The sequence below is a fragment of the Elaeis guineensis genome, chromosome 5 (assembly GCF_000442705.2).
Source record: "Elaeis guineensis isolate ETL-2024a chromosome 5, EG11, whole genome shotgun sequence".
NCBI lineage: Eukaryota > Viridiplantae > Streptophyta > Magnoliopsida > Arecales > Arecaceae > Elaeis > Elaeis guineensis.
The window spans coordinates 126,093,087-126,164,887 of NC_025997.2; the positions used below are offsets into that span (position 1 = coordinate 126,093,087).

Sequence of the window (71,801 nt, forward strand, 5' to 3'; positions counted from 1 at the left end):
TAATTTTTGATGAATATATGTTTGTGTAACCCTTAGTTGATCTAAAGAAGATCTGCACTAATTTTATTATTCTAAATAGTGAAAGATTCACATTAAAATTATGATATCCTTTTAGTGGATTGCTTAATTTTTTTTGTTTATTAATTACCTGAATAGACTGTAAAGATTATTGTTACTTTATAATATCCTATTTAATTATATAAAAAAGCAAAAGAAATTATGACTTTATTGTTCATAATTACAGTTTTTTCCAATACTTTAAGATAAGTTTCTATTGAGCCAAGTATAATCATGATAAACATATAATGCCATCATTTTTTTTCTTATTACTGTCCCCCACCATCCATCATGTTGTATCTCTTGTGCAAAAGAATGTTGCAACTTTTTTTCGCACACACGAGTATCAGATTGCACAATGCTTACCTTAAGATCCAGGCTGGCAAATGACTAAAGAGTTTCATGCGTAATAAAAGCTAGAGGTACCGGTTGGATCGAATCAAATCAAATACTGATCGAATCAATGCAGGTTGGATCAAAAAATTATTAAGTCAAATTTGATCTTTTTTTAAATAGATAATTTGATTCAACCAACTTAATTTATTTATTAAACCAATCAGATTAAGTTAAATAGGTTAAAGAGATTAAATAAATTTTTAATAGGTTAAACAGATTAAATAGATTAAATAAATCGAGTTAAATAGATCAGAAACAAGTTTAACAGATCTTAAACAGATTAAATGGATCAAACGGATCATCCGACTAAATTTGATTAGAATATTGAACAGATTAAATGGATCATATATCTGACATTTAAATTCGATCTGAATATTAAATAAATTAAATAAATCGATTTGTTTATAATGAGTCGAATACGGATCGGATTGATGTGTCGAATTATATTTTGCTAACCTTAGTAAGAGCTATATGGAGTGCAATCCAATGATCCAAGCCGTGATTCTTTTCAAAAAGTACAATTCAAATACCCCAATGTGCATGTATGTAGGCAAATACTTTTCATATTGCATGTAATTATCTATAAACCTTTTTTTTGGTAACAATGATTTATAAACTTTGATTTACAAAGTATAATGAAGGACAAAAACTTGGAGCTCGTTCGAATATTCGCATAGCCTATCCAGTGGGAAAACATGATATGTGCAGCGGGAGTTTCGTTATACCCATGCCACGAGCAGAATTAAATTTTGTTAAGTATGTGATTATCTGCTTGAAGCTTGTACACCATGCATATTAATCTTGATGCACTTTTTAAATTTGCAATGTTGAATGTGATTGAGACCAAAATTCAAGATTCGTGCCACCGAACGTATTGCCATTTTTTTTTTTTTTTCAAATTTTGAGCAAAAAGAGGGTAGTGGGGGACCCAGGTACCTATCAAGAACTTATTCAGAGGATACTGTAACAAGATTTACAAAGGTGTGGCTACAGGATACCACAAACAAGTACCAAAAGATAGAAAAAAAAAGCGGTGAGAATATACAAAATAAGAAGCAGCCCGAAAGAGAGTCCACAATGAGACTCAGAAGTTCACTCTTATGGTGAAGAGAAGACTAGTAAACTGATCTTGCAAGGAGCTATTTAACACCTCGACAGATCAAAAACTTGTAAAGCGAAGTAGAAGAAAGGTTATCTGAGGGGTCTAATTTCCATGATATTCTATCAGGAGCAGACCTAAGCCTGATATCAGCAAGAAGAGGCAACAGTTGATTCCTTTCCTCGAGGCAATAGAAAATAATTGTCTACATTTTAAATTCCATTCAGATCTACTGGAGAGAAAGAAAGAAGCCACCAATCTGAATTTACAATGGCAAGCTGAATAGAGATTAGGAAATAAAATCTTGAGAGGAGCATGACATAATCAGCTGTCTGACCAGAAGTAGACCGAGCAGCCATTTTTGATTTCAATTCTACAATTGTTTCAAACTGGTGGCAAAGTAACAATAACATCTTTCCACAATCTCAAACAGGACCTTTGTGGTTTCCAACGAAGTGATAATTTGACTTTCCTTATGTAGGTCCCCCCCACCCCAACTTAGCTTGCAGGCGAGAGTTGAATGTTTCAAGATCTTTAACTTTAAGCCCACCTTCCTTCTTTGAAAGGCAAACCTTACCCCAGTTAATTTTACAAGGAAGCCAGGTAACTGATTCTGCTCCCCTCCAAAGAAAGACCCTCCTAATCTTATCTAGTTTCTTGACCAGCCAAGAAGGCAACTTGAATAAGGATATAAATAAATCAATAAGTGGAGCTGTGCGTTGACACACTCTCTTGAGTTGAAGATTCGAGATCACGAATCTTCAGCTTATCCCGTAAAAACCTAAAACATAAGATACCCAAAGGTTTGGTGAAAATATCGACAAGCAGATCTTGAATGGAGATTAACTGAATAGATAGTTGATATCGTGCAACATGTTTCCGATAAAAATGAAAATTAATCTCAATATATTTCATTCGAGCATGTATGGTCATTGCGACAGATCCATGGCCAAAAGTACATGCCCTTAATGCTCCTATATTCACCGTCTAAATTTTTGATGAACATCTAAAACGCTAAAGCACCAGCATGGGAGCAAGTGACTACTTAATTATCCAAATTCCAAAGTGAAGACCGGTGACGAGCCCCACTAAATAGGTCGGCTCATTTTAAAACTCATGTGCCGGTTAGAGAGCAGAGATTTTATTTTTTTATTATTCTTATCTTATTTTTCTTTGGAATGAAGTTAGAGATCAGATAATGATGAAGTCTTTTTGTAACATTATCAAGGATTCATCATCCAAAAAAAAAAAAAAAAGTCAAGGTTCCGTTCATGGAGTAGACGAATCAGAACAAAAGATTTTGCAGCATGCAATCAAGCACCATCGACCAACTTGGATTGCTTAGGACGTCATACAATATGAAAGTTGGCCTTGAAAAAAAGAGGAAAATCTATGCTCTATCTATTACTAGTTTCGAAAAGATAAAATTAAGATCTGCCCCTCGAATTGACTGCTGCTTTACATTGGATCTTCTTCCACTGAATATATTAAAAGCTATTTTTGGGTGTCGTCCTCCCTCATTTTTTTTCATTCTTCCCTAATCATTTCATTTCCTACATGAAATAGTGTAACATTAATATCGTTCTATCGAAACAGCGAACTACATAAAATAAAATAAAATTTGTTTATTTGTCAGATTGGATCAACTAAAATCACGTTGGATTGATGTGGTTGGCTATGGATTGGATTGAAGGCCAACTCAAATGCCATCCAATTGAAGTTCAAGTTGGAACATTTAAGCCCAAGCCTCCTAATTTATAAAATCCTGAGCCTATCCTACCTCATGATCGAGCAAGTCAGATAGGTTCGTTCAGATTGAGCCTAATCCAAATTGTTATAAAGAAATTAAAAGTACATGAGATGAATTTTACAAATAATATATGTGGCATTGTGGCCCCGTAAAAAATTAAGAATGAAAATTTGCAGCTAAGTTTTCTTGTTGAAATAAAAATATTTAAGAAAACAAAAATATAATAGCCTTAAATATTCATTGAGCATTGAATTTTTCAAATTCACAGAGTTTTCTTGCTTATCCTCAAAAAATATTTCCTCATCAAGAAAACAAAACACCAAAAACCAAAACCAAATACAAACATTTTTATGAATTCAAGAGAAGACTCAACATGAACAAAAAAGAAAGAACAAAACCACTCTTAAGGAGTACATTTTATGATTTCGGCAAAGCCTTGAAAGAACACCCGGGCACCTATATATGCACATATGCAAAAAAAAGAGAAAGACAAACAAAAAAAAAAAAAAAAAAAAGAATTTCAACTTGCTTGACCTATGATAAATCCTGTTAAGCCCATTTAGCAAGAAGTGACATTAAACCAGCTCCAACAAGCAAGGAGGCACTTAACACAAGTTGTAACCTCCAATTACTCTGCACCCTCGGGTTCTTAAAATCTTCAGCAAGGAGATCAACAAGAGACATATAGACTAGAATTCCTGCTGCAGCAGAATCGAGTACCCCTTCAACAGTGAGAGCAGTTGGACTATTCTCATTGTAAGTGGACGATATTCCAATGCCCACTGCTATCCCGAGAGGAGTTGTGAGGGCAAAGAAAAGCATCATTGTCACCATTGACCTAACTCTAAAATTTGCCTGTAACAGAGAGAGGACGTACCAATCGATGATAGGTAAGAGACTCTAGAAGTAACTCCTAGTTAGTTTTGATTGAATTAATTATTATAGGTGACCAAAAGCATTGATAAAATATCGTATTAACTATATTGCAGATGTTTTATCTTTTTCCAATCAGATTGTCAAGATTCTGATCCATGAGAAAGGGATTTTTTAAGGTGGAAATGGGTATTATATTCTTATTCGATCTATTCCTATGTTTGGTAACTAAATTAGGAATAAGAATATAAATTCTCACAAAAAATCATAAAACCATATCTAAGAGGCAGCTTGGGTATCATTTTTCTTACCTGGTTATGTGTTTGAGTAACAATGGAGATAAATTTTTAGTATATTACATTATTATCAGTTTATGACAAAAAATATATTTTAACAATTTTGTTTTTTTGCAGCAATGTTAATTATTTTCTAAAATATACTCCATTAATTTACCATCTAATATTTATTACTCATAAGATAAAATACTATACATTATATATTATATGCTACTATATTGAATTGTATATTGCTTAATATTTTAAATTATTTAATGTTCATAAAAAGAATTATAAGTTCATATTAAATATACGCTATAATTTCATATTAGTTAATATTACAATATTCATAATATTCATATTTTCAAATATTTGATATTAAACATTATTGTTAGAAGATTATATTTCAAAATGCATTACTAATATTGCATCATTATATTATTCAAGCATGTTATTAGATTAATAGTGGTACTGTAATCTTTATTATAACATTATATTCATTACCATAGTACGTATTAAGTTATTTATTTCTAGGTACTACTATTATAAGAAAACTAATATTGGTATTTACTAATATTGTGATATAATATTATGTACTAGTAGATATAAAATTATGACAGCATATTTAACATTATTTTTAATTATATTAATATATATTAGATAATATTGTTCTTATTGTTAATGTTTTATTACTATTATTACTAATATTTTGATATTAACAACAACTATTAAATAATATTACTATATTAATTAATATCAATATTTATATATTAATTATGACATGTTATATCACGTGCCATCAGTTTTATTTCATTCTTTAGAGATTATCCAGAGGCTTAGGCAGATACAGGAATTGAATTGATCATTCCTAACGATTTTCCAGAATGGATTTTCCAGGAATAGGAAAGTATTCCATTCCTGACGACCAAACGTGGCCAAGTTTTGAAGAAGGTGCAGACACAGAAAAAGAGGAAGATCGAGTAAAGCTAGAGGGTATCTAATGGGAGATCATTGTAAACAAGCTGCTGAATTCGTACCATTGTGCCCTTCAACTTCTGATTTACAAAAGAAAAGGAAGCAAGAAGATGGGGGAGTCAGCAGCAGTCTGGGGAAGAGGAAATTAATTTCTTTTTTTCATTTACTTCAAATCAGGGGACCAGAATCTTTTCAGCTTTTATTTGATGATGCAAACGTCTTCGTGAACAAACTCATATAAATCCTTGCACGGATGATACCAAAGTTGCATCCATCGTTGCTTTTCCCTTCAAAACTGAAGTTGGTGGAATCGAGGACATGGGTTGTATTTTTCCGCGCAAAAGAAGGATTTACCTTTCTTCTTCTCATAAACCTACCATTGGAGAGTAATGCAGATCGTTAAAAAATATATCTTTCTGAGCCCACAGCGAGATCTAGAATAAAAAATAAAATCCGATGAGTCTAAAAATAATTCAATCAAAATTATAATAGAAGAGATACATTCGATTGAAGACAGTATAGTGCATGAGATGATGATAGTCAGGACGGGCCGACGGAAACCGGTAGAGCACCGCCTAGCCTAGCACGGGTGTGCGCACGGCCCAGTGCTTGGGCGGACCCAGCACACGCGGGCAGGCCGGCCCAGCGCACGCAGGCTCCTAGGCCAGCGCTTGCATAGTCCATCATGAACTGCAGGGTGCTAGCGATCTATGGAAGCCGCGTGGATCGAAGTCACGATCGACGCATGGTTCAGGAGCTGTTTTGCGTAATCGGATGGCTCTGGTGCTAGCCGGTCATAATCAGACTGCTCCAGATGATTCTAGATTGGATTGGAATTCTGTTTCCTACTGAAACAATATTTTTATAATTCTGGAGTCTACATAACTCCGATTGACAAACCGTTTGTTGCGTTGAAGAGCTAGTGACGTCCCGGAGATGCAGAAAGACTTCAACAGAGGTTTCAGAGAGTTTTTGTGAGGGTTTTGGGGCTTTTTTGTGAGAGACTCTTATATAAGGATTGAATGGTGAATTTTTCTTGTATTGATCTTATTTTATTCTCTCATAGTAAAACTTGCATGCCCCATGGAGTAAACTTGAAGCCAATCCACATATTTGTATGGTGTTTTTTATTTTGTTTCTTCTTTCTTCCTGCTGCACCATGTGGTACCGGATCCTGGTGTCACGATAATTAGTATCAGAGCAAGGCGGTGCGAGAGCGTAGGTTGCAGCGGTGGTGAACGAGATAAAAAATGGAAAAGACAAGCACAATCAAGATGGAGATCAACAAGTTTGATAGAAAGAATAATTTCTCCTTGTGGCAGGCGAGAGTGAAAGGCATGCCCATCCAGCAGGGGTTGATTGATGCTCTCTTGTGCGAGGAGAAGCCGACCACCATGAAGGTACAGGATTGAAGGCAGCTCTAGATATAGATGGTGAGTACGATCCACTTGTACCTAACAGATGAGGTGGTGATTCATATACTTGGCGAGACTTCTCCGATGAGTCTATGATAGAAACTTAAGGAGTTGTACATGGCAAAGTCTCTCACCAATACTCTCTTCCTCTAGAAGTAGTTCTACTAGCTGCGGATGACTGAGAGATAGAGCGTGTAGGAGCATCTTAGCCACTTCTAGAAGATCCTCATCGATCTCCTCAGCATTGGTGAAAAAGTTAAGGAGAAGACCAGGACACTGGTCTTGCTAGTATCGCTTCCCCTTTCGTACGAGTTCTTAGTAACTGCTCTTCTGGTGGGGAAGAGCACCATCAAGATAAATGAGGTCACAGTGGTGATTCTCTAGAACGAGATTCTCAGGAAAGAGAATCCTGCTTTGAGCTTAGGTGGCGGCAGCTTAGTTTTGATGGTTTCTAAAGAAGTAGGATGCGATAGATAGAGCGACAGGAGATTGCGGTGAGAGCAGTCTAAGTCCAGGACGAGGGACTTGAGCAAGACCAGATGTTATCGGTGTGACGAGTTGGAGCATCTAGCCAGAGATTGCTCTCAACTTAGAGATCAGATGAGAGCTACTGCAACGACGATCAATAATGACTCAGAGGATGATGCCCTGGAGATATCTGACGAGATATCTACTTCTTTCCAGCGATGGATTTTAGATTCTGTATGTACCTATTATGTATGTTGCAGAGAGTAGTTTGACTCTCTAGAGAACAGTGAGGGTGCTGTTTATCTGTCGAATGGATCGAGCTGTGTGATCAGAGGTATTGGGATGGTCAGCTGGAGGATACATGATGGTGCAGTGAAAAAATTGAGGGAGGTCCGATACATATCCGATTTCAAATAGAATCTTATCTCACTGAGCGGACTGGATTCGAGAGGCTACAGGACGGTAGCTGGTGGAGGAATCCTGAAGATGTTGCGCGGCGATAGAATTATTCTGGATGGGAAGAAGAGGACGAGAGGATATTACTACCTGACGGGGATACCAGTGCGAGGTGAAACTTCAAGACTCAGGAGGAGCCCAGAGCGAGGTGGAGCTCTAGGTGGAGGTGGATCAAGCACGAGACAGGAGACTCGGGAGGATAAGAGGCTATGACTGACGTCATAGGGTGAAATTTCTATTACTGCAGGATGATACTCTTAGCAGATCTTTAATCAGAGTGGACACATCCCATGATAGAGATGGGATCTGGTCCGACTCCCACATTTATCCATCCATGACACAGCAGGCATGCCCCAGGATGTGGGGGTGAGACAGATCGCAGGCTCTCAAAGACAGATGGAAGCCGAATATCAAGTCGAGATGAAGATTGTTAGAAAATATGTCTCAAAATTTGATCCATATTGAGCCCACAGCGAGGTTCAGGATGAAAAATGGAGTCCAACGAGCTCAAGAACAACCCAATTGGAGTTATAACGGAGGAGATGCGCTCGATTGAAGATGGCACGATGCACTAGGCGACAACGGCTGCTGGCGGGCCGGTGGGGACCGGCGGAGATGCACCCAGCGTGCGGCTCAGCACTTGGGTGGGCCCAGTGTGGGCGTGCGCGCTGGTCGGCCTAGCACATGCGGGCGCCCAGGCCAACGCTCGCGTGGTCCACTGTAGATCGTAGGACACTGACGGTCCATGAGAGCCGCGTGGATCGAAGTCACCATCCACGCATGGTTCAGGAGCTGTTTTGTGCAATTGGATGGCTCTAATGCGAGCCGGTCATGATCGGATGGTCACGAATGATTCCAGATTAGATTGAGACTCTATTTCCTATTAAAATAATTTATAATTTTGGAGTCTATATAACTCCGATTGATGAACCGTTTATTGCGTTGGAAAGTTGGTGACATCCTAGAGGTGCAGAAAGGCTTCAACAGAGGTTTCAGAGAGCTTTGGTGATGGTTTTGAAATTGTTTTGTGAGAAACTCTTATACAAGGGTTGAGTAGTGAGTTTTTCTTATATTGATCTTATTTTATTCTTTTATAGTAAAGCTTGCACGCCTCGTGAAGGTAGACTTGAAGCCAATCCACATATTTGTATTATGTTTCTCATTTTGTTTCTTTTTTCTTCCTACTGCACCATGTAGTATTAGATCCTGATATCGCGATACAGATGAATAAATAAAGTGCTTGAACTGCATTGAGATTTATACAAGATGCAATCCAACGGTCAATATCATAAAGAAGATCAATCTTTCCTTCGTGAGAAAGACACAATCCAAACCCAGAGTTAGACGGCATACTAGCTCCTTCCCCACGGTTTAACAAAATAATAATACAACAAAGGGTCATATCCCAGAGCCTAATATAAATCTATCTATTAAAGGTTCAAGATCAACAAATAAACCATATATGTTGACTCTGTTGAGGTTGTTGTCTTGCAAATTGATCCGAAACCCAATGTCAGAAATAAAATAGAACATACAATACTTTAATCCTTATAAAAGGTTTTATATAGTACAGTCACAGTTTATATAAATCAGCAATTATTTCTAGATCAATCCTAAATCTGTAATCAATTAGAACTGTCTCAACTATATGAAATTGAGTCCCTACATTCTTATGCATTCATTAGTGTACTACCTGCATCATATTTGGATGATGAAAATATGCATATATATAATTCTTGCCACCAACTGTTAGCTCGGTTGGCACAATCTTTCCCAAGGTCAAGCCATTGGAGGCATGAATTCTTTTTATTAATTTCATTTTGCTCCTGCCTATTTGTAACTCAGAGGTGGTGCAATTTAATGAATAAAGATGCATGGGAACTGAGGTTGGATCTTTAGCAGGCTCTCTAGCACCATCTCAGCAAATTAGTTATATAATGCGTTTCTAATTTAGAGATTGAACTAAACACTCTACATATATTGAATCAAAATTCTCACTATTTTTTTTTTTTTTTTAGATATAAGCTAATTCAGCTGAATCCGAAATAAACATACCTGAACAACGCATCCACCAAGGCCAATGCCCTCGAAGAACTGATGAAAACATAAAGCAACCAGAAGTGACCTTATGCTAGATGGACTCTCTGATGTACCCAAAGTTACTCCTATTATCACCGAATGGACAACAATGCCCAACTCCAACACCTGCATCACATCCATCCAATCCTCAACCACAGTTCCACCTTTTTCAAATCAAACACTTAAATCTCAACCAAGTTGCAACAAAAAAATAAAATAAAATAAAATAAAATAAAACAGAGAGCGAACTGAATTTTTTTTCACGAATTACGTTGGAAAATAAACCCACCTGCGAGATGACGCGGTGTCGCGAGATTTCATCCCGGCCACCGTCCACCACCAAGGCGACCGGCCCATGGCCATGACCGTGCATGGCGTGGACGTGGACGTGGGGAGCACCTCCTTGCTCTGCGTCCCCCATCCCCGGCCTCTCTGCCTTCCTAATGCTCGACCGACCGAAATAGCTTGTTGCCACAGTATCCACCATCAACGTCGCGATGGCCGAGACCATCGCTATGAACCCCGCAAAGGGGAATTCCTGCCATGGATGCTCGTCGAGGCACGGGGAGGTCAAGCGCTCGAATGACTCAGGGAGGATATGAATGAATGCAGTGGCGAGGATGACGCCAGCGGCGAATGCCTTGATCACGAAGAAGGTGTCCTTCTCTGCGCTGAGAGACGGCACCCACTTGCCCAAGATTGGTATAATGACTCCCGTGGCGCTGGAGACCAGAATGGCGAAGATGGCTCCAATCTTCAGCGGTCGGGCCGCAGCCTTGTCGCGGTCCTCCTCAGAGGCAGAGAACTCGCAGTCTGCGCCCCGGGCAACGACGGGGAGGACGAGAAGGGTTAGGAGGAGGAGGTGAAGAGCTCCCGTTTTGGTCATCGGAAGGGAATTAAGAGGAGTTAAGCCGGGGATCACTACTAGAATAGGGGATGAGACGATGCGGGGAGTGAGAGAGTTACCGGTTATAGTAGGGTCCGAGGGTAGAGTTCGCAGGTGTCATCGCCTGGGATGAGCTCATGATTACTAGGACAAGTAGACATGCATCGTTAGAGATTGGAGCCAACGTATTTATTTTTTAAAACGGATTGTTATGTAGACTCCGTTTTTTTTCCTCTTATTCATAGATGCGGCACGCCACGGATGGTGTCCCTTTCGGTCATATGGTTAATGGTGTGGAAGGGAAAATGAGGGTGGGTATAGAACAGCTTGGGCGAAAGGAACGGTTGTCAACTGTTCTGCTGGAAGTCGATGCCTCCGTGGTGGCGCCGTCGTCTCCGTGTTTTATGCGTGTGATGGAAGGGTGTCGAAAGGATGTCGACACCAGCTAGAGGCCGTAAAACAAAAAAATCGAGTTCATAAAGGGAGCAAGAAAACAATTCTTATTCCGACTAAACCAGCTTCTGATATAACATCGTCTTTTATCCCAGACTCTCATTTTTATAAGATTTTAATAGAAGCTTGCATTATCTTGAAAATTTTAGTCTAAAAAGATGTAGAAAAAATTATGAAATATTTATTTGGATGGTTGATCATAAAATTTTATGAAGTCCATGAATTAAACTACTACAATCACACCAAATTATTGGATTACAGCTTGGATTAAACCTATATATATTATAAACATCCGTATAAGAAGCAAAAGAAAAAATCTCAACGGATCTTGAGAACGGTTGCAGGCATTGCTGAAACCATATTTTCTTATGATTCATGAATATTTAATGGAACATTGCTTACTCACTTGGCATGGTTGGCAATAGCCGGACACTGCAATGTTGGGATATTTTTCTCAACGGATAAATCAAGAGTCAAGACTCAAGATGGAAGGCATGGATCTTTAATACAACTATGCAATGAAAAATAATTTAAATATAGCTCATGAAAGAATTCTATTGTACATAATCTGCCATCACGCTACCTTTTCAAGACAAATGTGCAACATCATGTTTCTTTTAATGAGCAAATATGACATATGTTGTCATCAATATGGATTTCCTCGAGCGAGTTGGATTAGACTTTGGTATTAAGAATCCATGCCTTCCATCTCGACTCTTGATTTGTGCCTGATTAGATCACATGTTTTCAAAGTTTCAACATAATGGTGCATTCTCTTCATGCAAAAGCAAAACATGACGCGGTGGAACAAGTGATAAGCATTGGTGAAAAACACTTGCGGCAACGAGTGCAATTATGTCCTCAGTTTGTAATTTATCAGTTTTTCCTAAATAAGTTTCGAATAAATTGCAGGGTACTTATTGACTTACCCGACCACTCAAGAATAATTTGTATAATCGCTTGGTCACTCAAGAATTTATTACTATTGCTTTGGCTGAATACACTATTATGGGTTATAGTGGAAAGTTACTTAGCCATTACTTAACCACAGAGAGAGAGAGAGAGAGAGAGAGAGTCATAGCCATTCATTTATTTGCTCGATGTTATGATTTCAAGATAGTGAACATGTTGGTAGGCAATATTACTTGCTACTCTTGCTCCAAAAAAACAAAAACTAAAAAAACTAATTGTTTCTGTCATTACGATCACTTCTTGCTACCTGAACCTTGTTCCTCGTGTACTTCAAAATCGAATAACCAGAAAAATTCTTGTTCCTCTACTGATAAATCTGTTCTAGAACTATCGAGGGGGAGTAGAATAGCTGGTTGATAAAATTAAAGGTACACTACCCATCTTAATAACTTCCTTTTCTTGTTTTTGTACCTACTGCACCAGTATGAGTCTTGAGATTTCCTAGGGGTCAGCCATCCTCATCCAAGCGTACCTAACTCCAATCTTTTCTTTAATCTCGAGGCGATAACATAGAGGACGGTGTTATCCGTATTTTCTTTCTTTTCGGACGCCCATTTTTTCCTTTGTAAAGAATAGAAATTAGAATAATATGAGAAAATGTTACATAGGTTTCCATCCAAGGTCCATTACAAGGATTCCTCTGTTCTTCGTTTTTTCATAGATGGGTCAGCAAAAAAAGTATCAAACTTCGTTTGAGATTGCACCAGCCGGGAATCGAACCCGGGTCTGTACCGTGGCAGGGTACCATTCTACCACTAGACCACTGGTGCGGTATTTGCTGATGAGCTTTTCAGATCAAGTATTAGTCCATATCTTCTAGCTTTTTTCTTTTAGTGTGGCCCTTTCCATGTTCTAAAGATCTCGGCCTACATGCGAAGAACCAAACTGAAAATCTCCTAAGGATTATAATGAGAAAATCGAATCAGGATTGACTACATTTTAGCAAAAAGTACGTTAAGAGATTGAACCAGGAGTAGCCAATTGATAATTTACGTATTCTATTACAAGGGACAAAGCAAGGATTAGCCAGACAATGTGAAATGTACTGGATTTCATTATAGCAAAGAACTAAGAGAAAAATACTGCTTATGATTATATTTTATTGTGAGGAAAAAGTAATAATCTTCATGACTGTCTTCGAGTGATCATTTTTCCCAAATTATCCTGATAATAATCAACATTAATTGATTGCTTGCTCCATGCTGCTCGTTGTGAGTGAAGAAGAGGATGCATGGTTGACATTGGAACTGTCTATATGAAGAGAAAGGATAGGTGGCCATTTTAGAACTGAATTATACTTGAAAACTACGAGTTGGGAAAAAGAGTGACAAATCTGACTTGTTGAGTACTTGATTATTGCCTTTTTTTTTTTTTTTTGTTATTTTGAGGCTTAACCTCTTTTTGAAGTTTTTCATTACCTCGATGAAAAATAGGTGAGAAAAAATGCTGAGTGATCTGAGTGAGAAAAAAATGTGATAGAAGAGAAGTTCACAAGCTGCAATTTTCTATATAGTGACCATTCATCGTACGAAAACATTAAAGAAACAATAGAAAGTTATTTATCAGTTCCTAATTTGCATCTTATCATGTGAAAAATAATATAGCATTTTCATTTAGTTTTACTGAGTGAGCTTAGCTCGGCTCATTATAACAGGGTTCATTTGGTTTGGTGTTAGTGATCTGAGCGAGGGCCTACAACTGGCTTGAAGTATCTCAGACCAGATCCATTTTGGGCCATATTGCCCTTCATTTGAAACAACCAAATGTTTCAAGAAGACTCTCCCTGATGCTAACTTAGTTTGGACACCTAATTACATGCAACTAAACAAGCTGGTGGCCAAAAATGATCCAAAGTTCCATACTTATTGGAACACAATCTTGGACCCTGCTGCCAACACCAGGATAAGAACAAGATTCACAACTTATTTTTATAATAATAGATTGGATTGAAATTTCCATAAACCTCTATCTGAAAGGAGGATGAAATCAATGAAATGATCGGTCATCATTTCATGCTGCATATAGAGACCGAGCTTTCTCACCATAGTGAATATATCATTTAAGGAGAGTAGATCCTTCGAACATTTTGAAATGAGTGCAAAGGGTAGCTTCAAGACATACAAAGAAACAAGGCCAAAAAAATTTGGCTTGAATTGCTTTGAATTTTCCTAGGAGTAGAACATGGACCAGCAAGAAAATTTTCAAGCATTAATTCTTTCAAGGGGAAGAACTTAGGCTATGCACATCCTAATAAATATTCAGTTTAGCTACACCTCTACATGTATACTCCAAGAGAAAAAACCAAGACTGATCAGTATCAATTTGGATTCATACACTTGTGTTGGGCTCCTTATAGGATACAAAGAGTCTCTAAAGCAGTCTTTTGTTTATTTGTGTAACTCATAACTCATAAATAGGGAGGCATATTTTCTTCCAAAAGACAAAAATAAATGCATGGTGCATATCAACATCTATATATACATATTTGCTAGAGAAGAAGCCTTCCATCTCCTCATGGTGACTGAATCAGTAAAGTTGGCTTCACAACGAGCATCAACACCTCAAATTTCAACTATTGCTCTTTGTTTTTACAGTAAGATGGCTTTCTTCTTCCTTTCTATCTTTTTAAAAGCAAAACAATGCCTTTTTTCTTACTCTTACTACACTTGTAGGTGATTGCTTTCAAAACTCTTAAGGCCTTTGCTTTTATAATCTTTCTTCTATTTCAGAATTAGTGGGTGAGTCGGGATCAAAAACAGCAATCACCAAGGTTCAGTTCCATTTTTTAGCCCAAAATTTCTTGGCTTAAGCCAAAGAAAAAGGAGAAGACAGGGATGGGTAGCAAGGACAGCGAACCTGGAGTACCTGACCCTTGGGTCACATTTCATGTGACATCCTTATCTTGCATGCTAAATGACAGCAGTGAAGGTTAATGTGGGGATGCAAGTCTGTAGCAGCAATCTGGGATAATCCAATAGTAGAAGATAGTGATGATGATATCCAAGGATGGCTACAACGACAGCGATCCTGGAGTACCTAAGAGAGAAAATTTTTTTCATTGGAATCAAGTTATCCTTCTTATAATAAAAATCCTTGATTCTTTTGAAAGCTTTTTGTTATCATTTGTCTTCAACTTTGATCGATGATTTTAACTAAAAGGCATAGTCTAATTGCTATGTTCTTATCAACAATTCTATTTTTATCTCCTTCAAAGTTCATGTGCCAAAGAAGATTCCAACCTCTGTTTTTTCTTTTTTTTCAAAACCTTATTTTTAATACACAAAAAAAGGATCTTAGTGATTTGTATCCATGTGAAACAAAGTTAACTACAGCGCTAGGCTATTGAAATATATTCATCAGAATTTGATCAGAACATTATATGCCTGATGTCATGCTCCCGATCCAAAATCGCGAGTCCAAGATTGTTGCAACCACCGCATACTAATGAAAAATTCTCTTTACAAGCATGCAAAGCATCTCATCACGATATCAATGCATCACAGCAGAATAAAATCAAATAATTATTATTCAACTTTAATTCAAATAATTAAATCAAATATCTTACGTCCAATAAAATTTTATTAAAAATAAAATAATAGATCTAACTTCAATAAAGTTAACAATGCTAAATCTCGCCTCTAAAAGCTCTGTCCCAATATTATTTTCTATGCTCGCAATTAATTATTTGAATCTAAAAAATTAAAAAAAAAAGGTAATAAGCTAGACAGCCCAATAAGTAATAAATATCTCAACTAGATATTTCAGATATTATATGATATTCAAGAACAAATACTGTAAATAAATATAAAAATATATTTCATGCTAATTCAATGCAAATTCAATTTTTCAAATATTCACATATAATATAATCATAAATCCGATTCGAATCAAAACACTCGTAACTGAACAGCTTCGACTATGACAAACGTTTAACCCCCATTGACAGAGTCCACTGAATACCAGCGCACAATCCCCACTGGCAGGGTCCACTAAACACCAGCGTATAACCTCTACTGGCAGGATCCATTAAATACCAACACATAACTCTCACTAGCAGGGTCCACTGAGTACTAACGTATAATCTCCATTGACGGAGCTCACTGAAACATAGTTAGGCTGAGAGTATAAATCCGATCTGTATCAAAATACTTTTGTATCATAACATATCATAATTTTCACTGAATATATGCATAATCAATAATCTATATTATTTCAGAACTACTTTTCGTTCAAAACATAATTTCATAAATTATGCATAATTTTAAAGAATAATTATTTAATTTTAGAATAAATATGAAATATCTCGAGAAGATGATTCATTACTTATCTTTCACAGACTACTGAACAAATAGATTGATTAACCTCTAGGAGATTCTTCAGTGTCTATTATCCAAAATTATATTCTTATATTAATTTTAATTCAAAATTAAATCTAACAAATTCTAAATCAAAATCCTATTTAGGATCGAACTCTTCACTAAATTCGATCAAAATCATCAAAAGAAAATCTTTCACTATGCTAATCTTAGAAAGATAACTTGAGAAAGAAAAATCCATGAAGAGAGAAAAACAATCTAGAAAGAGAAAATTTTAGAGAGAGAAAATTCAACTCTAGAGAGAAAATAGGGCTCAGACTGAAGGGAGAGAAAAAAGAGGGAGAGAAAGGAGAGAGAAAATTCTTTCTCTTTTTTTCCTTTTTCTTTTCTTTTCTTTTTTTTTCATCCCATGGTTTCTTTTAGGCGAAACAGGGGACGTGTGGTCCCCCCTTGTTCGGCCGATCAGAAGCATGGCCGACACGACGATGGCCGATGGCAGGAGGGGCTGCGACGGTGCAGTTTGGAAGAAGCTAGACCGGCGGTGACCACCGGCACCAAAAAATCAAAGAAAAGAGGGGTGGAAATAGGGGACTTTTTCTCCTACAAAATCCAACGAACCCGATCGCCAACGATCGTGCACACAGGCAAGGAATGAGAGAAAAGAAAAAGAGAAGCCGGGGCTTACCTCGAGCTCTGGTGACCTCTCTGGCGAAAAATCGAGGCGAGCACGATGACGGCTTCCGCGAGCGATTTTCGGTAATCCTCGCCGTTTTGGCTCCTGATTTCTTTGGTGGGGGGAGAGAGAAGAGTCTCCCCTTTAAATTGGGTCGGAGGGGAGGAATTTGACTCCTCTCCGGGGTGTTTTCCGACTCCGATTAGGAGCCGATCGGGAGGAAGAAGAAGACTCTCGGGAGTCTTCTTCATTTTCTTTTGTTGGGCTTTGTGGGCCTTTGGGCTGGATTTAAGGCCCAAATGGGCCGGGTATTACATTCTTCCCCCTAAAAATAAATTTCATCCTCGAATTTTTTTTTTCTAGTTAAGTCCTCAAAAATTCAGATTACTTTTACGTTAAATCATGTCATCTTCTAATTTCAAAATCGAATCTTTCATCATAATATCTATCAAATCAAATTACTGTTTTGATCGGTTTGAGAACAATTCAGACCACTATGCTTTCATTGTGCACTCTAATTTAGTCCACTAGTATACATATGTCAGTTTAAGTTTCTAAATTATATCATGATCAATATAAGTCATTGTCCTAATATTCCTAGTGTCTACCCACCTACACTCATGTCTGATTCTATATGTCATATAGTTATCCACTTATGCTCTGATACTATATTAATTGTCACACCTCCAACCCGAGATCGCGAGTCCAAGATCGTAGCAACTGCCGCATACTTATGAAAAACTCTCTCCACAAGCATGCAAGGCATCTCATCACGATATCAATGCATCATAGCGAATAAAATTAAATAATTATTATTCAACTTTAATTCAAATAATTAAATCAAATATCTTACATCCAATAAAATTTTACTAAAAATAAAATAATAGATCTAACTTCAATAAAGTTAACAATGCTAAATCTCGCCTCTAAAAGCTCTGTCCCAATATTATTTCCCACGCTCGCAATTAATTATCTGAATCTGAAAAATAAAAAGAAAGATAATGAGCTAGACAGCCTAATAAGTAATAAATATCTTTACTAGATATTTCAAATATTATATGATATTCAAGAATAAATATTGTGAATAAATATAAAAATATATTTCATGCTAATTCAATGCAAATTTCATCTTTTCAAATATTCACATATAATATAATCATAAATCTGATTCGAATCAAAATACTCGTAACTCAACAGCTTCGACTATGACCAACGTTTAACTCCCATTGGCAGGGTTCACTGAAGACCAGCGCACAACCCCCACTGGCAGGATCCACTAAATACCAGCATACAATCTCCACTGACAGGGTCCACTGAGTATCAACATATAATCTCCATTGACAGGGCCCACTAAATCATAGTTAGGCTGAGAGCATAAATCCGATCTGTATCAAAATATTTTTGTATCATAACATATCATAATTTTCAGTGAATATATGCATAATCAAAAATTCATAGTATTTCAGAATCATTTTTCGTTCAAAACATAATTTCATAAATTATGCATAATTTTAAAGAATAATTATTTAACTTCAGAATAAATATGAAATATCTCGAGAAGATGATTCATTACTTACTTTTCACAGATCACTGAATGAATAGATCGATTAACCTCTAGAAAATTCTTCAGTGCCTATTATCCAAAATTATATTCTTGTATTAATTTTAATTCAAATTTAAATCTAACAAATTTCAGATCAAAACCATACTTAGGATCGGCCTCTTTACTAAACTCGATCAAAATCATCAAAAAGAAGCCTTTCATTATGCTAATCTTAGAAAGATAACTTGAGAAAGAAAAATTCATGAGGAGAAAAAAACAATCTAGAGAAAAAAAATTCTAGAGAGAGAAAATCCAATTTTAGAGAGAGAAAATAAGGTTCAAGCTGAAGGAAGAGAAAAAAGAGGGAGAGAGATAGGAGAAAGAAAATCCTCTTTTTTTTTCTTTTTCTTCCCATGGTTTCTTTTGGGCGAAACAGGGACCGTATGGTCCCCCCTTGTTTGGCCGATTAGAAGCATGGCCGGCACGACGGTGGTCGGCGGCAGGAGGGACTGCGATGATGCAGCTCGAAAGAAGCCAGACTAGCGGTCGGCAGTGACCACCGGCATCGAAAAACCAAAAAAAAGAGGAGCGGAAACAGGAGACTTTTTCTCCAACAAAATCCAACGAACTCGATCACCGATGATCGTGCACACAGGCAAGGGAAGGAAGGGGAGAAAAGAGGAACAGAAGTCGGGGCTTACCTCGAGCTCCGGTGATCTCTCCGACGAGAAATCGAAGCGAGCACGGTGACGGCTTCCGCAAGCGATTTCCGGTAATCCTCGCCGTTTTGGCTCCTAGTTTCTTTGGTGGGGGGAGAGAGAAGAGTCTCCCTTTTAAATAGGGTCGGAGGGGAAGAGTTTGACTCCTCCCCGAGGTGTTTTCTAACTCCGATTAGGAGCTGGTCGGGAGGAAGAAGAAGACTCTTGGGAGTCTTCTTTATTTTTTTTTTGTTGGGCTTTGTGGGTCTTTGGGCTGGGTTTAAGGTCCAAATGGGCCGGGTATTACACCTAACTAATTCTTAGTTGTTTTATGCTTTTGTTTATACAAATGCAAAGCATTTAGTCTTTAACAACGAAATCATCTTGAGCTGTCATGCTATTTTGCTGCCTAATTCTGCATTTGCTTGCCTTTGCAATGGATTGGTTCATATCTAAATGAATTTACAATGGCGGACAGCAGCCTGCTCTTGTGTATACTTAGGCTATAAATGAAAAGGATTTGGATTTGTTTATGTCAGTCTGAGTAAGCTGTGAATTCATATCTAAAAACTAAATTACTAGTTAGATTCGATTTCAGATTCAAATTCTTTTTTAGGTTCAATTTAGACATAATTTTAGAAGGCAAACTAGGCAACGGTTAATAACTTCCAAAACAAAAGAACATTTATTGCAATAATCCTCTATATATAGTGAATTTGTGGTAATTTACGGTGGAATGGAGTATAATTAAAATTTAAGCGCAGTTGGAATTTTGGAAAGAAAATGTCACACCCCAAATCTGGGACATAATACGGCCATGCTACCGAGAGATGGAACCCACGATAACACAAAGCCAATTCATCATAATCATCTAAAATCCGTCAAATAAAAAATTTTAATTCTATTATTCATCAAATAATCGAACCAATAATCATTCAGAGCATCTAAATCCAAAAGCAAGTACTAACCCGAATCTCAACATTCATAAATAACTACAAATTCATGATTATAAAATAAATTAAACTTCTGTTGTCAAATTTTTCAGCTTGCTATGCCGATCTTCAAGCTTGGATTCTTTTTGTCGATCCTAACCTTATTTCTCTGTTCAAACAAAAAGAAAATAAAAGAATATGAGCTACACTAACCCAGTAAGTAGAACTTGCGCTTCCTTATCGGATCAAGCATAAGTTTTTCATGATAATGCAATATTTAGAAAATAATAGATAATACAAAATAAAGTATTTCATAGAGCATATAACAAAACAAGTTATAAACTCATCATGCATGCATAAATCATGTATATTTCACAATCATGAATCATAAATCATTTTCATCATGTATTTATGTCATGTTTTAAAATATTGCTCACAGATATTCATGCTAAGGTCACTATTATACCCATGACAGGGCCATATTTCTTAATCAACAGAGTTCTTAATTCATGTGCCAACTTTATACCCGCTGGCAGGGCCATATTTCGTGTGGATGCTAGCTCCGGATGTCGACCTTCCCGAAGGAATTCATTCATAGCTATCTGAGAGCTTTTGAAATCATTTTATCTTTTTCTTAAAATATAAATATACATAAATAGAAAAACAATAAAATTCATGCTTCATAATCATGCTATTTTTATATGACATATTCATGAAATCAATGCTCATAATAAAACATGCTTTTTCATATCATATATGCCGATCCTTATTTTATGAAAAATTATAATTTCATCAATAGTAATTCTTTACATAAAAGCATGATCATTTAAAAATAAATAAAGAGCATAAAATCCACTTACCTCGTTCATCTTAGATCTTCAGACTTCGTTAGAAGAATCAGCTAATCTTATTTAAAATATCAAATCATCGTCAATTTCTATTTCATGAATATAATAAGATTAAATCATAAGGAAAGAGGACTGTTGATCGGATGTGTCGGACCATCCAGACACCAGGACAAATTCAGGGTCTCTGATCTGAGGGTCAGATTCAAGTGACTTGATCAAGAAATCATGAAGCACAGATCGAATTAAAGTCAAGATCAATCAATAGGGTTCTTTAATAATAAATTTGAAAGATCTTTGATACGATCAGATGAGGTTGACATACAGCACGGATATCAAAGTAATTTCAGATCATCTTGTTAGAGTCAATATGAACCCCTAAAAGATGAAGGCATGACTCGATACAGGATCCATAGACTTTTTTTAGAGAGAGAAAGTCGGTCATGAGAGAGAAAGTAAAGAGAAAAAGTGGAGAGAGAATCTTCATATCCTTCAAAAGTGACAATCATGATTGAGATCATCAGAGGTTATATCAGGATGACTTAATATGGATTAACCATGATCGATGTTATCAATTTCGAAGAAGGATCGGATCAGGATCTAATCTACTGTACAAATTTTGGAGCAGTCTCAGATCATCATATTTTCATCTCAAGTTTATCTTAGGGTCTGTGATGCAATCAGAGAGAGAATGACCCTAGAGAGACGAAATCCATAAAAAGAGATAAAAGGTCTAGAGAGAGAAAATAGAAAGAAAATCTAGAGAGAGAAAATGAAGAGAGAAAGTTCAATTCTAGAGAGAGAAATACTTAAGAGAGAGATGAAAAAAATTTTCTCTCACATGTATTTATTATTATTATTATTATTATATATATATTTCTTTTTCTTTTTCTTTTTCTTTTTCTTTTCTTTTTAGAGAGAGAAAATAGAGAGAGAAAGAGGGAGAAAGAGGGGAGAAAGAAAATTTTTCTCTTTTTTTATTTTTTTTTATTTTATTTTTCTATTTTACATTTTCTTTTCTTTTCTTTTTCTTTTTTCTTTTTCTTTTTCTTTTCCTTTTCTTTTCTTTTTCCTTTTCTTTTCTTTTTCTTTTCCCCCCGTGGCCTTCTTTGGCCGGAACAGGGGACCTAGAGGTCCCCGTTCCTTAAACCGGTCATTCACGGCCACGCCTTGCCCGGCGGTGGCCGGCGGCAAGGGCGGTCTTCCCCCGAGTTTGGAGGGGCTCGTACCAGCGGTCGGTGGTGACCGTCGGTGCCGGAAAATCGGAGAAAAGAATCGATCAGAACAGGAATTTTTTTTTCCAACCAAAATCCGGCGACACCCGTCGCCGGCCATCGTGCCCATAGGTACGGGGAAGAAGGGAGAGAAGAGAGGGAGAGGAGGGAGACCTTACCACAACCTCCGGTGACCCCCACCGGCGTGAAATCGCGGCGAGCACAGGTCGAGGGGCCGCGGCTTCAAACGAAAAAATTAGAGAAAAACTCCGGCGATCGTCGGTGACTGTTGGATCTACACTTAGAGGAGAAGAGGGGGTTCTTATAGAGCTCGTCCTAGGGTCTTTTAATAGCCCTAGGACTCCGATTTTTGATCGAAAATGGGGAAGAGGAAGACTCCGATCGAGAGTCTTTCTGCTCTGTTTTTTTTTTTTTTTTTTGGTTTACTGGGCTTAGTGGGCCGGATTTTTACAGAAAATAGCAGTGAATAAGGGTTAAGAAAAATGATATAAATCCAAAAATACAAAAAATGAATTAAAGTCATGTAATCAATTCTCTTAATATTCTTATATTTGCATATAATATATGTAGTTGTATATACTTATTCTAGTTATTGGGTTTTCAGATTAGTTTATATATATCTTAATTCGATCCTGTAAGAAATCAAGTCCTACGTATAAAATCCTACTTTGCCCTGATAAGATTATTGAAAACTTAATTTGGATTCATACTCAAGGGAACAAATTATCGAGTTTTATTATTTACACCGCCAATATATACTATAGAATTGTCTCTGGTAGCTTATCTCCATTATTTCATTCCCATTTTGCTCTAGATTAAAATGTCCAGTACCACTGTAACCATTTAATCACTGCTCCTCTGCTCTCCTGTAAATACCTTTGTAAATAATTTTGTTATCTAATGAAGAAGGGAGAGTTCCTTGCTTCCTCCCATTTACCTCAAAAAATAGCATAATCTATGTTATCAATACTGGTAATATTTTTTTTAATTTAGAGGCATGTCCGGCATACACGTGTATAAGCGACGGATACAAGTTTCAATCTGTCCACGTAAGCATAACATGCAATGCTGGATAAAGTCCACCATTAGGAATCTTTTTCAGGTGGTATGTTTAATACCGAGTCTGACAGGTTACCATAATAGTGTATATTTTTAAGCTAGGATTAGATTGTTGACTTTGATTAAAAACTACCACATAAATTTACGTAGCAATTCTGGTTTCAACTCATATAAATAAAATATAGTGCTGTCACCGGCAGCAGTTAGCCTATTTTCAAAGAATTGAAGTCTCGGTTTCCTCGTATCAAAATCTTTGGAAAGAGATAAATAATAAAGAAGGTAACACGGAGGAGTAACATTTGAACCAACCCATCCCTATTTGGAGGCAATTTCCTCGAGCCCTCCAAAGAGATTGACGATTTTTCTTTCTTTCTCACCATCTGTTCACTTTTTCTTAGGATTCGGATTGCATTTTTTTGTGAAAGAATGATTGATCTTCTTTTTATGATGTCGTCCATTGGATCATACCCTGTATAAATCTCAAAGCATTCCAAACTTTTCTATTTATCCATTGCATAGATATCTCGAAGTAGCTAGCCACTGGACGATCTAACAATAGATTCGCATGAAAAAAAGGTATGATCCGATCTCTATCTTATGATATTATTACTGTAATCTAGCTGCGGCTTCCTATTAAATTTATTCTTCTTGCTGCATTGACCATATCAACTGGCACAGTTTCCGAAAATTGTCTAGACCTCTTAGCCCACTAATGTTGATAGGTTGGTTTCATCTACAAGACTACTACTACCCATATAAAATAGCTTCATAATGATAGCGGCAGGCACTCACAGCAATCTACTCCATTTGATCCTGGTGACAAGTCTCTGGTCCATGTGAGGCACATTAATTGGGAAAATTCATTTTGACTTGGCACAAAAGCTAACATTCGAAGGTAGAACCAAATAGAAATGCACCATTCAATACATCTAATATTCAATACAGGTAAGGGAGTTCATATACACACCCACGCACGCATAAGAGAAACAAGAAAGAAGCAGGGAATTAAGGAAAACATAGAGATTTAACAGGAATTAAAGACAGCTTTTCTTCCCCAAGGTGGAACGAACTCATTCAGTCCAGAAGCTGGTAATTTGCGTGACAATCTCATCAGCATCGCAGATGTTGCCATTAAAGATACCGTTCTTTTATTATACCAAAAAAGAAAAAAAGAAAAAGATACCGTTCTTTTCTCCCGAGATGAGCCACCATGCTGCCAGCATGATAAGATCCTAGGCATTTTTAAATTACTTGGACACCCACCCACATGAGCTTCTCTATTGAGACCAAGCGGAAAACAGAGAAGATGGGCAGTCAGAGATATTTAGTAGTCAAGCTTTGAATGGAAGAAGAACCGATTTAGGGAAGCAGCATTGGGAGAAAATATGGAATATAATGGCTGGAGAGCATATCAATCATTTTCGTTTCTTTTTTTGATGAAACCGATTTAATCAATCATTTTCGTTTCATGGGAATGTTTTTTTTTTTTTTTTTGGGTTTTTGAGGTGTAACAGTGGAAGCGAGAAACACTTCCTCCAAAATTTACTGATATAAAAATTTATGTACGGGAAAAGTCTAAAGTGTGGTAAAAGAAGTACAAGCGGATCATTAAGGAGTTGACGTCAAAGGCGAGAGAATGGACGCAAAAACTTGAAAGCGCGGTGCACTTTGCAGGGCACCGCATGATTCGGAGTTATCTTTCATTCCAAATCTACCAGTAAAATGCAATCATCAAAACTGATGCTTTAGCTTTTCTGATTGTGGACTGAATTTTTTTCCCCCCTCCTTGATGACTAAAGGGATTGAAAACTAGTCGACCATCCTTTAAAAATTTCAGGTATATTTTGGGGGAGTAGCAAATACCTTCTGTTTTTTTTTTTTTTTTCCTCTCTTTTTTGGATAATAAGGGAGGCACCAAATTAAAACGTCATCCGAGTTTTCTTCAGATGACCAAATGCTTTTTAGGAAGGGACATTTGACAAATGAATTATATTCTCCGTTCGTGCTCCCCACAATTGGCATCCTATGCGATCATGGGAATGATGGACTTGGTAGGATCAAACACTCAGGAGATTCCTCATGTTGGAATGTAGAACCTCCTCCTGATGTCACTCTCTTTTCCTTGATGCAATGGTTTGAGAAGTTTCTTTTCAAATAAATTTGAAATCTTTAACTTATCATTGCTTGACATTATACATCTATGTACTCAATCTCAATCACCAATCCTTTTCCCTCATGGAACTGTTATTTTTTCTCTTTCTTTTTGGGAGAGGAAAAGGATGAAGCGGAGTGCCTCCCCTTATTTTATGAAACAATAATTCCAAGAAACAAAATTATAGAGGTGAAAAGGGATGTATAGAGTAACACATTAATAACACAGGCAATCCAACAAGACTTCCTATCTAATCAAAAAAATAATAACATTTAACAAATCCCACCTTATCCTCACTTTTCAAATAACCAAAAGAAATAAAGAAAGTAGTCTCAGAATACTAAAAGTACATAAGAAGAAACCATCGGACCTGCACAAGCTTTTAAAAAAAATAGTAAGATCTGTTAATACAAAATCTAACTGAAGACGAAAACTTGAACTCTGATCTACACATCTTGATGTCGGCTTTGAAATTTATGAGAACTCAAAGTTTCCCGTAACTAGGAAGACTTGTGTCACTTGTGAATTCCCTTTAAATATTGATGGAGGGAGTTTGAGTAAAGACATATTTGTGAAAAAGATTGGATCCTGAATAAGAATGAATAATTTTTATTCTAACCGTTTGAGCAAAGAGAGTTCTATTTCTATTCTGATTTTTTAAAATTTCATTATTATTTTTTTAAATATTTAATTTTAATTTTAATTTTGATCGTAAATTAAATATTTTAAAAAATATGAGCATTTCAACTTGTATTTTAATAGATTTTGATTCAATTGCAAACCAAATATGTCATGATTGGTTCAATCAGTGTAGGATAGAACACTCGATCTTCCATGAGGAAACAGTGAGCAAGGAGGCTAAAAACAAATAGGGGAATCTTCCAAGTCAGGTGTTACTTCTGTCTCCTGGCTCAAACTACTAGATGGATATGGACAAGATGCAGGGGCCATTAAGTTCCTTTGGAGAAGGTTGGTTGTGCTTGCCCATCCCACAAAAGGAACGGAAGAAAGGGACAAAAACGAAGTACCCCATCCCATGAATAATTAATCATGGTCTTTGATGCCATTGATAAACTCAAATCAAAAACTAAAATTGATGAGTAAATGTGCCTATAAGTATCTAGACTCTTCAAGGATCCCCACCACTTCCAACGTGGGACTGTTCCTCAATAGTGGCATTGGTCTCCATATAAGCAAGGTTGGAAAAGGGCTTCTGAGCACATATGCTAGAATTTTTGTTAAATGGAACAAACCCAGCAGAGTTGTCTGTCTAAGAAACAAAATATTAAACCCCAAATCACTCCAGGTCTCCATGCTATAATTGTCTCAAAAAATCAAAACAATTACCTAAACAAAACCTCCTCATACGCATTGTCCCCTGAAAAATAATTACTTTACTGAACATCATTTTACAAGTCCATTACATGCACCTCAAAAAAAAAAAAAAAGCCAAACAAAACAAAACACTGCATTACAACAAAAGGGAGAGATCATGTTTTTCTCTAAAATAAAAAAAGTGGGGGGAGAGAAACATGGCTATATCTAAAGAGACTCGATCTTGAAAGGCCCTTGAACTACACTTCCAGATGCAAAGTTCATGAATTGGGGCATGGTATTAATGCTATTGTGCAAAAGGAAAGACTTGTCATCAGTGTGCATCTGTTGATTAGCCATGGAAGACTCTTGCTGCATCTGAATGCATAAAACCTCTGCTTGAGCCATTGCAAGCTGCATCTGTAGGTGAGACACTTGGTTTTGGAGGAATGATATCACCCCCACACAGCCATAAACCGGGTCTCTCATCCTCGCATTTGCCTCATAAACTAGACTACTCACAGCATCGGCTCTCTGATGAACAGGAAGCTCCTACACGGCGAAAAAATCAGGAGAAAAAAAAAAGCATGAAGCCCCCCCGCATCGGACAGAATAGATTAGTATAAGCATTACGAACTGCAAGGACAATGCATCATTAGCAACTAAATTTAGTCTAAGAAACAAAAGAAAACAAATCATGATTTGTGGGTGGTCAAGAACCTCCCTTCACATAAAAAAAATAAAAATAAAAATAAAAAATCATGATTTCTTAGATAAATCTTTTGATAAATACAATTCAGGTTCTTTTTCTCCAACTTTGGTAGATTTTCCAAGGCTACTTTCATGCGGTCAATAAAAGTTGGTAAGGCTTTCAGGTCTAGTTTCCTCAAAAGTATAAAAAGAAAGTAATTCATTGGAGAGAGCTAACCATGCTACCATCATCTTAGGATGATCAACTACATTTGCAATCATGCATGGACACAGATACCACATCAAATATTGATTTTTATTCTCTTCTACATCAATATGCTAAATCGAAACAAGTTTTTCGATGTAAAAATCTAGGCAATTTAGAGAGAGAGAGAGAGACCTGCAACATCTTGCTGACATTGCTAGCACCAAAGACCTTGTGAACCATAGCAAACTTGTGGGGATCATCAGAAGGGAAGTAGGGAGCAAAGATGCAGTTCTTGGCACACCGTCTCCGTAACAATTTGCAAGAAGCACAGGGTGAACCGGCAGCCATTTTTCCTCTCAGTACTATCAGGAGGAGAGAGAGAGTGGTAAAACGGATTTGCCTTTGTTAAGATTGCTTCAACTGGGAGAAGTTGAAGGTAGGAGGAGTCATGGAGATGGATGGGAGTATATATGAAGGGAGCCTGCCGAGTTAGGTAGATAAAGCAATAACAATTAAGTAATAAAACATCCTTAGATTTTCAAGAAGAGCCTAAATTACCGTGTCTTTATCTGAATAATACAGTGCTGGCCTAGCAGTCATATAAGGTGTCATTATTTCTATATTCTAGTTATGAATAAAATTTTCATTTTTTTGGAATCTAACTTCCACCTCAACTGATGAGTAGAGGGGTCCTAGATCAAATATAAAACAATGCTGTAGTGTTTGTCCGTTCTTGTGAGAAATTTGAATACCTAATGCTATGTCATATATGTACAGGTTATGCATCATAGAATGAGGTTGCCTCTGTGTTCCAGTAGAATTACCTCGAAAATAGATTAAGTTTAAAAGTACTGAAGTGTTGGTCGTAGGGGAGCTTCTTTTTGGACATCATACCTGCTCTCGAAGCTTGTTCCTGGTACCTCAATGCTGTCCACCTATTTATTTATGCCCCATTCATTTAAATAAAATATATTGAATGCCTTTAGATAATAAATATTTAATTATGTCATTTATCTAAGTATGTATTTGAGGGGTGAAATTATGTTGCAACTTCTTGAGACAATTTAGGACCGCATCCCAAAATGACTAACTAGAAGATATTATTTAGATTCTTTAACCTTATATAAAAACCTAAGATTTGTCCAATATATAATCTATATAGACTAAAAATACATCTACACTGATTCTCACAATCTCCCTGTTCAAGCTCCTATGTTGTTGCTAGATTAAAGTTTCAAATGCAATGATAAGTAAGATAAATCTGATCACAAATATTCTCATTAACTTGTAATCGGCCCAAATATGAACATATGTTATTTAGATTTTTTGACTTTGTATAAGTACTCAAAATCTACCTAATACATGTTAGACTAAATATAAATTTCTCGATTCTGTTTAACCTCAAATTCAATCACAAACATCACAGTCAGTTCTAATGAACCCATACTAAAGTATCCCCTAGTCTACATAGGCCATGGGCCGAGTTTACTCTATTAATATCATTTACCACAATCCAAAACCTCATCTAAAAAGCTAGCCAAATTATATGATTTAGTTTTCCTGACTTTATATAAGTATCCAAGATCTTTTTAACATATAGCCAATGTAGAACTAAATACATACTAGGTTGCTAAAGTTGTACCTCAATCATATCCAACAAAAGGCTTTTTCACCTGTTTTGTCTTGCCTTGTGTTTCTTTTGAAAAAGAAGTTCTACTAATCTATTATGCTAAACTTCATATATCCTATATGAAAGTAATATTTTAATCACAAAGTTTAATCTTGTTACGTATTAGAAATGCCATCCTACACTTAATTATGCATAACAACCCAATTGGTTTCTTTACGTTAATGTCTCCATATAATTCAATCCAACCGGTTTGAGCCACTTGGCCAGACAGGCACCAATCACAAAAACCGCACAACTTTTATTTTTATAAATTATTTTAGTTTTATGCACATCATATCATGTATAAAGAAATAAATTTTATGCATATCATGTCCGGTATACGAGCTTGAACTGAGATGAGAAAAGGAACCATAGGTTTATGACCTTGTTACTCCTCTATGAGGATGTTTTGGTTAATTTAATAAGTTGACTAAAATGTATAACGTTTGTCTTTTGTCGTGAGGTATTGAGATGGTGAGGAGCAGTGGAGCTCCCCCAAGACGGGTCAAAGGGATGGCTGCTCTTCTATCTAGAGAGTAGAGATTAGGACTCGTTGGTGTTTGGTTTGGTTAGTCTAAGCTCCCATGGAGTCATCTTCAGAAGAGCACTTTTTCCTACTCACGAAGAGAGAGAGAGAGGTTCGCCAAAGAGAGAGAGTCTGAGATACACGTGACTACGTGACTGTCTAACCACGGTCCACACACATTCACGTTGAGCTCTCCCCTCTCTTTCTGAAAAAAAAAAAAAAAAAGTACCTAACGATGTATGAAGAAATGGCGTCATTGCTCAAAAAAAAAAAGACAAAATGTTAGTCTACTCTCTAGGCAGAAGTGGTGCCCCATGTTACAAAGACCAACCACCAGCAGTGTGGGATTGGGCCCACATCAACATTCATTGAATGAAACACCAGGAAGAAGGTGGAAAACGAAAATATTAAAGAGGGACCCGATACATGAAGCTCCGGTACGAGGTCTCTTTGACAAGATTTTATCATTATTTTAATAAAATAAAAAATAATATAAAATTTTACTATTGCACCCAGACTCATCGTCCAAATTGATTGAAGTAATCATATATGATGATACATACAATAAAGACACAATTGATGATGGATAGATGGACCATCCATGTCTCCTAAGTTTTAACTACCTTGCTTTAAAATTAATTAAAAGAATGAAATATCTACCCATATTTTGTTGAGGAATCAAATAAATAAGAAGTGGGACAACAATCTCAAAAATTTTTAATCTATTTACCATGATACATTAGTAAAGCGCATTAATATTAAAGTGGACTTTACCATAGGTGTTATGTTTGTGAGCATTATTGCGGTCAACTCTCTGTCGTCTGTCGTCGAGAACGAACACTTATAAAACAGTATCCACGTAAATCGAATTTGTGTCCGACGGAGATCCTTCGATGACTAAATCAGAGAGAAAAATTGGTCAATAAGAATTGAATGTAAGTAATAGCAGAGTTTTTGCCCAGAGTTGGTTTACCAGCCCTGTTTCTCTTACCCCTTTTATAGATGAGGTTTTCGTAATCGTTGGACGTGATTTCATATTTTATGGTGCTAAATTATCGGACCATAATTATATAGTGAATCGTTAATTCCTACTGATCGTGCCGTGATATGCGGCCGATAACTATTTGTGATGGTTATGGTATGTTGAGCAGATTAGCCGACCAAATGTCGATAGAACTAACCATATGTCGGTAGAATCTATGAGCGATTGTCTGTTAGTAATTCTGTTAAGCCGATGGTCTAAGTCATCCGCTGTCGATCGATAGTAGTCGAATCATTAATCGATCAACCGACAATAGATTGATGCGGTTCTCTAAGTTGGTTGATGAAGAATCGAAAGCATATTCAGTCGATGTAGAGTCGGAGTTGTATGTCCGATCGATCGATTATTATTGAGTCAAAATTAATAATCGATTAATCTGAATCGAAAGTTGATTGGCTTATCCTAACAAGCATGGCATATATCTTTGAAATCCTTACTTTAACTACAGATATATTGGTGCTCAAAAAAATATATATAGATATATTAAAGAATTTTAAATTTTTCCTAGAAAGAGAGAAAGATCCTCCTGCATTATCATGAGGGCAAGCGCTGTTTCACTAGAGATTTTTTTTTTTTTTTTGATGCAATAATGGGGGCCACACACAACGGGGACATTACGGAGGAGAGTCCAAAAAAGTACCTGATTAAAAATAATGATATGGTGCATCTTAACTTGAGGTATGGTACACCCAATGGCATCTGAAGTTAATGTCAACATAAGCAAATTATCAGAATGGGTTCACACGGAAAAAAACTTTGCCACCACATCTCCATCCAACGTTATGTTTTTTTTTTGGCAATAAAAACTTTATGTTTACTACTCACAACTATTACTAGAAAAAGGAATCCAGTTATTAGGTTTTAGTCAAAGGCCAACAAAGAACGCAACAACCTAACACCTCTAGCACAAAAGACATTCATGCATTGGACCTTCAATAAGTCCACAAGTCCAATTAAATGAGTTGCATGCACTTAAGCTGCTGTTCACGCCATCATAGAAGTCCCATCTTGAGAAAATACCAACCACTGGGCCAATCTTCAGTTTGTCCTTTCCTGCTAATAATCAAAATATAAATCACCGCCAGACAGATCTTTTCTTTTAACATCCTCTAATCCACATTTTGAAATGGACCAGAAGCATACTTAATATTATTTTAAGCATAATTCGTTTTGTTTTTGTGCATCTAAAAAAAGTGACAAAAGCTGGATTATTTCTCTTGTTTTTGTTCCTTTTTTTAAAAATAACTGAAAGCGAAACATGAACAACATAGTACATTTTTATGTCTGAGAGAGCAGGTACTCTTTTTTGTCATTTTTTCCCCCCATGAAACTTTGCAAGCATCATGCAGTTCTTCCATGCCAACTTGCAACCTTTATTAAGCTGAAAAGGTTCAAAAAATCATCCTACCATAGAAAACTTGATATAACCTAACTTTACCTCAATTATGCTGCTACTTTTTCTACCATTTGATTGAGGCTCCAAGAACGTTCAAGGATTTCAAAATTTCTACCACCGATTAGGCTGAAACAAATGTGAGTTTTGACTGATTCTGAAAATGTACCCCCTCGCATCACAATTGTAAACTGGTCCTTTATTACTTCTCTAATTCTCTCCTTATTTCAAGAGGAACGGGGGCTTGTCACTCTAGAACCCATCTCTTTGTTTCAAGATTTTTATTCTCTCCTTGTTTCATGTGGTATCTTTTCATCGATCTTGATGAACAAGCAATCTATTTCCCTTCTTAATGATATCAAATTAGAACTTACATGAATTTTTGAGATCTTCAAGCTCAAAATCAACAATCAATTGGAGTGAAGCTAATTGAAATTGCATCATGTTAATGGATCTCCAACAAGTGACACGCTTCATGTGGTGTCCTATATACATGGATAAAATTATTATAAGAAAACATGCAAGATAACTATAAGCCAACCTAGTGCTTGATTAATTATGCAGTAAGCATTACAAGATTGTGGTCCTGTGGACCTCTTAATGAGATCTGACACTCAATTAAGGCCTAGATATTATAAAACGCAACCCATTTCTAGGTAGATGAAAAAATTGGAAGTTGAAACCACTAGCTTCTATTACCCAAGCCATATAACCACCATCTTTGCATTTAATGTTCTCACATGACTCCACACGCTACTCTTCCTCTCTTGCTCCTCCAATCCTAGAATTAAAAACTACTCGGATATTTAATTCTAAAGCCACGACAATATTATTGGCCTTCAAAGGCGCGTTCTTCCAATCCTAGGAACTAGCTAGGGGGAGAAGAAAACCTGAGCTTGACTGAAGTAAACGAGGGGAACAGACATCTTTTCCAACCTTGGCGTGATGCAAACACTGAATGCCTCGAGGTAACAAGATTCGCCTTGGACGGAGGCTAGTCCACTGCCCGGGAACAACCGCATGTGGATTGGTTAAGTCTGGAACCAAAACCATTTTGAGTGGGCCTTGCCTGCTCAAAAGTCCAGCCAATCAATTTGGAAACCAAATTTATGGAATTGTGGTGCACTTTCCTGAGCACGGATGCTCTGCAGCGTGTGATTTGCACCGCAGAGTCCGTACAGTACTCGATAGCCGCTAAGGGTGTTAATGAGCCGAGTCGAGCTCGAACATCATGTAATTCGAGCTCGAGCTCGAAAGCTCATTGAGTTTGGCTCATCAAATTTGTTAACGAGCTTGCTCACGAACAGTTCAATTCATTAACATCCTACTTACAATTTTTAATCTTAAAAATCCTAAAGAATGCAACAGTATTATTATACAAATAATATAAAAATATTTTAATCATTGCATATTCTTAACTATATAAACTCACGAGCTTTCGAGCTCGAATAAAAAGTTGTTCAAGCCCAAGCTCGTTAAGCTAACGAGCATCATCTCAATCTCAAGCTCAAGCTTGAAAGCTCATTGAGCTTGACTCATCGAGCTTCTTAATGAGCCGAACACGAATTTGCTCACAAACAGTTCGACTCATTAACACCAGCCACCATCAGAAGATCACCAGCTATCAAAAAATACCTCCGTAAATGTCATATATCATGCATCTTATTTGATGACTGTTTCTTTTTTGATCGTAGCTATCGAGTATTGCACTAGATTTTATGGTGCAAATAATGGACCATAGAGGATTCTTATCTACTTTTCATGAATCCACGTTCACCAAACTAGGGGCAGAATGGCCCTCTGCTTTCTTGAATCATCAGCCGACACCAACATGTGACATGGTTGAGTACACAAACAGCTTCGTGCCAGTGCAATTTTAATGTTGACCAAACAAATTATAAACGTTTAGCTTGGGAAATGTGTGCGAATGATATTATCAGTGCCCTTTTCCGCCCTTGCGGTCCGGAAAAGGAAGTTTGAATTCTCATGAAAACACGACAAGAAAGAATAAGAGCTGGGTTAAACTAATCATTTTGAAAATGTGACCATGCGTTTCCGATACAGCAAATTCTAATAGCGGTTGTGACCTTCAACAGCCCAAGCCATGCGACTCCCAGCCATCACGGCAAAAGAAAAACTAAATGGTAAACGGTTCTGTTCACACTATAAATTTCCGGGATGTCATTCAACATCTAATTTAGTTTTGCTCATTCATGCACTTAGAAATAAAATCCCTACGACATGAACATTTGATTGGAGGAAATTGGACTGTAGAATAGAAATGTGAATGAAAGACTCTTATTCCAGCCATTTGATTAAAGACCCTTTCATTCTCATTATGATTTTAGGAAAAAATAAGAATGTCTCAATCCTCTAAAATTTAATTCTTATTCTCCTTTAGTACTTAAATCTGGTCTTGATTCCCTTTACAAATCAAATATATTGGGGGATATGATCATTTCGATTCTCATTTCAATCCATTCAGATTTCTGTTACCAACCAAACATGCCCTAAATTAATGTGATTGGAAAAGTCTGGTCCAGAGAGAAACACCGACTCAAGATTTAGTCGAATGCTCCGTGGACCACTTGAAAATGAACATGGCATACATAAGACCCATCAATAAACTCATTGCCTACCAGCTTCTAAGGTTGGATGATGAATGATATATTTCCAGGTTTCAACTAGTTCTAATTTCGTGGCATGCAAGCTCCAAATGGATCCAATTTGACATGGAGCAACTCCAGCACATATTTTTTTGAAAAAAGATCGAGTACAAGTTTCTTAGAACTTAGACCAAAATCCAGCTTATCCCGAGAAAAGGTCAGTCATGTGCAAAAAATTAGGACCGAAGCCAAAGCAAACTAGGTATGGTTTATGTCAACTCCAGCAACCTTCCCCTCCAATGGATTTCAAACACACCGAGGAGGTGAGGCACCTTCCATAGAGAACAAATGATTTAAAAAAAAAAAGTGTAATATTGCCTTGAAAAATGTTAACTTTGAATGACTACTATTGTGTAAGGATGGCACCTATAGTCGCACATCGATTATGAGTCAAAAAAAATTATAATTTATATGGGATGGGACCTTCTCTTCTCCTATTAAGGGACCTTTTACATGGGACAAAATCATACGACATCTGATACGAGGCAAAGCAGATAATATCTCGCACACATAGGGGTAAAGACTGAACCATCCTATCCTTTGATAGCAATATTGACGTCATCTGTGAGAACCACCTTCTACCCACACATATAGAGTCTCTCTTGACTAAGAAAGTCTATTGTTGTGAGAAGATGGCATCTTTAGTCCCACATCGATTGCCAGTTAAGGGAGACTATGGGTTATATGGGATGCGATATTCTCTCCCTCCAATAAGGCACTTTTTATATGGGATAAAACCATGCGGCACTTGAAAGGGACCAATCTGCGACATTCAAGCCCTTGACATGCCAGAAGATCTTCATGAATAGATGTTGTAACCGAAATGTGAGAAAATATAGATTCTTTCTGTTCATTCCACTATCAAGATAGGACTTTTCTTTCACCCAAGTACTTATACCTATTTTATCTTGTTTGATATTTCTATTAAGACAAAGGACAAGGCTCAATAGTTTGGTCAACATCAATTGAGCTTCCTGATATATTTCATGTCCCCTTCCATCACCATTGGCTAAATCTAGTGTAGTTGGCGGTTAATGAACAATAGAAGAACCTAGAGATCTAATTGTGGATCACATTTGCCTATTGTACCCAAATCAGCAGCTGAAAATATTTTCTCCCCTATAAACCTCTCCCTTTTGTTTGATCGTGTTTTAATTCTTTTTCATTGGGTTTTACATTTTTTTTTTTTAATTGTATTTTACGTCAGGCATATTGCTCTTTCTTACATTGATTTTGTGCTTCTAGAAAATTTCAAGCACATGTTTCTTAACCTAGTAGCCCACAGGATCTTAGCTGATCTCCAACTCAGCATACTTTTTCCAACATTTTGAACATTAGATTTTCTTTTTTCTCCTTGACTCTCACAATATGTGAGTGATCAGAGCTGCACACTTCCAACAATTCAGCTTGCTCCCCCTCCCCAGACACCAGGCCCAGTTTATTACAGATAACGAAACCTAGAACAATGAAGAGGTCCAATGGGCCTAATTTGCCAAGCCCAAGTTCTTTCCTTCTCATTATAGGCTAAGGCTCAACCCCTAGTCCAGTATACATTAAGGCCAGACCCAAGATAGATGAGCAAGGAGGCCTATTGGGTAGCTACCACCATGTCATGAGACCAACACCATCCAAGACTATTTCCCCAACTTAAAATATACTTTTAGATGTCTTAGGTTACAACTATCAACCAGTAAGTTCAATTTGACAGTGTTGCCTATATAATTTCACCTATCACGTACTTGATATTAATGCAATTGGTCAATTGTCAAATTGGTTGCTCCCCTATGTCCTGATTCTCTTAAAACTAGGGGTGAACGTTATTTATACTTGAAATTCCTATATCAAAATGAAGTCAACAGCATATTATCGCTATGGCATGACTCAATGTCTATAATTTACAAACCACTTGATGAAATACTTCGAAGCTTTAAAAGCAGTGTCATGTTTTTGCATAGAGTTTTAGCAGTTATAATGCATGAATAGCATCCTACTATGAGTGAATCTATTCCAATTTTAGGCCAATAGTAATATATACCAGAAATTGATGCAAGTAACGCTTACTGTGGTCATGTCCCTCAGCTTTTGATCTTGTTAACAGCCTGTACCTCTATAAAGAAAGGGACAGTTTCTGGATCTACATTATTGTTAGACTTAATGTGCAAAACCGCAATTCCGAAACCCTACAAATTATGAGAAAGAAAAAGCTTTAAGCTGAAAAGAAAAAAAAATTGCAAATCTTGATGTAGGAATGAAGTCTCCAGAATGATAAAACTTTAAGCGATTTTATATCAAGACTTTGAAATAATATGATCCCCATGGATCGAAAAGTTGCAGCTTCCCAGCTTTCCCATGAACTTACTCCAGTGTAGGTCTCTCTGCTCTTTTTTTTTTTTTTAATAAAAAAAAGTCTCTCCATAATGTGTAGTCTTTTAATTGTATTTAGTTTCATCCTTTTTATTTCCATGTTGGAATTGCAGCCCAGCCAGGCCTTGATAGAATAACCTTGTTGTTACTTAATGTGGGTGGTCTAATAATCTAGGATCCATTCGAGGACCTGTCAGTAATTTTCGGCTTTTGTACGGATTACAGAAGCTATGCAAGAAACAAAATATCAACAATATATCCCCTTTTTTCTTGCCAATTTTTTTTTAAAAAAAACAATATATCCCTTTCTTAGCAGTCGTTTGATAATGTTTAAGTTTTATCTATCATATTTTGGACAGGTACTGCTATGAAGTTGTTTAAAAAAGTGAAGTTATATGTGGCAAGAAACACCTGTTGTGATTTCTAACATTCCAAAAATTTATATATATATAAAATCATATGGAGTTTAAAATATGAAATTGTCATGGATGTTAAAACTAAAATCGGCAATGTATAACATTTTTCTTTTCAAAAGTAGAAACAAGTTGCAATGTATAGAACCTATAAATAAAAATCATAAATTATAGCATGTCCGGTGTCAGCATTTAGAACATGTTTTTTTAATAAAATCATTCACATGGTGTTTAAGATATTAAATTGTCATCGATGTTAAAATAAAAATCGATAATTTGTAGTATTTTTTTTTTCAAACATAGAAATAAGTTGCAATGCAAAGAGCCTATAAATAAGAATCATAAACAGTAGCATGTCCGATGTCACCATTTAGAATATATTTTTTTTATAAAATCATTCAAAATATGTTAGGGATATGTTTGGCTCATGATTGAAATTGTAATAGGTTGAAATAAGAATTATAAGTATCATATTCTCTTGTGCATTTGGTTCATCACAAAAATTAAAATTAAAATTAAATTTAAATAATAAAGAATATGTGAAATTAAATTTTAAAAATTTTAGATATTCATATTTTTCTGTGAATGAGAATGAGATTTTAACCAACTAACCATTTTTTCTTGAACGGTTAGAATGGGACGACCTTCAAATCAAAAAAGATGGAAAAAAAATCTCAAAAAATTAATGATTTTTTAACAATACATCTAAAATTACAACATAATGCAAAATATTAACGATGGCACTAAATCGAATCGGCCAATATCCAAAATTCATCCTATAATTAAAAAACGCTATATCCATTAGTTATTTCATATTCGTCTCAGGTCGGATTGAATGGGATCTGTTGATGCAAAAATCCGCTTGCGCTGGAGAAGCTGGAGTCGAGGGAGTCGCAGTCATCGCCGGGACCTACAAAGAAAGTCTAAACCGGAGGTGGGGTTGCTCCGGCAAGACCCTCCGACGCTCAAGTTAGTTCTCTGCCTCAACAAGAATGGAGTGCTCGAACGGAGAATTTAGCAAAGTTTTTAGGTAAAAAACTAAGAGCTTCTTGAATAACGTATCTGGGGCTCCCTTTTATAGGCGGGGGGCAGTAGCCTGATAGCGACATCCGTAACCGTCTGGTAGTGGGCTGCCCAGGGTCAGGCGGAGTTTGCTGCGAAGAGTAGTGGAGTGGACCCGTGGCTATCATCGGGGCGTGCCACGTGGAGTCTGCCGCGGGGAGTGGAGCGGCGCCTGTTGTCGCGATTTGCCAGCAGATGGGAGAATCGCACGGTATCCGTCGCAGGAAGTGGAGCAGGATCGTGGCCGTTATTGTGGCCTGCCGGGGAGTAGTGGAGCTGCGCGGGATCCGTCGTAGGAAGTGGAGCAGTGCTGTGACCGTTACTGCGACCTGTCAGGGAGTGATGGAGCTGCGCGGTATCCGTCGCAGGAAGTGGAGCAGGATCGTGGCCGTTATTGTGGCCTGCTAGGGAGTAGTGGAGCTGCGCGGGATCCGTCGGCTGAAGTTCGGCAGCGGTCGGAGCTGATGACGGAGTCCGGCTCCCGTAGGAGTCCGGGCGGAGTCCTCCTTGCGGTTGGAGTCGTGGGCGGAGCGCGGCTCCCGTGGGAGTCCGGGCGGAGTCCTCTCGGAATTGAAGTCGCGAGCGGAGCCCAGCTCCCGTAGGAGTCCGGGCGGAGTCCCCTGCAATTAAAGTCAGGTGCGAAGTCCGGCTCCTGTAGGAGTCCGGACGGATCTTACCGACGGTTGAAGTCGGCGACGGAGCCCGGCTCCCGTAGGAGTCCGGGCGGAGTCCTCCTTGCGGTTGGCATCGCGGGCGGAGCCCGGCTCCCGTAGGAGTCTGGACGGAGTCCCCTCAGAGTTGAAGTCGCGGGCGGAGTTCGGCTCCCGTAGGAGTCCGGACAGAGTCCCCTCAGAGTTGAAGTCGCGGGCGGAGCTTGGCTCCCGTAGGAGTCTGGGCAGAGTCCCCTGCAATTAAAGTCAGGTGCGAAGTCCGGCTCTTATAGGAGTCCGGACGGATCTTACCGGCGTTGAAGTCGGCGACGGAGCCCGGCTCCCGTAGGAGTCCGGGTGGAGTCCTCCTTGCGGTTAGCGTCGCGGGCGGAGCCCGGCTCCCGTAGGAGTCCGGGCGGGATCCCCTCAGAGTTGAAGTCGCAGGCGGAGCTCGGCTCCCGTAGGAGTCCGGGCGGAGTCCCCTGCAATTAAAGTCAGGTGCGAAGTCCGGCTCCTGTAGGAGTCCGGATGGATCTTACCGGCGGTTGAAGTCGGCGACGGAGCCTGGCTCCCGTAGGAGTCCGGGCGGAGTCCTCCTTGCGGTTGGCATCGCTGGCGGAGCCCGGCTCCCGTGGGAGTCCGGGCGGGGTCCCCTCAGAGTTGAAGTCGCGGGCGGAGTTCGGCTCCCGTAGGAGTCCGAGCGGAGTCCCCTCGGAGTTGAAGTCGCGGGCGAAGCTCGGCTCCCGTAGGAGTCCGAGCGGAGTCCTCCTGCAATTAAAGTTAGGTGCAAAGTCCGGCTCCCGTAGGAGTCCGGACGGATCTTACCGGCGGTCGAGGTTGGCGATGGAGCCCGGCTCCCGTAGGAGTCCGGGCGGAGTCCTCCTTGCGGTTGGCGTCGCGGGCAGAGCTCGGCTCCCGTAGGAGTCCGGGCGGGGTCCCCTCAGAGTTGAAGTCGCGGGCGGAGCTCGGCTCCCGTAGGAGTCCGGGCGGAGTCCCCTCGGAGTTGAAGTCGCGGGCGGAGCTCGACTCCCGTAGGAGTCCGGGCGGAGTCCTCCTGCAATTAAAGTTAGGTGCGAAGTCCGACTCCCGTAGGAGTCCGGACGGATCTTACCGACGGTCGAGGTTGGCGACGGAGCCCGGCTCCCGTAGGAGTCCGGGCGGAGTCCTCCTTGCGGTTGGCGTCGCGGGCGGAGCCCGGCTCCTGTAGGAGTTCGGGCGGGGTCTCCTCAGAGTTGAAGTCGCGGGCGGAGCTCGGCTCCCGTAGGAGTCCGGGCGGAGTCCCCTCGGAGTTGAAGTCGCGGGCGGAGCTCGGCTCCCATAGGAGTCCAGGCGGAGTCCTCCTGCAATTAAAGTTAGGTGCGAAGTCCGGCTCCCGTAGGAGTCCGGACGGATCTTACCGGCGGTCGAGGTTGGCGACGGAGCCCGGCTCCCGTAGGAGTCCGGGCGGAGTCCTCCTTGCGATGGGCGTCGCGGGCGGAGCCCGGCTCCCGTAGGAGTCCGGACGGAGTCCCCTCAGAGTGGATTCTGCTGAGAACTTCGGCTGTGGGTATTTTGTACCCAACACCAATCCCTCTACTTCCGAGTTTGAATTTCGAATGAAGGAAGTACAGAGATATAGCCGAAGTTGTCCCTTCGAATCCTGCGCACGGCCGCCCCCATATATTTTTGCATTAAATGTGCGCGTGCTGGAGTCTTTTCGAATCGGGGCAATACGAAGGGACCCTTCGAAATTCCCACCAGTACACTGGCCCAGGTATGGTGCCATAATGGCCCTGCTGATTCGTCAGCCGCTTTTAGCCGCCCGTCGGGGGAGTGGGACACGTGTCTGATGCGGGCTGGCCTGGGAGGATTCGCGATCATTATGGCGCCGGATCCCAGGGTCTATTTAAACCCGTCCTTCCATCTTTAGGGGCCCTATTCCATTCCAGGATTTTTATCTGCGTCTGTCTTCCCTTCGAAAGCCCTGTTTCAGTTGGCATCTTCTCGAGCCGTAGGCGCCCTCCAAATCGTCCCTGTCTTCGTCCCTCTTGTCCCTCAGAGCGATCTAGGTTAGTTCCGGCACCTTCAACCTTCTTCCCACCGCTTAGGGACTTCTTCTCTGTCATTATTTTTTGTATTCCTCCGAGTTAGTTTCCTGTGACCTCTCGCCCCTCATCCGGTCCGTCTTCTTAGGGATCTTTAAAGCTCTCCTTCAAACCTACCTGAAATATCGTCCGACTCTTCTGCTCCCTGCTGTTCCGGGAGTTCTTCCGCCTCAAACCCCCAGGTCCCTTGCTCTGTAGACGAACCTGCGTCTGAGGCTGGGCTCCGCTCGATTTTTGCACCGGGCGCCATTCCATGTTCCCTGACTCCGGAGGAACTCCTTCTGATAAGGGTTCAGTATGGAGTCCCTCCGGAGTACGACCTGGAGCTGCCTGGCCCTTCTGACCGGGCCAGCACTCCCCCATCCGGTCGTTTTTGTCTGTATCAGGAAGCGTTCCGTGCCGGACTCCGGCTTCCGCTTCCTTCTTTTGTTGTTGCCCTCTTCCGCTTCTTAGACATCTCCTTGGCTTCTGTGGCCCTGAATTCTTTTAGGTTTTTGATAGGATTTCTCTCCTTTTGCCACGTAGTCGAGGTCCAACCATCCCTCTCCCTGTTTAGGCACTTCTATACTTTCAAGCGCCATCCTTCGACGAAGGACTGGTGGTACTTCTCCCCCCAGTTCGATAAGAAGAGGTTGCTGAAAGGTGCCCCTTCTTCAATCCACAATTGGAAGGAGAAATACCTCTTCGTCCACTGTCCGACCCTGAGGCTGGGCCTGCCCCCTTGGGGCTCTCTGAGGGATTCTGTTCGCTGGGCCCCTAGTCTGGGGGAGGATGACCTCCAGGCTGCCCGGAAGCTTCTTGCCTATTCCGCTCCTTCCCTTTCCAATCTTCTGAGGGAGCAATTTCTTTTCAACATCGGCCTGAGCTCCCAGGATCCTGCGAGTATTCATCTTTTCCTTTATCTTCTCTCTTCATGTCTTTCTCCTTTTTTCTCTCTGTTTCTTTCTTTCTTTCTTTCTTTCTTTTTTTTTTTTTGATCTTTGACTCTTGATTGATTGGTTCGCTTCTTTTTCTTCTTTTTTTTTTTTTAAGGGATAGACGCCGAAGCAGCGCGGATGCTTGCCAGGGGCCTCAGGGCCCACAAGAGAAAGGGCGTCGCAACCTCCGGATCGGCGAAGAGGGCCAGGGCGGAGGAGTCGAGCCTGGCCGCACCTGCCCAGGCGGCCCCAGCGATTAATATTCCCTCGGATGCCGAGGCAACGGCTCCCCGGGCCTCCTCGAGGAGTACGCCGGCTGGGGCCCCTGTTTCGGGGGTTCGCTCCACGGAGGCGCCCGTGGTCGAGAGGGGGAAGAGGAAGAAATCGGTGGCCCGCAGGGTGAGTAGCCGCCGAACTGCTGCCGACGAGTCCCTCTGCTCTGAAGAGGGACCGAAGAATCCCTTCAATGACAGGGATTTGATCAGGCGGTTGATCGACGGCTGCATTCTGCTCGACGTCGTCGAGAGGATCGACCGCGCCGATCCTGAGCAGCGAGCCTGGGACTCTTTGGGGTCCTTCCTTGAGGTAAGCAAATCTTTATTTACCTGGCTACTCGGCCTTTGTTCTGATTCCCTAGCTGTCCTTGCAGATTAGACACCAGCTCCTCGCTAATATCGAGACGGTGAACCGTGCGAGGAGGAACATCCTCCAGGTGGAGGAGCGCTGCCAGGCCGAGGTTGCTCGCCTCCAAGCGAAGACGGCCGAAGTAGCCGCCCTCCAAGAGGCCCTGGAAAGAGAGAGACAAGCCCGGGAGGAGGAGATGCAGACCTTGGAGGAGTCGGCGAGAAGGGTGGAGGCCGAGGTCGCCAACTTGGCTGAGCAGATTTCGGTCTTGGTCTCGGAGGCCAGAGTCCTTGCGGTAGAGGAATTCAAGGCTTCCGCGGAGATGAGGGACCTGAATATCCAATTTGGCCAAGAGGCGTTCATCAAGGGGTTTGAGCTCTACCAAGAGAAGGTGGCCAGAAAATTTTCGGAGCTCGATCTTAGCTTTCTAGGCGAGGAGTCCGAAGACGAGGCCGGCCCCTCGCCAGCCGCCACCGAGGTCTGAGACCTCCGGCCTTATATTTTTATTTCATCGCAACTTTTTTTTTTCTTTTTTTTTGTCTTCAAAAAATCATCCAATCAATAAAGTTGAAATTTCTTGTCGCAGATGGCTTCTCCTCCCTCCCCTTCTTTTCCCTGCTTTTCTTCCTGCGATGAATCATGCTTTGACGCTTTTGCCTTTCGATGGCAGTGTCCTGCAGAAGCACTTCCCCTGCCCCTGGGGATCCCGCTGAAGTCGACGATCCAGCGGCTGAAGAAGGAAGTTCTTCACTTGACAAAGAAGTCGAAAAAGATGGAAGGCAAGCTTCGCAGATTGAGAGAAGGTCATTCTGAAGCCACCGCGGAGGCCACCCACTATCGAAATCTCCACGTGAAGGGGATCATGGAGTATAGCCGGAGGAAAGCGGCTTTCGCGAAGGAGCTTGATGAATGCAAGAAGAGCGCCAGCGACCGAATTTGGGCTCAGGCCGCCAGGATTAGCGCCCTCAAGGTGGAACTGTCAGCCGTGAAGGAGAAGATCGGCCAGCTGTAAGAAGGTTCGTCCTGGCTCTTGGCGCGGGTCGATGGTGACCAGGCGTGGTCGAAGAAGGTCTCCGACCTCCAGCAGCAGCTTCAGGACGCCGAGGTGAGCCACGACGTGCATCGGGCTAGCTGGCGCAGGCAGGTGGAGGAATATAAAGGGAGACTTAGGGCGGCGACCGACGAAGTCGTCCGTCTCCAGAGGCAGCTGGCCAGCAGGGCTCAGCTTACTTCCGCCCGGGATTCTGATGAGCTCTAGTCCCTAAGAGGAACCGTTGAAGAGATTTCAGTCACCCTCGGGGAAAAGACAGCCGAGCTACAACAACTGAAGATTCAACTGGCATACGAGCAGCGGGCCGTCGCGGACGCAGTGGCAGAATCCAAGGTCTTGAGGAAGAGGCGTCGAGAGGCGGAGGCCGAGAGCCAGCAACTTCGTCGGGCGCTCCAGGACATGCTGCAGAAAAGGAAAGAGCTAGAAGAAGAAATTGAGAATCTAAGGCAGTCCTGGTTGAGAGGTGGAACAGACAACTCTAGGTCGGAAGGAGCAGAGCCTCCTTAGAGCTCTTTTCGTCCTTCTATCTTTTCATGTATTTACTTCCCTTTCCTTTTTGTCGTTTTGCTTTTCTTTCCTTGGCCTTCCGAGCTTTGTAGTGTGTATTACGGAAATGGAATGAAAAGGGTGTTTTGTGTTACCTCGTCCGCGCGTTATGTTAAATTATCGTCCGTCGAACTTTTCTTGTCGTTCGATTTGTCCGATGTAGACATCGTTGGGAGGGGGCGCCCAGTCGTCGATGCGTTAGCTCGCCTTCCTCGTCGTACGTGACCGCAAACCCGAGCTTGACGGTCCGAACTCCGCATTACTTCGGAGATGTCGCTGTCTTCCTGACCTGTGTCGGGAGTCTTTTTAGAAATCGGGGGTGTTTGGTAGGAACTCTCCGTCTCCGTTGGGACGAAGTCCTTTAGGTCTTTGGAGCGGTTCGTCCTTCATCTGTTTCCACCGCGGTTCATCACCCTTTCTTTTTAATTTTTCTCCTCTTTTTCGAGTGAGGACCCTTCCTTCGCTTTTTGCGGGGTTGCATAGGAGCGCGGAGGTGTCGCTAGGGGGCTTTTTCCCTTCATCCGATCTTGTTGGGCGGCCGGGTTTCGTTACCGTCAGGGCGAGGTTTTCCTCCCGTTCCTGTGAGGGCATGTAAGGGTTATTGCCAGGGCGGGCGGAGTCTTCCTTGCTGCAGAAGTCGCGGGGTGGAGTCCGGACGAAATCTCTCTTGCTGCAGAAGTTACGGGGTGGAGTCCGGGTGAAATCTCTCTTGCTGCAGAAGTCGTGGACGGAGCTCGGCTCCCGTAGGAGTCCGGGTGGAGTCTTCCTGGGCGTCGTGGACGGAGCCCGACTCCCGTAGGAGTCCGGGTGGAGTCTTCCTGGGCGTTGTGGACGGAGTCCGACTCCCGTAGGAGTCCGGATGGAGTCTTCCTTGGCGTCGTGGACGGAGTCCGGCTCCCGTAGGAGTCTGGGTGGAGTCTTCCTGGGCATCGTGGACGAAGTCCGGCTCCCGTAGGAGTCCGGGTGGAGTCTTTCTGGGCGTCGTGGACGGAGTCCGGCTTCCGTAGGAGTCCGGGTGGAGTCTTCCTTGGCGTCGTGGACGGAGCCCGACTCCCGTAGGAGTCCGGGTGGAGTCTTCCTTGGCGTCGTGGACAGAGCCCGACTCCCGTAGGAGTCTAGGCCTTCTACTTTGCTCAAGCCAGGGCGAGGTTCTCCTCCCATTCCCGACTTGACTGTGGGGGCGCGTTAGGGCGCTGTAAGGCCTCTCCCCCCATCCGGTCTAAAAGAACCGGGCCTTTGACTTTGCTCATGTCAGGACGAGGTCCTCCTCCTGTTCCTGACATGGCTGTGGAGGCACATTAGGATGCTGTAAGGCCTCTCCCCCCATCCGGTCTAAAAGAACCAGGCCTTTGACTTTGCTCATGTCAGGACGAGGTTCTCCTCCTGTTCCTGACATGGCTATGGGGGCACATTAGGGCGCTGTAAGGCCTCTCCCCCCATCCGGTCTAAAAGAATCGGGCCTTCGACTTTGCTCATGTCAGGACGAGGTTCTCCTCCTGTTCCTGACATGGCTGTGGGGGCACATTAGGGCGCTGTAAGGCCTCTCCCCCCATCCGATCTAAAAGAACCGGGCCTTTGACTTTGCTCATGTCAGGACGAGGTTCTCCTCCTGTTCCTGACATGACTGTGGGGGCACATTAGGGCACTGTAAGGCCTCTCCCCCCATCCGGTCTAAAAGAACCGGGCCTTTGACTTTGCTCATGTCAGGATGAGGTTCTCCTCCTGTTTCTGACATGGCTGTGGGGGTACATTAGGACGCTGTAAGGCCTCTCCCCCCATCCGGTCTAAAAGAACCGGGCCTTCGACTTTGCTCATGTCAGGACGAGGTTCTCCTCCTGTTCCTGACATGGCTGGGGTTCTCCCCCGGTTCCTAACATACCTTTGTTTCAGGCGTTTGGAGAGGTCATATCCAGTCGTGACAAATCCATGCCAGAGGGGAAGAGTACGTTAAGTAGAAAGAAATTTAGATTCAAGGTGAAATCGTAAGTGATACATTTACAGATTTTTCGAGTTCCATGGTTGCGGAAGGCCTGCTTCTCCTTGAGGCCCTCCGGTGATGGAGTCGATGGTCCCGATGGGAGGCCGATCCCCGGGTTGCTCCTTCCTTCTTGGCGGTTCAGGCTGCGGAAGGGCCCTTGGTCGATCTCCTCTACCCTCAGGCCTTCGTCGGATGAACCTGTCGAGTCGACCTCGCCGAATGAGCTCCTCGATCTCGTCCCGGAGCTGGATGCATTCCTCTGTGTCGTGGCCGTGGTCGCGGTGGTAGAGGCAGAACTTGTTGGGGTTGCGCTTCCCGGGGTGTGTGCGCATCCTCTCCAGCCTAGGGAGCTGCTCCCTGACCTCCATCAGTACCTGGGCCTTCGAGGCGTTGAGGGGGGCGTAGTTGCGGAATCTCCCTAGTGGGGAACCCCACCGAACCCCACGATCCGGACTTCTTTGCCTGCACACCCGGGGTGGAGTATGGGCGCGCCTGTGCCCAGGAGGGGATCGAGAACGCGGTCGGGCTTCCCTTGGCCTTTTTTCAATTGCGGGCTTACTCGAGTTTTTCGCTTGCCGCTCCCTCGCTGTCTCTTCATCCTTCATTTTGAAGGCTTCTTCCGCTTGGGCGTATCCTTCGGCCCGAGCTAGCAAATCAGCAAAATCCCTGGGGTACTTCTTCTCCAGAGAGAACAAAAGGTTGTTCTTCTGAAGGCTACCCTTCAGGGCGGCCATTGCGACTGATTGGTTCAAGTTCCAGACCTCCAGCACCGCGATGTTGAAACAGTTGATGTAGGCCCGAATGGACTCCCCTTCCCTCTACTTGATGTTGATGAGGGACTCCGAACCCTTTCGGGGGCGCCGGCTGCTGACGAAATGGGCCACAAATTGGTGGCTCATTTGATCGAAGAAAAAGATAGTACCCGATTTCAAAGCCGAGTACCAGTTTCTCGCCGCTCCCTTCAAGGTAGACGGGAAGGCCCGGCATAGGATGGCATCAGGAGCACCGTGAAGCAGCATCATCGTCCGGAAGGCCTCCAGATGATCAACCGGGTCCGAAGTCCCGTCGTAGCTCTCGAACTGGGGAAGCTTGAAGTTTGGCAGGATCGGTTCCTGCATGATCATTTGAGAGAAGGGAGGGTCAGTACAAATATCATCACCATAAGCGGGGGGTGCATGGCGGAGTTCTTCGATCCGTCGGTTCATCTTCTGGAGCCTCCGGTTCAGAAAATCCTCTCGACTTCGAGTCTCGAGGATCCTCTGACAGAATGGGGGCAGGGATCTTCCAGGGGTGCAGTCGTGGTCCGATTGAGGGCTCTCCACCCTCGGGTTCGTTTTCTCAGGAAGGACGGGGCGGCTGGCCCAGGTGGCCCGCCCCACTGTCGGATTCTGGTGTTCCGGGGATGCCCTTTTTGGGTGTACCGATGTCTGCGGCTGCTGCTGTTGCATAGCTTGCATAGCTTGCACAGCTTCAGTGAGGCCCCTACCTGCTGTGCCAGCAGATCAAACTGCTCCGCGCCGACCGCCGCCGCCGGAGGAGGAGGAGGAGGCTGAGAAGCAGGAGGGGAGGCCGGAGCCTGAGATCTGGCCGCGGATGCTGTAGACCGTCGCGTGGACACCTTGCGGGGAGGCATCGAGTAAGGATCCCGAGGGGGAGATAGGGAGTGGGTGCCGGAGGAGACGATCGGAGGTGGCTCCGTTGAGCGCTCCTTTAAGAACAAGGGTACTGCGAAGACATAGGGCCCTTCCTCTAGCGCCAATCTGTTGATGCAAAAATCTGCTTGCGCCGGAGAAGCTAGAGTCGAGGGAGTCGCGGTCGTCGCCGGGACCTGCAAAGGAAGTCTAAACTGGAGGTGGGGTTGCTCCGACAAGACCCTCCGACGCTCAAGTCAGTTCTCTGCCTCAACAAGAATGGAGTGCTCGAACGGAGAATTTAGTAGAGTTTTTAGGTAAAAAACTAAGAGCTTCTTGAATAACGTATCTGGGGCCCCCTTTTATAGGCGGGGGGGGCAGTAGCCTGATAGCGACATCCGTAACCGTTTGGTAGTGGGCTGCCCAGGGTCAGACGGAGTTTGCTGCGAAGAGTAGTGGAGTGGACCCGTGGCTATCACCGGGGCGTGTCACGTGGAGTCTGCCGCGGGGAGTGGAGCGGCGTCTGTTGTCGCGATTTGCCAGCAGATGAGAGAATCACGCGGTATCCGTCGCAGGAAGTGGAGCAGGATCGTGGCCGTTATTGTGGCCTGCCAGGGAGTAGTGGAGCTGCACGAGATCCATCGTAGGAAGTGGAGCAGTGCTGTGACCATTACTGCGGCCTATCAGGGAGTGATGGAGCTGCGCGGTATCCGTCGCAGGAAGTGGAGCAGGATCGTGGCCGTTATTGTGGCCTGCTAGGGAGTAGTGGAGCTGCGCGGGATCCGTCGGCTGAAGTTCGGCAGCGGTCGGAGCTGATGACGGAGTCCGGCTCCCGTAGGAGTCCGGGCGGAGTCCTCCTTGCGGTTGGAGTCGTGGGCGGAGCCCGGCTCCCGTGGGAGTCCGGGCGGAGTCCTCTCGGAATTGAAGTCGCGGGCGGAGCCCGGCTCCCGTAGTAGTCCGGGCGGAGTCCCCTGCAATTAAAGTCAGGTGCGAAGTCCGGCTCCCGTAGGAGTCCGGACGGATCTTACCGGCGGTTGAAGTCGGCGACGGAGCCCGGCTCCCGTAGGAGTCCGGGCGGAGTCCTCCTTGCGGTTGGCGTCGCGGGCGGAGCCCGGCTCCCGTAGGAGTCCGGGTGGAGTCCCCTCAGAGTTGAAGTCGCGGGCGGAGCTCGGCTCCCGTAGGAGTCCGGGCGGAGTCCCCTCAGAGTTGAAGTCGCGGGCGGAGCTTGGCTCCCGTAGGAGTCCGGGCGAAGTCCCCTGCAATTAAAGTCAGGTGCGAAGTCCGGCTCCTGTAGGAGTCCGGACGGATCTTACCGGCGGTTGAAGTCGGCAACGGAGCCCGGCTCCCGTAGGAGTCCGGGCGGAGTCCTCCTTGCGGTTGGCGTCGCGGGCGGAGCCCGGCTCCCGTAGGAGTCCGGACGGGGTCCCCTCAGAGTTGAAGTCGCGGGTGGAGCTTGACTCCCGTAGGAGTCCGGACGGAGTCCCCTGCAATTAAAGTCAGGTGCGAAGTCCGGCTCCTGTAGGAGTCCGGACGGATCTTACCGGCGGTTGAAGTCGGCGACGGAGCCCGGCTCCCGTAGGAGTCCGGGCGGAGTCTTCCTTGTGGTTGGCGTCGCGGACGGAGCCCGACTCCCGTAGGAGTCCGGGCGGGGTCCCCTCAGAGTTGAAGTCGCGGGCGGAGCTCGGCTCCCGTAGGAGTCCGGGCGGAGTCCCCTCGGAGTTGAAGTCGCGGGCGGAGCTCGGCTCCCGTAGGAGTCCGGGCGGAGTCCTCCTGCAATTAAAGTTAGGTGCGAAGTCCGGCTCCCGTAGGAGTCCGGACGGATCTTACCGGCGGTCGAGGTTGGCGACGGAGCCCGACTCCCGTAGGAGTCCGGGCGGGGTCCCCTCAGAGTTGAACCGGGTGGAGTCCCCTCGGAGTTGAAGTCGCGGGCGGAGCTCGGCTCCCGTAGGAGTCCGGGCGGAGTCCTCCTGCAATTAAAGTTAGGTACGAAGTCCGGCTCCCGTAGAAGTCCGGACGGATCTTACCGGCGGTCGAGGTTGGCGACGGAGCCCGGCTCCCGTAGGAGTCCGGGCGGAGTCCTCCTTGCGGTTGGCGTCGCGGGCGGAGCCCGGCTCCCGTAGGAGTCCGGGCGGGGTCCCCTCAGAGTTGAAGTCGCGGGCGGCGCTCGGCTCCCGTAGAAGTCCGGGCGGAGTCCCCTCGGAGTTGAAGTTACGGGCGGAGCTCGGCTCCCGTAGGAGTCCGGGCGGAGTCCTCCTGCAATTAAAATTAGGTGCGAGTCCGTCTCCCGTAGGAGTCCGGACGGATCTTACCGGCGGTCGAGGTTGGCGACGGAGCCCGGCTCCTGTAGGAGTCCGGGCGGAGTCCTCTTTGCGGTGGGCGTCGCAGGCGGAGTCCGGCTCCCGTAGGAGTCCGAGCGCAGTCTCCTCAGAGTGGATTCTATTGAAAACTTCGGCTGTGGATATTTTGTACCCAACAGGATCAAATAGAAGTATAGGTTGGATCAATCAGATCTATAAAGGAGATCGGATCAATTGAATTGGATCAGATAAGAAATTTATTATATAAATATTATAAAATAATTATAATTTTAAAGAAAATTTAAAATAATATATATTTTTATCCGTATTCAATTAGAATCTATTTTAATTATTTTTTCAAAACTTATATTTATTTTAATTAAATTAAATCAGTCGGTCGGACCAGATATCCGGTGGATAGTTAAAATTATTGTTTATGTGGAACGATGCATCTGTCTTCGTGGAACGGTGTTATTTTTATCTTACATGGTTATTAAAACCCTAATTGACACGGAAGTGAAAACAATATAGATAGATAAATCAAGAAATACTCTCGTCTTGTAATGGCCGGAGGGAGCCGCAAACCCGCTCACGTCCTCCAGCTGCGGGACCAGCCACCGCCGCTCCTCGACTGGGCGCCTCCGCTGCCGCCGCCGGCTGCAGCCGTCCTCCCGCCCCATCACCCCGCCGCCCTGATCGACGACCCCCATTTCCGCCGCCTCCCCCTCCCTGTTGTCCACCCCCCACCCCGCGTGCTTGCCCTCGAGGACGGCCTCGCCGCCCAACATCGCGAGATCCAGGCGCTCCTCCTCAACAACCAGCGCCTTGCCGCCACCCACGTCGCCCTCAAGCAGGAGCTAACTGTCTGTCAGAACGAGCTCCGCCGCGCCGACGCGGCCGCCGCCAAGATCAACGCCGAGAAGGATGCCCAGCTCCGGGAGGTCTACGACCGGTCTCTCAAGGCGGAGGCGGAGGTCCGGATGATCGAGGGGATGCGAGCCGACCTCGCGCAGGCGCGGACCGACGTCCAGAAACTGGGCTCGGAGCGGGACGAGCTCGTTGAGCGGCTTCAGGGGCTCAATGGGGAGCTTGCGAGGGCCAACGCGGAGTTCGGCCAGGCCGCGGCTGTCCGGGCCGAGATAGAGTTCATGCACAAGGAAATCCAGAAGGGAAGGTCCGTGATTTCATCTCCTCTCTTGTTCCAATTCGTTTGCGTATTCTGTAAAGAATTTAATTTTAGATTGATATATGCTTGTGGGATATTTGGGTTCTAGAACTCGTCGATCTGTGTATTTTTCTTTTTATTGTTTGTTCAAAGAATCTGGTTGGGAATTTAGATCCTCTGGTGATCCATATCGGATGTCGTAATGTATTGAACCCCGCATGCTTCGTTGGATGGGTTTGTTTAATATTACGTCTGACACAAATTTGACGCTGCATCTATATTATGTGATAATTAGAAAATGCTTTTTGTTTTTTTTTTCTGATTTTTCCTGGAAAATATGATCTCAAGAAAGCAAGGAGTATTCCTTCTAAGTGCAAATATCTATTGCAATTATTTCCAGGCAAGTGTTTTTTGTGTTAATATTTTGTATCTCCTATTAATGCAACATGTACATTGAGCGGGTTAACAGAAATATGTGTCCGAATTAATCAATTGGCCTATAAGTATTGATCCTATATTTGAGGAACCGCAAAAGAAGGAAAGGGTGACCTGAGGATAAACTTTCTAGATTTTGAGGTTAATTTTTTTAAATAATAATTAGAGCCTCCAATAACATCAATTGATACACATCCACAGTTCTCTTATCCACCAAGTTTGAGGATGCATTGCTGCTAACTGGATTTTGGTCACAATTCTATACATGCTGCTAGTGGCAACCTATGCAAGGTCCGTTGAAACTCAAACTTTGATTATAGGTTGCTTGAAAACCCTTGTACTTGTGGATTAGGAGCAGTGTCTCAAGGTTGATTCAACTTTTGCAGTTGAAACTTGTGGGTGAGATAATCATGGAAGGATATTCTTGCGTCTGATACTTCTCATGAGTCTAGTGGTGTTGTGTCATCTAGATTTGTTATCATATTAATTAAGGTAATAATTATATTAGTATATGATATTTACCCTGTTTCTTTGTGAAGAGGCTAATAGTTTGGACTCTTTTCTGATACGGGTTTGTGTGGATGTTCTTTGTATATTAGGTGCATTCTCTTGTATAGCAACTCTACCTAGCATACACTTGAAATTTAAATTCTCTGGCACCACATGATTTTTCCCTTTCCCCTCATTTGTTCTCATTCCGTTAGATTAAATTTTCCATATGATTCTATAGATATTAACAGGTTGTTGCTAAACAATGTCACCTTTACTTCTGGCTCTGGCACTTCATATTTTCTTTTTCCCTCTATCTCATATTTGATAGTTTGTATAGAAGCCTATGTCAGCTATCTGTATGTTATAAATTTGCCTCCACTTTCTGGCTGGTGAATTTATCTTTTCCTCTCCTGTAAATGAGGAACTGACCTGGTTGGGCATATTTTTTTGAGATTGGAGCTGTTATACGAAGCAGAGATGTAGAAGGTTTTCTGATTACTTTGTTACAGATAGGGTGGAAGCAAGATATAAGATAACATATAATGTACATTAGGTTGCATGTCCAAGGAGATCGATTGGCAATACCCACATACAGGAGATTGCCTGACTTACCTGCATACACACATACAAACATACGCAAAGATGCTACATATGTATACTATGCTGCAGTATAGAGACGGTGCTTTAATTCTGTCATCATTAGTTCATTCCACATTTGATTATGCAACTTCAGATAATTGTTGCAGAAGGGAAAATGATTTCCATTTTATGTTTCTAGTTCTAAAATAGGGACTAGTGGTGAAGCATGATTTGTAATTCTGAGTTAAAGTACAACAAGACTTGTAGCTGATGTTTTATCTGTATTTAGATATCATGTAATATTTTATCATTAAGTTCCTTGCACATTTAATTAATTGGCATTTGTGGAGCTAATCATTCATATAATCATTATGAGCATTTCTCTCTTTCTTGCAGTCAATATTTTGATCAGTTTCATCCTTTTGCAATATCCATTTTTCACTCGAGTTTGCTGTGATCTAGTAAAAACCTCACATACATACATTCATCCATATGTACTTACATATATACATGCATTCATATGTATAAACACCGATCATCATCATTGACTTGAGGGTTGTAGGGACTTGTAGAAAAAACTGCTGATCCCCCTCCCCACTACTATTTGTTGTAATTAGGGCTGCAGTTGAGTATGAGAAAAAGATACATGCTGATAACCTTGAACAAAGTCGGGCAATGGAGAAAAATATGATTTCAATGGCTTGGGAGGTTGAAAAGCTACGTGATGAACTTGCCAATGCAGAGAAGAGAGCACGAGCAGCTGCTGCAGCTGCTAACCCTGGTATTTCATTTTCCCTAGCTTTTTTGTTATTATTTTCTTTTATCTTATGTTGTCAAACAGATCTTAGCATGTAAGCTATAGGGTATTTTGTAATGGTCACTTTTTATTAACAAATAATCCCCCAAAATTCCTTACTATTCTTGCTTAATTTTATCATCATTGGATTCATTGTATCATTTCAGGTCCAGGATATACTGGAACTGGTGGAAATTCTGAGATGGCATATGGAGGAACTGCTTATGCTGACAATTACAGCATGCACCAGGTGAATAATGGTCGATCTAGATGTTTTTTTATTATATATATGACTGTGATACCCTTTCATATCGTATATAGTGTCTGGGACAAGTAGAATCAGTAATTATTCAGTGTGAACGAGTCATTTAGAAAGAGATATTCTGTTGCATCCTAGAAGTATCATGAAACTGATATTTGATTGTTGTGTGTCAATTTTAATGACTGATGACATCTAAAAATTCCGATGCTTGACATTTAATCCTCAGCTTCAATCTTCTGTTTTATTACCAACTGTATTTAGCTTTTCCCATATTGCATGTTTTGAAAACTTATGCATGCATTCAATTCCTTCTTTTTCAGGTTCAGAGAGGTCCTGAGAGTGGTTCTCAATATGGATCAGTAGCCGTTTCTCATGGTCCATATGACATCCAGCAAACTTATGTCCACAGATAAATGCTGACTCTAAGGATTTTTTTTCCTTAAACAGTACTTAAGGTCACACCTTCATGTTTGGGATTTGGTATTAAATATTTCACTGTTAATGAACCCCCTAGATCTTGTTTGGGGTGTTACAAATTTGGAAGAATCTTTCTGGCTATTTTGATGTTGGCAGGCCTTCTTTTATTCTGTCTGTAATCTCGTGAAAGGTTTTGTATAATTTGAACAAATGGTAGTATTTATATCTGATTGCAGACCCTTTCAGATGTTTTAAGTTCATAATGTTTGGCTTGATTTTGTGTTATTGCTTCTGACCTATTCTAAATTCTAAATGCTTGCCTTTTATGCATAGACCTTGTTATCTAATAATTTAGGTTGTATCTGATTAACCCCTATATTCAATTTGTTTACATCTGTGATGCAGACCGTGTTTCTCTCATTCTTTAGAAGTTGGTTTTGGGGTCCTCCCACTTCACGAAAAAAACACTATTAATTATTGCTCTAGCCATTTTCCTCTTACAGAATGGTTCTACTTCTTTTCTTCTTTTAATTCCAGATGGATTGTGACTTCATATATCAATCCTCAATTTGCAGATTATGGAGTTACTATAACCTTTTGCTTTGTTTTCTCGTCTCCAACTTTGTGGACTGTTCTGACATGTGCCAGTTCACTTGCTGTAAGCCAATCATGTACTTGAAATTTTCACTCTTTTCAATACTAAAACATTTTAATTGGTCATGAATGATAAGTCTTTGAACATGTTTTAGGAATTGTTGTTTACATTAACTAGTATTTCAAGCTTCTGCTCTGAAACAAATCGATTATTGCCGCATCCTCCCATGTTGTAGGTTCACAAAGAAAATGGTTTCTGATTTTATTCATAATAAGGCCAGGGTAGTGCAAGTTCTTTGTTGTATTATCAGAATTCTAAAACCTAGAAGTGTTTTGAATTTGATAAAAATGCTATTTTTAATAAGTTGTTTTTCTTTTAAAACATTGGAATGAGAATGGGAGTGAAAACATACACAAAAACATGTTTTTTGGTTGGGAGTTGGGCAGGGGGGGTTTGTGGGGCGGGGGCCTACTGGACTGTTGGTTACATATTGAAAGTTACATATCCAAGTTTTGGAAAGCACTTACTCATTTAGACACTTGGATTGCTGTAAGGTGACTAAACCTAGTGGCATCCATCATGGATTGTTATTTCAACAATAATGAACCCCATAAGTGTAATTGCAGCCTTATTTTGGCTAGAATGGAGTGGCAACTGGTGATTTAGTAGATACTAGATAATGTTTTATTGGCTTTCATTTGATATAGTTTTTATTCTCATTTTACAGTTTTAGATTTCCTTGTGCCAACTACGAATAGTTCAAAGAGGCTCATGCAGGGCTTTCTTTCAGTCGATATGGGGAAGTCTAATTTGGTTGCTTGGCATAGTGTGTATTCTAATTTAATATATGAGGGAGTTTTACTTGGCTTGTTTGGGTAAGCAGGAGTGTAAGGTTTGGTTCAGAGGGCCCTCAATGTCTTTAAATAAGAATCTGGAAGAGTATTGGGGTAGTTTCCAAAAAAAAAGAAGGGGCTAATTGAAAGATTGTGGATGGCACCACTATCTGTTTCATGGTATGGTTTGGTAATTGCTTTTAGTATCATTTAATCTTTGTGGTTTTTGGAGCAACATCAAAGGAGTGTTAAGGTTGTGAGTGATTTAAAAAGCTCTTCGGAACGTGCGTTTTTGCTTTTTGTTCTCAAATAAGAACCTATGTAGTAGCAACTTCTAGATTGCTTCTTCATTTGGGCTTGGTAATGGTATTATATGGGGCAGAACTCTAAGAAAGTCCCACAGAAGGACCAAGTGGTTATCAATTATCAACTAGCTGTCAACACTCTAAGACTTGGTGTGAAATCCCAAGCTAAGGCAAATTTTGTGGCGATGTACATTTCATGAAACCGAGTAGGCCAATTTTGAAATCTGTAGATTTGTCTTATTTGTCACATTCAAACTCGTTGGACCATGTAGCAACCTTCTAAAACTCCCTAGATGTGGAAAGAGTCTAAATGAAAAGGACGAGAGTTGATATAGGAATTTGCAATCATCTATCCAGCATCCATTTTTCTTCTCTGAGAGAGAATCTGTAACTATGATCTATAGAATCAAACCCCTAAATACGAGGATAGGAAACCCACCAGTATCCACAAAAGGAAACCTAGTTGGAAAACACGACTCCAGTAAAACATCTATCACTAAAATGAAATAATAAGAAAACCCAAGAGTAGTATTGGAAATATCTGATGTGATTTTCGTTAAGTTTATTTTAAATAATGCTTCAATCAAAATGATGAAAGATAAAGTAGACCAATAAATTCAATATCTGGGATCTAGTAAGTAAAGATGAGTAAATAAATGTCAGCATTTTCTACGGAATGAGAGCAGAGTAGATGAAACATGCTTCCAATATTTTTAATCAATGTTAGTGGTCGTGTCTTCTGTATTGTGGATCACTTATGATGATCCAAGTTCATTACAGCAATCTTTTTATATGAGCCCTTTTTGCCTCATTTATTCCTTAAAGGGATAACCCTTAAATACATTCAAACATACATACAGAAACATGCATAGGCATATATATACACACATACATATGTACATGTGTGCACACACATGCACACACATGCATGCACGCACACATATGTATGCATACTGATATATGAGTATGCTAGAACTCTTCTAAGTTAGGTTAGAATACTTTTGAAAGAATTTGGATACAAATGCTTGCCAATGGAAATCAATGAAGTGCCTCTCAAAACGAAAATCAATGCCATTGATCATGATCTAACGGATAGGTTGTCCCATGCAATTCTAATGGTGAACCTCCTACTGGTTCTTCCAATTTTGAAATTGGGATAGGCCTGAAGGGACCATGTAAGTTGAGAATTTCAAACATTGTAGCATCCTTTTCTAGGTTGGGGTTTGAGTTTCGAAGTTTCAAGAACCCTACCAGAACTCTTAATATGAAGATAAAGAAAAGAAAATGATGCATCAAGTCAGACCAAGTCCGAATTCCAGTGTGAACAATGAGAGCCTATCGTAGGGTAAAGCGGTGTAGATCATCACTCTCTAATCATCTATAAAAGTAGGGAACGGAAGCTCTCATGGATTTGGGTTCAGAACCTCCATTTCAAGCAGGGTGAAGCAAATATCAAAGCAAGAAGTGCATTAAGAGAGCATTGGGAAGGCAATGAAACAAAAGGCATCCGTGCCAAGAAAGGACACCGGCAAGACAAGGTGTTTTGCATTTTATATGATATAAGGCTTGCACATAGAACCAAGGCTGGTGCTAGAACTGCATGCCTAATCTAAGGTTGATGGCATGTGGTCTTGGCCGGATTGGTTACTTTATGACTGACATGGTTTGATCTTGTTTCTCAACTTTCTCGTTTTGGTTGAGGAACCCATATTTTTCTGGTCTTAACTTGACCAATTCACTCAATTGATAGTTCGATACCATGAGCCTTGCATTGTGGGGACTTCCCTTCCGCAATCCAGAACTAGTCAACCTTGCATTGTGGGGATTTCTTTACTACCGATCCACCAGAGGCAGTTGAATATATATATGTGTGTGTTTGTGTATGTATTTAGCTATGTATGCATGTAAATAATGCATGTATGTGTATTAAAAATTTGGTGGGAATGCCACCTATCTGGTGTTCAAACACAACCTCTACCCACCACATGCACCGAGGAGAGGAGTGCCAACTAATGGACTCAAGCCTGTTGGTATGCTAACTTCTAAGTTTTTGTGATTTCCATCTAGAATCACATAGGTCTTCCATGCTCTTTCCAAATTATTTGATACAAATTTGAGCCCTTTCTTATTCATTTATGTGCTTACCTTAAATCATAGTTAGCCTGATCATTTATCTTAATTTAATGAAATGCCTTATTCCTTTGATTTATTTATTTCTGATTGCATCCTCTTGTTCATTCATCTCCACAACCAACTTTTTCTTTGGGTTAATTTTACAGATCATTTTACTTGTGCATATGATATGGAATGTCGTACTATTGTTGTAAACAAAATTCCTCCCTTGGGCTTGAGCGTTATAATTGTTTTCAAAATCATAACACCCTAAATGTATTTGGCAATTCCATCTACTCCTGACGTAATCATGCATTCCCTCATACTTGTATACAATGGAACAAGATAAAGGAAAAATATTACAGGGATATCTCTTGGCTGTCAACATCAGATGTCCCACAAATTGAGTTTTGTTCTCTCTGAAATTGTGCCCATTTACTCTTTTCAAATGATATAACTAGATAATGCTGTTTGTTAGTTTCTACAGATTGTTGATTTATAGTGCTCTCTCTTTTAGAGATGTATCCTTATATCTTCAATTCAAAACTAAACAATAATTTCATTGCATCAAGTGACTCTATTATCTATAAGCAACATACACCATGGTCCTCAGCATCAGCAATAAATCCATCTGTTAGAAAGTCTCAAGAGAGAATGACATATAGACAAAGTTTTTGCAGAAGCAATGCATGTTGAAAAGCTACAGTCTTACTGTAACTTTTAATGCTTCTTAGTACTTAATACATGTCATTTATCTGATATATAATATTATCATATGCCTTTCTCCCTTTATTTACATCAACTACCTGTTAACGTAGTTTATTGTTGCTTTCTCTGAGTAAATTGATAGGTGCTTATATTCGTTCTTTCGAAATCTCTCCATCAGCTGTCAAAGACAGTGGCCACATATCCTGACATAATGTTACTGGTTGTTAAAGACTGCTTCTGCTTCTCAATAGTTGTTCGATATTCCTCTTAAATAACTTCAGTGTTGTTTGTATGTATTCCATGATACTTAGTGCAACAGGCCATCTCTTATTTTTATGGGTACTTTTCCAATAGTCATTTGGCCTAACCTTATTTTCACTGACCCAAAACCAATATATAATCATTTTGTAGGTGTACGTCTGTTTGTCTGTATTGGGGATATTTTATTTTGCAGATACGTAATGGGCTCGTCTCCGAGAAAGCCACTGCTTCTTCATCCCCATCTCCCTAAGAGGATATGTACTCTCATTCTCATCTCTTCTCCCTCTCTGTCTGTTTCTCTCTCAATCACAGTTCTCATGTACCCTCATTCCCATCTTCTAAGGCAAGGTGTGGTTTGTTCAAACAAGACAAAGGAGTGAGCTGAAAGAGAGAGGACAAGGCCTGCTTTAATCATGACCATCTGATCACATAAGCAGGTGGTTCAGGATCTGCAGGTTACCTGAAGCGGCACTATTGGAGGGCTTATAGGTCCAATGTGAAGGATACAAGGGACATTCATATTGTGTTGGACCGCAGTGGGGACAAGACCCATGGAGTGTGTCTGTGGTCCTTTCTTTATCCTCTGTTTCTGTCAGGAATGTATCATCATGATTGGGTTTCTCTTTGAGGTCTGATTTGCAGTCCTGTTTGAGATAGCCTGGAGCATGGATGCCATGGGGCTCGTGGAGTTTCAGTTGCCCAAGTCGCAATTATTGCAAGTTGGTGAAAGATTAAATTATACTTGGCAACAAAGTCACGGTTTGGCATGTAAGCAAATAAAGAGGCTGCCAGCATAATTTATGAAAAAGGAGCAATGACAATGTTGAGGGAGAGATGTAAGAAGTGTGATAACCCGGCCCAATTGGGCCCAAAACCAGCCCACAAAGCCCAAACACACACAAAAAAAAAAGAGGAAACAGAGGACGAAGACTCCCAACGGGAGTCTTCTTCCTCCCTGTGTCCGACCAGGAGAAGAACTCCCAGGGCCATCGAAAACCCTTGGGAAGAATCCCATAAATCCCCCTTCTCCCCCTCAAAAGCCAGCCATGACCAGCCATGAGATCTCCCTCTTCTTTCTCTCGAAATTTCTCGTTGAAGCTGCTGACCCTATTCTTATGTTCGCCTCAATTTCTCGTCGGAGACCTCACCGGAGTCGAAGGTAAGCTCCGACCCTCCTTCTCTTCCTTCTCCTTCTTTCCGAAGCTTCATGCACCCTCGCCGGCCATCGGGATCGTCGGAAAATCCATGAAAAGATGAGATCCTGTTCTGCCCTGTTCGGACGAGTCCTTTCCCCCTCTTTTTCGGCCACCGGCGCCGCCGTTTGCAGCGTCTCACCCTTAGGATGGGACCCTCACCTCTACCTCTCTTTCCATGGAGGTCTTGGCCGCCGGTGACCGGCCAATGATCGGAAAATAAAAAGAAAAGGGGTGGGTCCCCTGTTTTTCCGAAAACTTTTCTCCCGTCGGTCGAGCCTTGCTGCCGGCGATCCCTTGCTCTCCATTGTCGGCCGTCGCTGTCGGATCTCCTGTCGTGCTGCCGCCTTCGTTGGAGCCGAGCCACCCTCTGGTCCTCCCCTTATTCGGCCAAGGAAGAGGAAGAAAGAAGTAAACAGGAAAAGAAGAAGGAAGAAAGAAAAAGAAAAGAAAAAGAAAAAAAAAGAAAAGAAAAGAAAGAAAAAATATATATATATATAATAATAATAATAATAATAATAATAAAAGGAAAAGAAAAAGAAAAAAGAAAAAAAAAGAAAAAGAAAAGAAAAGAAAAGAAAAGAAAAATATATAATAATAATAATAATAATAATAAAATACACATGAGAGAAAGTTTCTCTCAGCTCTCTCTTAAGTCTTTCTCTCTCTAGAATTGAACTTTCTCTCTCTATCTTCTCTCTCCAATTTCTCTCTCTAGATTTTCTCTCTATTTTCTCTCTCTAGATCTTTTATTTCTTTTATGGATTTTATCTCTCTAGGGTCAGTCTCTCTCTCTGATTGCATCATAGATCCTAGGATAAACTTGAGATGAAAATATGATAATCTGAGACTGCTTCGAAATTCGTGCAGTAGATCGGATCTCAATCCGATCTTTATTCAAAATTGATAACATCGATCATGGTTAATCCATATTAAGTCATCCTGATATAACCTCTGATGATCTCAATCATGATTGCCACTTTTGAAGGATACGAAGATTCTCTCTCCACTTTCTCTCTCATAATTGACTTTCTCTCTCTAAGAAGGTCTATGAATCCTGTACCAAGTCATGCTTTCATCTTTTAGGGGCTCATGTTGACTCTAACAAGATGATCCAAAGTTGCTTTGATATCCGTGCTGTATGTCAACCTCATTTGATCATATCAAGTATCTTTCAAATTCATTATTAATGAACTCTATTGATTGATTTTGATCTAATCTGTGCTTCATAATTTTTTGATCAAGTCACTTGAATCCGACCCTCAGATCAGAGATCCTAAATTACCCTGATATCTGGATGGTCCAACACATCCGGTCAACAGTCCTCTTTCCTTATGATTTAATCTTGTTATTTTTATGGAATAGAATTTGATAATGATTTGATATTTTAAATAGGATTAGCTGATTCTTCTAACGAAGTCTGGAGATCTAAGATGAACGAGGTAAGTAGATCTTATGCTCCTTATTTATTTTTAAATGATCATGTTTTTATGCAAAGAATTGCTATTGATGAAATCATAATTTTTCATAAAATAAGGATCGGCATATGTGATATGAAAAAGCATGTTTTATTATGAGCATTGATTTCATGAATATGTCTTATGAAAATAGTATGATTATGAAGCATGAATTTTATTATTTTTCCATCTATGTATATGTATGTTTTAAGAAAAAGATATAATAATTTCAAAAAGACTCTCAGATGGCTATGAATGAATCCCTTCGGAAAGGTCGACATCCGGAGCTAGCATCCACACGAAATATGGCCCTGCCAGCGGGTATAAAGTTGGCACATGAATTAAGAACTCTGTCAATTAAGAAACATGGCCCTGTCACGGGTATAATAGTGATCTTAGCACGAATATCTGTGAGCAGTGTTTTGAAACATGACATGAATACATGATGAAAATGATTTACAATTCATGATTGTGAAATATACATGATTTATACATGCATGATGAGTTTATAACTTGTTTTGTTATATGCTTTATGAAATGCTTTATTTTGTATTATCTGTCATTTTCTAAATATTGCATTATCATGAAAAACTTATGCTTGATCCGATAAGGAAGCGCAAGTTCTACTTACTGGACTAGTATAGCTCATATTCTTTTTGTTTTCTTTTTGTTTGAACAGAGGAATAAGGTTAGGATCGGCAAAAAGGAATCTAAGCTTGAAGATCTGCATAGCAAGCTTGAAAATTTGGTAGCAGAAGTTTAGTTATTTTATAATCACGGATTCGTAGTTATTTATAAATATTGAGATTTGGGATGGTATTTGCTTTTGGATTTAGATGCTCTAAACCAATATTGGTTCGATTATTTGATGAATAATGGAATTGAATCTTTTTATTTGATGGATTTTAGATGATTATGATGGATTGGCTTCGTGTTATCGTGGGCTCCATCCCTCGGTAGCATGGCCGTATTATGTTCCGGATTTGGGGCGTGACAAGAAGTACCTTATGGAGAGGAGTAGGACCTTTGCTGAAGCTTGAGAGTTTCACAAGGTAATAGATTATAATGTGATGAAAACAAGTTCTGATGATATAGGCACATGTAACAATAACACAAGCAAGCAGAGGTGGTTGACTTTTGAAATAGTGAGAATTTGGGCTGGGAGGATATGTTTTAATAATACGTGGAAATTTGAGGAAGACTTTAATTGCAGTTATATTGAGGTTTAGTAGTATTAATGGCACAAAGTATTTATTAAACTGACTCAACTAATGGGACCTAGGAATTGATTGTTACTACAAGAATATCACCTTATAGGAATGCTGCTAAGAACCTCAGGTTCCACCATAAGTGTACAATGCACCAGTTCCATAGATATATTACATAGAGCATGAAAAAATAACTTCTACACTTTGGTTGTAGAAACATCATAGATAGTGCAAGCCCATAACCTTATTAGATTACAGTTGGACGTACCTTTTGGTATTTAAATCTGTCCAAATCATATGTAGTGAATAATGATGAGATTATACTGATTTATGAATATTCCGATAAAAATTATTCTAGCCACTATTTAAAAAAAAAAAAAAACCCTCTGCACAGGCTTAAATATTCTTCTGACTCATAGAAACATATAACATATTCAATTTTCATCATGCCAAACTATAAGCTGCTTCAATATTGTTTTTTATCTTCACTACATCCTTAACATGCATGACTTTCTCGTTACGTGACAATTTATTGTGTTACTTCTGATCACAGTCTGAATTATGATTATACAATTTCTCACAACTCCCAGCTTGTACTTCACCACTTCTGTGTATCCTTCATGTAAGTTGTTTCCTTTTCCAATTTTACCATATGGTAGAATTTCAATTTGCCCCAATATGCGGGGGATACATTTAATTTGTGAGCATCTGTTATTTGCCCATATATAAATGGTGTATTTCAGATTTGATATGATCAAACTTGTATTAATAGATAAAATTGGCAAGAAGAATATAATGGCTTACATTCCAGTTGCAACACTCATTTGCTTCATTATTAAATTTTATTAGTTGTCTTTCTAGCAATAAATTTTGAATTTTGTTTTTTCTTTTTTCTTTTTTAAGTTCTACACTTTTCTTGCTGCCATGCTCTCATGTTCCTGATCAAACTTGTCACTAATTTTTACAAACATAATCTAGCATAGGACTTGAGATTGATTTCATGAACTATCAAAGAAAGATAAATTTATTAGTCATGGCCTAGATGTGCCTTGTGTTTCTAATATAATTCTTAAACACTCAATTCTTAGCAATCTATAACATCTTTTTTAGACCTACAAGTAACTAATACCAAATGTTGTAGTAAACTTTGTCTAAGTCTTCGACTGCAATACTCCTTTGGTGGACAAGTGCAATATGGATAATAAACAGAAATAGATGATCTTATATATAGACTTAAAGACCTCATAGTTAAATCAGCATTAATAATTGAAAAAATTGGATCTTATGTTGATGTTCTATAGGAGTTCCGTATAAATCTAAACCATGTCTATGAATGCAAAGCTATGCTTTAGAGAAACATTTGTATCATCCTCTTCCATTTAGAACAAAATTGGTTGATTAGTTTGATACACCAATATCCTTCATGATTTTCTTTGTGACTTCCATTAATAGCTGTATGTTGCCTCTTACTGGGCTCCTCCTCCAGTTTCAAAACATTATCTTTTTAGTGTTTATGTGCTGAAAACTATCTACTAGTTTGGCTGTTCTTCATATTTCTCCATACAGAAATTAGGCATTGTTCTTCGTAAATTTCAAAACACTATCTATTAGTGTTTAGCTTCAATCTAACATCCTTATTTATTTAGTAAAACTTTTACCTTCTGTATGAGAAATCATATGTTCTTTTAAAACATTCTTTTCTTTCCATCTCTTGAAGGTAATCTTTGTATCATACTCCTTTCTCTCCTTTAATTTGTTTCATTTAAATTAATGCCAGAACGATTTCACATGGACAGTCTTGACCTCTGGGTACACACTTGTCTCTAAATGACATTGATCTTGTCAACAATTCTTTTTATCTTCAAGTTCAATCTCATTATGGCCAATGGTATCTTGATATAAAGACATCTCATTGCCTTTAGAATCACCTTCTGATTTATGAGCATGTGGCTCCAAGTCCAAAATGCTCTATGGAAGGATCGAACAGATTACTACAGTAAGTTGTCAGGCTGATGTCAATCCTCTAAGAGTTGGTTCAACCAAGCAATGTAACCATAGATAAAAGAGGGTACTTCTAGGAATTCTAGAAGAGTTGAGGGGTAGAGAGACCTCCTATAGCAGTTGCAATTTAAGCTCTTATAACTAGCGAGCAACTTGTCAAAAATTCCTGAGACTTAAAAGAGGGGCCAGATGAAAAGAGAAGATGACAAGTTCTCATTTAAGAAACTATGTTCATTTAGGGAACTAATTATAAGCCAAATAGTCCAACTTAAATACCATGTGATAGTGATATTTGAATGTATTTGTCCAATTTAAATACCATGTGTTAGTGATATTTGAATGTATTTCTCAATTTTAAGTGCTTAGATCCCCTCAATCATCAAACTAATCTGCTTCTGCAAGTTTGGCCTTCCATTAGCATAGTTCACATCTTCAACTATGTGTTGTTAAATTTTGTTCAAAGTAATCTGGTCTGAAAATTATAGATGAGGTGTGGTACTAGCATATTTGGTTCACAAACAACTTTAATAAGCAATATGGCTCTAGGAGATCTTCTCATAAGGAATTCTAGGCCATGGCTTTTCTAGTACTCATCATGAGGGATGGTCTCTGCCTTTATTCATAAATCAAACCTCAACCTACCTGGTAGATGTTCTATGTAGGTTTTAACAAAAAATAGTCAAATGGCCTTAAGAGAGTTATTATTGTGGAGATCACTTAAACACATACTCTAAAAGTACCATTGCAATGATAAATTTGACTTGCTAAATGTATAAACCTGAAAAATAGAAGTTGCAGGTTTAAATATCAAATGAATCTTTTTGACACGTGCAAATTAGATCCTAAAATAAGTTAATCATGATGCATATCTGTGATAGGGTCCTTCATTCTTGCTTCTATTCTTGATGCATATTGACAAAAGGATTCTTAGGCTGGTTTCAAGGATTTGTGCAACTTTTCATGGTATGGTGGGGGAGCATCTGATGTCTGCTTGACATCTTGGGGAAGATCATTTTCATTGATTCACTAATGGAAATGTAGGTCTAAAAGCAATTAACTCTTGTGTTTTTTCTAATGAACCATGTAAAAGAATCATATGTTTAGTTGGCTGTTTGAGATCCCTTTGTGATTTGGTGATGGTGCGTGATGCCGACCACTTGTTATTAAATATTCGCAATAGTTTTTGGAAAATTGGATGAGGCACCTCACTCAAAGATTAGTTTTTTGTCAATGCTTGGTAACAAGGATGTGATTGAAATGAAAGTGAAGCATATTTCCTTTATTGTAATTAAAATGTAGCTTTCTTTAGGCTGCTAGAATTACTGCATAACTCTTTTTCAAGTGCCACAAACTAAGTGGGTGCATATAAGAAATAATGGATGTAAGTTGTCTGATTTTGCCGCAAAGAAAATGCAGAAAAAATAGGTGGGGAATAATGGATGAATGATTGGTGGCTTAGATTTTTTGAAAGAAATGACATATTCTAAAAGTTGTGGGTTATGAGTAATAAAAAAGATGTAGCCATTAGGAAAAAATCACGCTGGATTTGGGAAAAAGAAGGATGCAAGCCATAAAGTAACCCAAGTTTTATTGGATATTGAAGCCATTGGGGTTTTATCTTTAACCAAAAAAGGCTCTTTTTTTTCCAGTGGTGGGGGGATAAGGGGCATGATATCACAGTCACTAGCTTCATATTTCCAAATTAAGCCAAATGAATAATTGGTCAGATTGATTCAATAATCCAAATTGACCATACTAGATAGTCGACATACCAGGATCAGCTAGAAAGAGGAAAAAGGGCCTGGGATATTGAAGCAAAAGGCTAATTAGAGCAACAATGATCTTGAGGCTCGTTAGAGTGACAGAGAGTGGTCACACTTGGAGTTGGTGGTAAAGAGAGCTAGCATCATGCATTGCTGGTTGCAGGGTGTTGTAGGGAAACTCCTCTCTCTATTACTAACAAGCAAGTCTTATGATTGGTTATGTAACTCTTTTTCATCCCTTGACTATAATCTTCAGCAGAAAGATTGGACATCACTACCAGCCATTGCCCTTTGATAACAAGAGAATGAAATCGATAATGTGGGTAGGGTTCTGAAGAGAATGGGGTGCTGTGGATCAAGGAGAGATATTTTGATTGCTTGTTTTTTCCTTTTTTCAAAGATGATAGCCCATGATCAAACCATTGACCTGTGATCTTTCTTCGAGAGTGGTTCAAGGCAGTTCAATGGTTTCACAACACTATTTACAACTAGGCTGTAAGTATCAACTTGTACTCAGTATAAGGCATATCTTTCCAACTTGGTACACAAGAGCACCAATACTACACTCTTGAGGATATGTGGTAAGGGTTTTATGTTAACCCAACAATGTACCATGTGCCAGTACAAATGAAGGAGGCAATTGAGTCGAGTCAGGCCGGATATGAGTTAGGTCAGATGAAGGTCTGGTCATTTATTATCAACTCGAACCCAACCTGTTTACTAAATAAGTCAAGAAACCAAACCAACCCTCACCATTTTATTAAATAGGTAACCTAACCCAACTCCCATAATAAATAGGTCGAATCAGGTTATATGGATTAAACTGGTTTTAAGCAGGTTATAAGTTCCTAAACATGTTAAATGGGTTATATGGGTCATGACCGAACCCTTCTATTAAACAGGTCAAAAAGTTAAATGTATCAAGACTTTAAACTTAAACTCAACCCCTTTAATAGACGGATTAGGTTAGGTCGATCCGTTTAGGATCCAAACCCATTTATGCTAAACCTAAGCCTGCTTAAATCAGGTCAGTTGCGTGTCAAGTTGGTGGGTTGGATCATAAATTGCCACCCGAGTATAAAAGCATGTTGTGTCGACTCATATTATTGATAATGGATGTGGTCTAGTAAAAACATTTTTTGCAATTGTATATTGAAGGAACTATTTTGACTTTTGAATGAAAGCACTAAAATTGATCAGAAGTAAATATGTGATTTGGTTCATAACTTAATGTAATTCATGAAAGAAATTAATTCAGCCAGGTATACTCCTAATAAAATATTTTAAGAACATATCATTTTTCATTTAACAAATTGCCTGGATAAGTTCTTTTTTGGAAATTTGATGACAACTTATCTTCAGATTTGTTTTGAGGTTTTCAATTTCAAAATCATGATTTCATGTGGGATTTAAATTTGTAGATTTTGGAGGTTTAGATTTTTTAGAATGTATTTGGTTCCTAAAGAGAGGCCTAAAAATGGGGAAAAGTGTAAGATGATAAAGAGAGAAAAAAAAATGAAACTAGAAAATTCTGCTCAAACTATAAGTTTGGATAATGATAAAGAGAAAAAAAATATGAAACTATAGCATTCTGCTTGGAGTTTTTGATAATGTAATTTTAGGACTCTTAGGTTATGACATTGTACACCTAAACACCTGTTATTAGGTAATGGAACCTTGCAAATTCAGGAGTTGAGAATCATGAAAATTGCAATTTGCTTGTGCTTCCAAATGCATCCTTAAAATTTCTGAACTGAAAGAGCCCTTAAATGCTCAATTGGCATGGCATCATGGTAAAGCAAAAAGCAGACCTGCCATGTAATTGGTTTCTTTCTTGAAGTTTATGCTATACTATTTAAAAGGTATTTATTTATTTTTATTAATAGAGATAATCTTAAATTCTAAAATCTGTGTCAAGGTTATTTGAAACGGACAAACTGCTGTTAATCCAGTTTTGTCAAACCAGCAGACCAGAAGTGGTTGAAGTATATGCCTATTTGGACCAACCTTGAATGTTATGTTAGCTTTGATGTCATGGGCTACTGTAGATTATTCCAGCTCCGGAGATAGAAATTGCATGATCCTTTGAACAACAGTTAGGGCTTAATTCAAGTCAGTCCAGATGAATAATGCATCTTAGATTGCTTCCTACAAATACTTTCCTACAACTCAATTCGCTTGCTTCCATGTGACTTCTTGTCCATCTCTCAGATTTATGTTTTTTCTCGCCTTCTTCCAAGTATTATATAGATATCATCATGTCATTATGGTGCCTAACAGTTTGTATTATAACCTCTCTCTGAAATATGTTCTGCTGTATCCAGCTGTTAGAACCAAGTGAATTGTAAGTTCAACTACTAAAGAATATTGCTTTGTTAATATGGCTTCTATTATTAGCAGAAGGCAGACATTCTAGATTGCATTACAAAATGCACGTTAACCTTTCTGTCAATAAGTCTTGTAATCACGTATTTTGATGGGCTAATGTCAATTAATCTACCAGCCTTTGCCTCTTATCTGTGACTGCAACACGTCGATATTCACCCGCAAATTGCCACTTTCATATGGTAATATGTTATCTATAGGACCATGTAGAGTTTCGCATGCCCACGGATCCAGATGAAGTTTTATGGATTATGTATTTTCTTGGTCTTATTATGATAGGATATGAGAAAACATTTGATATGGACAAGCCTTCATAAGCAGGATCAGGAGCACGTGGAAGGGGTGGAAGCTCGGAGGGCATATGGTGCATCCAGCATATCAGTCAGGGTCCAGTGGAAACTGGTGTTCAACAAAGTTCTAACATCCGACCTGATTTCTGGGGTCGAGAAAAGGAGTCAGCAGCTGCAATAATGAGAACAAGGTACTACTGACCTAATGAGGGTGGGAGGTGGGGAATTATAGAATACGGGTTGTAATCAATTATATTGATTTTTCATGCCCATGAAATTTGGTACCGTGTTCAGCATTCTCCTGAAAATTAAAAGGTTGGTAAAAGTTTCATGATTCATGCATGAATTTTTAAACTCTAAATCTAACTACCGGTATGATGCCCAAAGTACGATATCCAATCCATTTTAGGTCTCATCCATAGCTCCTTTAGCACTCTGCATCTAATTACCCTTGAGTACGGCAATTGTAAAATCCGCGAGCAGCACGTCTTCCTAAAATCCGTAAGCATTCATATTTCACGGTTATAATGCCTTTCAGAAAAGAAAAAATGACGGCAATAATTACTTTAATGCGTAACATACGTAAGGCAATAATGTGGATTGCAATCTCTCTTTTTTTTTTAAAATACATATATACAGATCAAAGGCTTTGGATCCTCCTTTCTATGCACGGGGGGGAAATCATCGAGAAATTACTAAGATACTTGGGGACGTAAAATTCTAAAAAAGAAATAAAGAGCAATGACTCAATTCTCATGGCCAGGTTACAATATTTCAATCATCACAACAAAAAGAAAAAACAAGGAAATAAATAGCACAACACTTAAGTTTAACTTGTCAAGCCGTTTAATGGTACTGGATCGATTGTAAAGAATCAAACAATCACCACCGAAATGTATCAACTCAGCAAGTACAAGATATCTTCAAACAAGTGGCAATTGCAATTAAGTTAGCCGATGGGAAAACAGTTGTTCCTGTAAGCGGGCAGAGCAATTTCATGGTTGGACAGGTGAATAAGCGCATAAACCAAAAGCAACTTCAGCAAAGCTCAACCAAAACTGATAGATGATAACTGCATGGCCATAAAAACCACTTTCGCAATAAGCATACTTTTTGATGATATCTAGTGATAGGCGAACAAATAAAAGAAAAGGATGGAATCAAGAATACAACCACAGAAAGCTAGAGGGGAAAAAAAATCCTGATGCAATGAGGATAGCACAGCATTCAGCCAACAAACACTGCTTTTCAGACTTGGTGCACAGACGAGCGCCCTTGGCATGAATAAAAAGCAGAAGCCTAATGTTTCACATGCCCGGCTACTTGGCTCGTACAGTGTCGCCAGAAAGGTGCATTTTGGTTCACACAAATATACAATGCATCAGTTCACACAAATATACAATGCATCAGTATATGATCATATGAGGCAGACAAATGATGACGAGCAAATGAGAAAAGCAGAACTCACCTGTAATTTTAAAACATAACAGCAATTTGAAGATTATTTCCACTTGCCTCTAAACGATTCACACAACACAGATCAAGTTACATATCAAAATCCATCAGTTCAAAGTCCCATCCAAACATCTTTGATAGTAGAAAAACTAGGTTTGCCATGATAATTTGAACTACCTACCTTCAACTGCTCCTTTTGAGTACATCTCATGTGAATATGAATAGAAACAGCTTTGAGATGACATTTTCAGTACATATAACGTCTTTTTCAGTATGGACGGGAGCGCTGTCCTCCATGATGGTACCTATCAGGTCCAGGACCCCCACCATCACGGTAATTGTCTCGACGCCTATCTC

The 71,801-nt window shown here is 40.5% G+C and overlaps 4 protein-coding genes and 1 non-coding gene across 12 annotated transcripts in view; 1 reads left to right on the top strand and 4 right to left on the bottom strand.

Annotated features, from left to right (window-relative positions):
* Positions 1-3,526: 3,526 nt before the first annotated feature.
* Positions 3,527-10,842, bottom strand: LOC105045888 (zinc transporter 8-like). Its single transcript, XM_010924319.4, has 3 exons — positions 10,133-10,842; positions 9,820-9,969; positions 3,527-4,157 (listed from the first exon to the last, which is right to left on the bottom strand). The coding sequence occupies exons 1-3, from the start codon at positions 10,727-10,729 to the stop codon at positions 3,852-3,854; spliced, it is 1,053 nt and encodes a 350-aa protein (XP_010922621.1). The 5' UTR covers positions 10,730-10,842; the 3' UTR covers positions 3,527-3,851.
* A 2,011-nt stretch (positions 10,843-12,853) lies between these two features.
* TRNAG-GCC (transfer RNA glycine (anticodon GCC)) lies at positions 12,854-12,924 on the bottom strand. Its single transcript has one exon. It is a non-coding gene; the product is annotated as a tRNA-Gly (tRNA).
* A 14,102-nt stretch (positions 12,925-27,026) lies between these two features.
* LOC105045887 (LOB domain-containing protein 12) lies at positions 27,027-28,297 on the bottom strand. Its single transcript, XM_010924318.3, has 2 exons — positions 28,012-28,297; positions 27,027-27,473 (listed from the first exon to the last, which is right to left on the bottom strand). Exons 1-2 carry the CDS (start codon positions 28,165-28,167, stop codon positions 27,150-27,152), a joined length of 480 nt encoding a protein of 159 aa, XP_010922620.1. The 5' UTR covers positions 28,168-28,297; the 3' UTR covers positions 27,027-27,149.
* Positions 28,298-51,274: 22,977 nt separating this feature from the next.
* On the top strand, positions 51,275-55,133 carry LOC105045886 (protein FLX-like 1). The gene is made up of 4 exons (XM_010924316.4): positions 51,275-51,906; positions 54,021-54,184; positions 54,367-54,449; positions 54,782-55,133. The coding sequence occupies exons 1-4, from the start codon at positions 51,296-51,298 to the stop codon at positions 54,872-54,874; spliced, it is 951 nt and encodes a 316-aa protein (XP_010922618.1). The 5' UTR covers positions 51,275-51,295; the 3' UTR covers positions 54,875-55,133.
* A 15,660-nt stretch (positions 55,134-70,793) lies between these two features.
* Positions 70,794-71,801, bottom strand: part of LOC105045885 (transcription initiation factor TFIID subunit 15b) — a 16,087-nt gene continuing 15,079 nt past the window's right edge. Inside the window, exons 6-9 of one of the 8 annotated variants that reach the window (XR_012141673.1) lie at positions 71,626-71,801; positions 71,458-71,506; positions 71,163-71,308; positions 70,794-71,061 (exon numbers count right to left, since the gene is read on the bottom strand). The exon at positions 71,626-71,801 is cut by the window's right edge and continues 29 nt beyond it. Coding sequence is in view for 1 of the 8 variants with exons in the window: in XM_073258462.1 (XP_073114563.1) it covers positions 71,713-71,801 (89 nt within the window). In the remaining 7 variants the exon portion in view is untranslated. Of the gene's footprint in view, positions 71,062-71,162 lie in introns of those variants that run through there. The other 7 variants (XR_012141674.1, XR_012141676.1, XR_012141670.1 and 4 more) reach the window with 7 other exon arrangements.

Bases quoted from the DNA above. Each gene is read 5' to 3' on its own strand.
- LOC105045888 (XM_010924319.4), bottom strand. From the start codon at position 10,729: ATGACCAAAACGGGAGCTCTTCACCTCCTCCTCCTAACCCTTCTCGTC. The intron at 9,970-10,132 runs GTGGGTTTATTT...GATGTGATGCAG, and splicing joins GACACCGCGTCATCTCGCAG to GTGTTGGAGTTGGGCATTGT. The intron at 4,158-9,819 runs GTATGTTTATTT...TCTCTGTTACAG, and splicing joins TTGGTGGATGCGTTGTTCAG to GCAAATTTTAGAGTTAGGTC.
- LOC105045886 (XM_010924316.4), top strand. From the start codon at position 51,296: ATGGCCGGAGGGAGCCGCAAACCCGCTCACGTCCTCCAGCTGCGGGAC. The intron at 51,907-54,020 runs GTCCGTGATTTC...TGTTGTAATTAG, and splicing joins AAGGAAATCCAGAAGGGAAG to GGCTGCAGTTGAGTATGAGA. The intron at 54,185-54,366 runs GTATTTCATTTT...GTATCATTTCAG, and splicing joins TGCTGCAGCTGCTAACCCTG to GTCCAGGATATACTGGAACT.
- LOC105045887 (XM_010924318.3), bottom strand. From the start codon at position 28,167: ATGGCTGCCGGTTCACCCTGTGCTTCTTGCAAATTGTTACGGAGACGG. The intron at 27,474-28,011 runs GTCTCTCTCTCT...TTCGCCGTGTAG, and splicing joins ATGTCAGCAAGATGTTGCAG to GAGCTTCCTGTTCATCAGAG.